Source organism: Cryptomeria japonica, chromosome 10 (genome assembly GCF_030272615.1).
Source record: "Cryptomeria japonica chromosome 10, Sugi_1.0, whole genome shotgun sequence".
Classification (NCBI taxonomy): Eukaryota; Viridiplantae; Streptophyta; class Pinopsida; order Cupressales; family Cupressaceae; genus Cryptomeria; species Cryptomeria japonica.
In genome coordinates, this window is record NC_081414.1 from 918,196,859 (window position 1) to 918,268,947 (window position 72,089).

Consider the following 72,089-nt stretch of genomic DNA (forward strand, 5'->3'; position numbering starts at 1 on the left):
ATAAAGATAGCCACCATGAGTTCCATAGATATAGTCATATGAAATAAAACAATGAAAAGGTGGTTTCGAAGTGAAGATACTCTAAAAGGCAAAACAGTGGTGTTTAAGGTTTAACAACAAAATTTGAAATTCAGGTTCAAACCATTTATTAAGGCACCTACCTACATATTACAATTGTCTCAGAGGCAAAGCTTCAGCTATTTCAGTATTGAAGTTTTTAGTATAAGGACTTTCGAAGCATCATCATGAAGTATAAAGCTCGGGATTATGAATATGCTCCGATGATCAACACTATGCTTCCAGAGGTTCTCGACACCAGAATAGGACATATCGACCTACAGGACGTCCGAAAATCACTAACAGAAGGAGATAGGTCAAAATTGTCTCGCATGATAACTGACAGCGGGTTGGTGGATACAGCTTGTTTTCCCATAGCAGTGCAGTGTTCACAAGTAGGGGAAGAATGTGCAAGAGGATATAATCATGACACCAAAGAAATAAGGACTGTTGATGGACATTTGATGGCTAAGTTAGATGGAATTTCCATTGCCATTGTTCTTTGATTACCATTCAAGGAGAAATTCACTTGCATCGATAAGCAGAAGGGGTACCAGTATTTTAGTGACAACAGAAGTAAATGTTTGAATAACTTTGCCAAGGAATGGATGGTAACATCACTAGGAGGACAATCTCAGCTGCCTAAGACACTTCACCGCTCTCTTTTTATTAAAGAGATCTTTCATCTAATAGTCCTACTTCACAGAGTAACAGGCAACCCTGATTCTACTGAGTTTGAAATGTGGATGTACCTTTTCATCACAGTCATATCTCCAGGAAAAAAATTCATTGATTGGGGTCGTCTTATTAGTGATTGCATACACAATCAATTGATCCATTTTAAGACAAGTCAACGCTTTCACATGTCTTCCTATTTGATATATGCAATTGCTAATTTAAGATCATGGCCAGGTTTGAGTACAGTTGGTATTTTGAATCCGAAAACACAGATTTACGACTACTACAAGTAGCTACACTTGGAGGAGAACTTCATGCATCTCAAACGAGTGAATGATGCCTTTACAATGCTATCAGTGAGGCTACTTCAAGGAAATACAGCTATGAGGATATCAAAAGAAGCAATAACACTGATAAAGAAGTACGGAAGTTACTTCATTCAATTTCCAAGATTCACCTACCTCCGAGTAGGAGGATTCGATGGCTATCCTTATAGATTACCAAGGTATGTGGATGATAAGCTATTCTTGATTGAGCTTTGTAGACAGTTGATGTCAATACAGAAGAAATGCAAAAATAGGAAGAACAAATGATTTAATTTCCCGATTTGCCTTGGTCATTATAAATGTGAGTCTAGCTCAAAAGAAGAGGTGGAAAGGGCTCTAGCCAAAATCAATTTATACACCTGCCAGATGAGATTTTCCTTTGATAGTAAAGGATATATCAAGAATGATTTGAGACTTGGTCCTAGATATCTCCATTTCCTAAATATTGAAGACTTCTAGGAAGATTGCGAGGATGAATTTGAAGTTAGGAAAAGAGATGGACAAGATTTACCTTGAAACAAATTTGTGATTTCAAGATGGAATGGATTATTGAAGGCATTGAAGATGATGAATCGGATCTAATTGATTCCTTTTATTTTGATAAGATGCAAGATCAACCTCTTCCTACTATTAATTGGGCAAATCCAGAAATTGGAGATATCAAAGAAAGAACCAGTTTTGTGATCAAAAGGTCAGAAGCTTGGGTTAGAAAGAGGATAGCAATAATAACTGCTACGAAGCCAACAAGTCAGAAGGAGACACCAAGGAGAAGCGGCCATCATGATAGTTCTACTTCATCAGTTCCTTCTCATACACCAGTTACAGATATTATTTCTCACCAGAAAACTCAAGGAAGTGGTGGAGATGAAGATCCTCCAAGAAGAAATAATCTCCAAAATACATGCAGAGATGAACCCAGACAAAGAAAGAAGAAATCCAGATCAAAGGACAGAGAAGAAAAATCTATTTTGAGAGAAGGGAAAGATCAAGATCCAGAAGAAGTTTGGGATGATCCAGGGCTTGATGAAGGTATTCAAACTATGTCACCTTCAATCCTTATTGAATCTCCTCACCACAAGGTACAAGATCCTACTGTTAGGACCCAGAGGCAACTGAGAGGGGGGGTGAATCAGTTGTCCATTAATTTCAACCCAAATATAACTTAATCAAACTTGATGCATAATACCGGTAAACCAAACTTAATGACGGTTGACAGCTTAACAGTTAATAACAATACTGGTAAAGTTTAATGCATGAAACAGAAAGACAAATAACATCCACAACACATAACACAAACATTTGTACGTGGAAACCTTGTAAGGGGAAAAACCACGGTGGGAAACCTTACCCACAATCAGATGATACTGCTGCAAATAGTATGTGTGTACAAATGGGGTCTGCACATGCAGAAAGGCCAACTGCCTAGAGCTCACTGCTCAATCACAAAATGAGAGTCACACTGACTACAATTGGATGGTTAAATCCAATGATAATTTATTGTATCCAGTTAAGCTCTGATTGTCTTCTTCATACCTTCCTTGAATCTCCAAATGATGTCTACGTGTATAGCTCTGCTTATATTCGCATATACCTTATTACAATCCTTTTTCACACCTTCTACATAATCTCATAAATGAGATCTTACATATATACCAAAACCTAAGACCAAATGTGTAGGTCGGCTCACTAAGAATATTACAAATAAATCAATATGCGATGCATCATGTCGGCTCAATGCATTTACAATAATAACCAATCAATAAATCATCTCCATAACGTGTCATGCTGATCTGGAATAGATATCGCTTGTCGGTCCATAACCTAGACCTATTTGCTGGTAACAGCAAATATGCAAACTCAATTAGGCCAATAACCAAATTACCAAAACCAAGTGTCCAAACCATGTCTTTGACATAACCAAGTAATCTCTAGATGATAACAGATCATCCTCGGTGTCGGTGAACAATATAACCTGTCGGTGAACCAAATATCGGTGACTGTGCATAAGTCACTGAACATGTCGGTGAACATAACCAAATATCTCCAGTGCTGATAAGTGTTGATAAGTGTTGACAGGTGTTGACATCAATGATAAAACCAATGCAACACATCCATAATACCAACAATCCCCCTTTGGCATTGATGGCAACACAAAATGGAAAAACCATCTAAGTGCCAAAGCAAAAATGTCAAAAACCAAAAACCAACAATCTCTCAAAGAGATCAATTACCAGAAATCAAAATAAATAATATCTCTCCCCCTAGGAATACCCAAAAGATAATGTGTTTTTCCATAGATATCTCTCCCCCTTTGACATCAAATGCCAAAGCAATACATAAACCAAATACAATCAGTTCATAGAACTAATTACAAGTATCAATTGTTATAACCAACTACTCCCCCTGAGAAGTAGCTCTCCTTCACCAAAGCTGGAAAAAGGTTTCTCTGTTTAATTCATGTCAGTCTGATGCCATGCTCCAACTGTCTAAGTTTCTACCGGTGAGGGTATTACCCAAAGTTGCTCTCTGAGATATTCAAAATTTTCCTTAGGCAAAGGCTTAGTAAAGGTATCTGCAATCTGCTCTTTAGTATTCACATAAACCAATTTCACTTCTTTTGCTTCAACATTCTCTTTCAAAAAATTGAATTTGATAGAAACATGTTTATTTTTAGAGTGAAATATCGGATTCTTTGATATATCTAATGTTGTCATATTATCACAGTAAATGATTATATGTTCTTTTCATTTTACCTTTATGTCCTTCAACATTTGCTTAATCCATAATACCTGAGTACAATTAGTTGTTGTTGCAACATATTCTATTTTTGTTGTTGATAATGATGTACAAATCTGTTTCTTGCTCAACCATGAAATCAATCTGCTACTAAGAAAGAATGCTTCGCCGGTGGTGCTCTTTCTATCATCTACATCTCCTGCCCAATTTGCATCTGTGTATGCACATAAATCAAAATTTGCATCTTTAGGATACCATAAACCAAGATTTGTTGTGCCTTGTAGATACCAGAAAATCCTTTTCACTGTTGATTCATGATTTTCCTTAGGATTACTCTAAAATCTTGAAACAATACATACTGCATTCATAATATCAGGTCTTGTTTGTGTCAAATAAAGTAAACCTCCAATCATTGATTTATATCTTGTCGGATTAACAGGTGTTGATTCATCCTTCAATGATAGTTCATCACTTGTAGTCATAGGAATACTTACCAATTTAGAGTTTTCCATACCAAATTTTTTTAGTAGTTCTTTCAAGTACTTAGATTGACATATGAATATACCTTTATCAGTCTGTGAAATCTGCAATCCTAAAAAAAAATTTATCTCCCCAATCATAGACATTTCAAATTCTTCATGCATCTTATTAGAAAAGTCTTTACGCAATCCATCTTCTCCTCCAAAAATTATATCATCAACAAAAACTTCAATAACCAAGATGTCATCATTAGTCACTTTGTAATATAAGTTGTTGTCAGCATTACCTTTAGTGTAACCAAGCTTCAAAAGATATTTGTCCAATCTAGCATACCAAGCTCTAGGAGCTTGCTTTAATCCATATAAAGATTTCCTTTAGCTACAAACCATATCTTTGTCAGTTGTCAAAGAAAATACATCAGGTTGTTCAATGTAAACTTCCTCTTCAAGATCACCATTCAGAAATGCACATTTAACATCCATTTGATATACTTTATAGTTCTTGTGTGCTGCAAATGCTAGAAATAGTCTGACTGCCTCAATTCTAGCTACCAGTGTAATTCCCTCTTTATGTGAATATCCCTTAACACACTAATTTTGCTTTGTTTCTAATTACCTTACCATCTTCATTAAGTTTATTTCTAAATACCCATTTAGTTCCAATTACATTTTTGTTTTTAGGTTGGGGAACCAATGTCCATGTGTTATTCTTTTCAATTTGTTCCAATTCATCTTCTATAGCTTTAATCCAATGTTTATCTCACATGCCTCATTAACTGATGTTAGTTCAATTTGAAAAATTAGACATACTTCTTCATTTTCCAGTCTTCCTCTAGTCATTACACCTTGATACTTATTCCCAATTATCTGACTTTCAGAGTGTTTCAATCTTACATACCTAGGTGTATTCACTTGTTGTTGTTCTTCAGTCACTGTGGAATTCTCAGATGATGTCGGTGTGACTAGATCAACATTATGTATCGTTGCACTCTGTATAGGTTCATTTGTGATTATCTCAACTGCCGGTTCAGAGTCCATAGACCTTGAATTACCTCTTAATTGTTCATCAATCTTCACATTTGCACTCTTAATTATTTTCTGCAATCTCTTATTAAAACATCTATATGCCTTGCTCTTAGATGAATAACCAAGAAATATTCCTTCATCACTTCTAGGATCAAATTTACCAATATAATCATCTCTCCTAATATTACATTTGCTTCCAAATATTCTGAAATATTTAAGAGTAGGAGTATTACCAAACCATAGTTCATGATGGGTCTTATCAATTTCACCTTTGATGTGAACTCTGTTGAATGTGTAAACCGTTATATTTACTGATTCTCTCCAATACACATGAGGTAGTTTTGCTTCTGATAGCATACTTCTAGTTGCATCCAAAATAGTTATGTTCTTCCTTTCCACAACTCCATTTTGTTGGGGTGTTTGAGGTGCTGATAACTGTCTTCCGATTCCATTCACTTCACAGAATGTATTAAATTCCTTAGATGTGAATTCACCTCCTTGATCTGATCTCAAACATTTGTTTTTATTATCGGTTTCATTCTCTACCATTACCTTGAATAGTTTGAATTTCCCAAAAGCTTTTGATTTCTCCCTGAGAAAAGTAACCCAGCACATTCTAGAATAATCATTAATGATTAGCATAAAATATCTATCTCCTTGTAAACTTCTAGTTCTTGTCGGACCACATAAATTAGTATGAATTAAATCAAGAACATTATTGGATTTCTTTGGAATACTCTTAAAAGTTGCTCTAACTTGCTTTCCAAATTGACATTCCTTACATACCGGATTGTGAGGTTTTACAATCTTAGGTAAATCCCTTACTACCTTAGTAGTACTGATCTTCACAATGCAATCAAAATTTACATGACAAAGTCATTTATGCCATAACCAACTTTCATCAATATGTGCAATCAAGCATGTTTTCTCGTTATTATTCAAGTGAAAGATATTACCTCTAGTATGTGATAGTTCTCATACTTAAAGATAAGTACAGATGCCAAGCTAATAAGATGAGAGGGGGGGGTGAATCATTCAAACTTAATCTTCCATAAAAACATCAAATTCAACCTCGGTAACATATACTTCAATAAAATAACCAAAACTGCTAAACATGCAAACTCAAAAGCATATAAACATCATAAACCTCATAACACAAGATTTAACGTGGAAACCCAAATAGGGAAAAACCATTGTGGGATTTCGGACCCACTAAGAAATATACTCTTCTAGAGTATGCTCGGTTAAAAGCAAATCATGTTAAAGATTACAAACACATTGCTAGATGTGACCTAGTTAAGGGATTTCCCTCAGATTTGTTAGGATCTTCACCTTGTTAGAGGCGACCTTGTTAAAGGATTTCAAACACTCAATCAGAATGTCATCTTGCTAGAGGGTTTTACAAATAAGACTGTTAAGTCCACTCGGTTAAGAGATTTTCTGTCACTTCACAAAATAACAGTAATAAAAATCTATCTGCTACTTCACATCTATAATGCTAAAGCAGATTCTTATTTGCTCAATACAATCTAGACACAGAACTAATCTTGTCCATCTGTTGGGCTTCTATACTCTGTTATTCAAACAGGTCTTCAAGCTTTTGTGCTCGGTAATCACTATGTAGCATCCCTGTGCATACATTTGCCCGCATGCATTGTTTATCAACAGTTCCCTATTTATAAACAATTAGCTAACCGCTTAATCTCCTTGATCACATTTCCCATGATCAATCATAGCCATCAGATCTTCAAATTTGTCCAGGTTCAATGTATCCTTCGATCTAAAAAATGTTTTACTCCACCTAGGAACTTGCATACATTTCTTGGAACTTGTGCTAGGGTAATGCGGTTCAATCTGCGTTGTAGATCTTCATGTCAATTTTCCTTTGCCATAGATTCATTAACAAACTTCATTCATGGCATACCAATCATTTAATCAGTTCCATCTCATCAGCTTCCTTCATTAAATAACGCATGTAACCATTTAATGTATTCTGTTACAGCTCGGTTATAACTCGGTAACAACTCAGTTACAACTCGGTAAATACTAAACTTCACTCGGTAGACATTCTGCCTTCATTAACCGATAGCGATAACCTTAGGGTTTACCGACTAGGTTCTTTGCTCGGTAACATAGTATAGTATTAACCTTACAATTTACAACATATGTATGATGTCAAAACAATATAAACATCATGATCTCATCATTGTCTGACTCGGTAATAGTTGCCCATTGAATACCTTATTCATCCCCTTATTCATCATATTCTTTCTGTGTCTTTTACCGACATCTTTATACTCTTCAAATCATACTTCTCAAGATATGGCAACATCATACTGAATTAGAAAATCAATTTCTTGACATCAATGACAAAATAATAATATCAAGACAATAAATCATCCTTAATCAATTATATCCATAATCATCAACAACCTTCTCAATATCCTTATTGAAATGCCAACAATCTCCCATTGTTTGTTATAATGCCAACAATCTCCCCCTTTGGCATTGATGGCAAAACCAATTGATTTGACCTAATTGATTCGGATTGCTGAAATGCTCTCTTCATGTCATCAAACTTCTCCCCCATACATTAGACTTCTCCTCTTTTCTTCAGTCTTCTCCCCTTTTTTATTCAATCTTCTCCATTCTTCTCCCCCTTTGACAACAATGCCAAAAAGTAAAGAACTAAAACATAATTTCTTCCTGTATGAAGTGAATTCCTGCTGTAATGTGTCAACTTAGTCTTGGTCAGAGCATTTTGTCTTCAATTCTTGTTTCATGTATTGTATCCTGCACTGTTTCCTGCACACCTTTAGAAAACATCCTAAAGTGTGTAAATCAGCATCAACTCCTAAAAGATATTCTGTAGAGTCATCGAATTGATGCTTTCATCGAACTCGGTCAGTGAGTAGAAGATAGGGGTAGGACCCCTAACTTACTTCTGAGATATTCAAAAGTGTCCCTTGGTAGTGGTTTGGTGAAGATATCTGCTATTTGCTCCTTTGTGCTAACATACTCCAACACCACTTTCTTCTCTTGAGCTTCTTCTCTAAGATAATGATATTTGATAGAGATGTGCTTTGTCTTAGAGTGCATAACAGAATTCTTTGAAATGTTAATGGCACTAGTATTGTCACAGAATATAGTTACTGGCTCGGTAATTTTTTCATTTATACCATCCAACAGTTGTTTGATCCATGCTATATTAGTACAATTCAATGTTGCAGCAACGTATTCAGCTTCTGCTATTGACTGTGAAACACGTCCTTGTTTCTTGCTAAGCCAACTCACTAGTCTTTCTCCTAAAAAGAAAGCTCCTCCACTTGTGCTTTTCCTGTCATCAATGTTGCTTGCCCAATTAGCATCAGTATAAACTTTTAAATCAAAATCATTTCCTTTCTGATATACTAAGCCATAATCCTCAGTGCCTTTCAAGTATCTAAAAATTCTTTTGATTGTTGTCATATGTGTTTCCTTAGGATCTGCAGAGAATCTTGCAACTATACCTACTGCATGTGTTATGTCTGGCCTGCTGTGAACAACATATTGTAGCTTTCCAATCATGGATCAGTAAAGTGTCTCATCAACAGATGCAGATTCATCATTCTTTGATAATTTACAGTTGGTAGTCATAAGAGTACTTACTGGTTTTGAATCCTCCATTCCAAATTTCTTCAAGATTTCCTTTATGTACTTGGATTGAGTAATGAAAATCTCATTTTTCATTTGCAGTATCTGTAAACCTATAAAATATTTTATCTCACCGATTAATGACATCTCAAATTCTTTGCTCATTTCATTTCCAAAGTTCTTCCATAAAGAGTCATTTCCACAAAATATAATATCATCAACAAATATGGTTGAGATCAGTATTCCATTTTCATCATTCTTCATGTACATATTGTTGTTCTCACTTGTCCTTATAAAACCAATCTTAATCAAATAAGAGTGCAATCTTTCATACCATGCTCTAGGTGCTTGTTTCAAACCATATAATGCTTTGTTCAATTTACATACCTGATCTTTATTCTTGTCTTCAACAAATCCTGCAGGTTGTTCAATAAAAACTTCTTCTTCTAATACTCCATTCAGAAATGCAGATTTGACATCCATTTGATATACCTTGAAGTTTTTGAAAGAAGCATATGCCAACAATGTTCTTACTCCTTCAACTCTAGCCACAGGTGCAAAAGTTTCACCATAATCAATTCCTTCTTCTTGAGCATAACCTTTGCATACTAGTCTTGCTTTATTTCGAATGACCTCTCCTTTTTCATTTAGCTTGTTTCTGAAAATCCACTTTGTACCGATTACATTTTTGTCCTTTGGTATTGGGATTAGTGTCCATGTGTCATTCTTCTTGATTTGATCAATCTCTTCTGTCATAGCATTTATCCAATCTTCACCGTTAAATGCCTCTTTCACTATTCTCGGTTCAAATTTAGATATCAGACATGTGTTTTGTCTCAGTTTGTTCCTTGTCATCACTGGATCATCCTTATCTCCTATAATCTGACTTGGTGCATGATGTCTTCTGACATACTTGGCTAATACAGGCTCGGTAGGCTCTGTATGATTTTCTTCATCACTCGGTAACTGGATATTCTCTTCATTTTCTTCAACAGTTTTCTCGATAAGACTTGTTGGTTGAACATAGACAAATTCATCATAGTCTTCTGGTTCCTTGGAATTTCCTTCATCATTTCTTTCTGCAAATTCATAAATTTTCACATTTGCACTTTCTACTATTTTGTTAGATGATTTGATCAGACAATTAAATGCTTTACTTCTAGAAGAATAACCTAGAAATGTTCCTTCTTCAATTTTCTGATCAAACTTGCCATTTCTATCCTCTTTGTGTACATAGCATCTACTTCCAAAGATTTTAAAATAACTTACATTAGGTTTCTTGTCATACCAGATTTCATATGGTGTCTTCAAAGTACCTTTCTTCAGTTGTACTCGGTTCAGGGTGTAAACTATTGTGCTTATTGCTTCTCTCCAAAATGTTTGTAGCACTTTCTTTTCAATCATCAGTGTTCTAGCACAATCCACAATAGATCTATTTCTTCTCTCAGCTATTCCATTTTGATGTGGAGTTCTCGGTGTAGAGACTTGTCTTTTAATACCATGATCATTGCAGAATAAGTTGAACTCATCAAATGTGAACTCTCCTCCTCTATCTAATCTAAGACATTTTAGATGTCTTCCTGTTTCATTTTCAACTCTTTCCTTGTACCATTTAAACATTTGAAAAGCTTCTGATTTTTCTTTTAAAAACATTACCGACATCATCCTTGAATAGTCATCCACAAATAATATGAAATATTTATCACCATAATAACTTTGAACTTTCATAGGACCACAAAGATCAGTGTGCACAAGATTTAAAATTCCCTTAGAAGTGTAAGACTTACTTGTAAAGCTTGATCTTGTCATCTTACCCATCTGGCATCCTCGACACATAGCATTCTCAGGCTTTTCCAAACTCGGTAGACCTCTTACTTGGTGCTTCTTACTTATTTTGATCAGATTATCAAAATTTACATGACAAAACCTTTTATGCCATAACCAGGTATCATCTATCTTTGCATACAGACATTTATTCCGATTTGAGTCAAGGTGAAATGTGTTACCTTTTGTTTGTGTCCCGGTAGCAGCTAACTTTCCATGCTTGTCATGAACTTTGACAATTCCTTTCTGAAATTCTATTTGGTAACCTGTATTGTTTAGCTGTGCTACACTCAACAAATTGTATTTCAAACCTTCAACCCAATAAACATCATTGCATCTTGCATTGTCAAGAAGTGTTATAGATCCTTTACCTTTCACTGGACATGGTGCATCATTACCAAATCTTACATAGCCTCCATCATAATCTTCTAACATAACAAACTTTTGTTTATCACCTGTCATATGATGTGAGCATCCACTATCTATGATCCAAGAATCATTAGTATTTATGTGAGATATTAGGGCGTTTTCTTCATACCTTTCTTCATCTGATCCATCTTTCATAGCCACATAAACTACTTCCTCTGTATCAGTTTCATCTGATTTATCATCATTGGATTCCTCATCGGCTATTAAGCATGTCTTTCTATCTCTTCTTCTGAAGTCTCGGTGTCCTCTGTAATGATTATCTTTCTGTCTATCATCTCGGTAATCTCTCTTCTCAGTAAATTCTTTGTCAGGACAGTTAGAAGCCATATGTCCTATTTTATCACAATTGAAACATTTCAAAGGTAGTTTTCCTTTATACTTACATTTGCCTCTCGATAACCTTCTGACTAATAGTGCTTCAAACTCTTCTTGCTTTCTGATTTCCTCATACAGTTTGTGTACTTCCTCCATGTTCTTACGAAATCTGTCACTTGCTCCACTGTGCTCTCCTTCAGAGTACTTATACTTTCTTTTATTGTAATCATTAGATTCATCAAGATGAAAAGAACTAAATGCAGATTCAACTTTATTTACCGAAGATCCATTGTTATCAACGTTACTTAACTCAAATGCATGTAGCTTACCAATAGAGCATCTAAAGAAACTGGCATATTAGGTACAGACCTCAATTCATTGATTGCAGAGACTTGGATTGCATAAGCAGGTAGAAGGGTTCTTAACAACTTACTTGTTATATCCTTTTCTTCAATAGTTCCACCTACTCCTTTGATTTGATTGACAATATCCTTTAGTCTTGTACTATACTGAGTTATGTTCTCACCTTCATTCATCCTCATAGATTCAAGTTGTCCTCTTAGACTATCTGTTTTTTCTCTTTGAACATGTTCATCACCACCATACACTAATATGAGCTTATCCCGCATTGCCTTTGCATCATTGCAGCCTTCTAGATCATTAAACTCTGAATCAGTCAATGCAGAAGTTATTTCAATCATTGCTTGGATATGTTCTTGCTTTGCCTTTATTTTTTCCATAGTCAATGGATAGGTGCTCGGTGTGATGAAATCATTCTCTAGATAATATACAGCATATTCTCCAACTCCTAATAGGTGCAGCTTCATCCTTTTCTGCCATGTAGAGAAACTTGATTTGTTCAACTTCGGTGCATCCCTCTTATACATCTTTGGATCTTTGCCTCAAGTACCTTTAAACTTTTCTTCCAGAGTCCAAAGCTCTAATACCAATTGATAGTTCTGATAATTAAAGATAAGTACAGATGCCAAGCTAATAAGATGAGAGGGGGGTGAATCATTCAAACTTAATCTTCCATAAAAACATTAGATTCAACCTCAGTAACATATACTTCAGTAAAATAACCAAAACTGCTAAACATGCAAACTCAAAAGTATATAAACATCATAAACCTCATAACACCAGATTTAACATGGAAACCCAAATAGGGAAAAACCACTATGGGATTTCGGACCCACTAAGAAATATACTCTTCTAGAGTATGCTCGGTTAAAAGCAAATCATTTTAAAGATTACAAACACATTGCTAGATGTGACCCGGTTAAGGGATTTCCCTCAGATCTGTTAGGATCTTCACCTTGTTAGAGGCAACCTTGTTAAAGGATTTCAAACACTCAATCAGAATGTCACCTTGCTAGAGGGTTTTACAAAGAAGACTGTTAAGTCCACTCGGTTAAGAGATTTTCTGTCACTTCACAAAATAATAGTAATAAAAATCTATTTGCAACTTCACATCTAAAAAGCTAAAGCAGATTCTTATTTGCGCAATACAATCTAGACATAGAACTAATCTTGTCTATCTACTGGGCTTCTATACTTTGTTATTCAAACAGGTCTTCAAGCTTCTGTGCTCGGTAATCACTATGTAGCATCCCTGTGCATACATTTGCTCGCATGCATTGTTTATCAACAGTTCCCTATTTATAAACAATTAGCTAACCGCTTAATCTCCTTGATCACATTTCCCATGATCAATCATAGCCATCAGATCTTCAAATTTGTCCAGGTTCAATGTATCCTTCAATCTGAAAAATGTTTTACCCTGCCTAGGAACTTGCATACATTTCTTGGAACTTGTGCTAGGGTAATGCGGTTCAATCTGTGATGTAGATCTTCATGCCGATTTTCCTTTGCCATAGATTCATTAACAAACTTCATTCACAGCATACCAATCATTTAATCAGTTCCAGCTCATCAACTTCCTTCATTAAATAACGCATGTAACCATTTAATGTATTCTGTTACAGCTCGATTATAACTCGGTAACAACTCGGTTACAACTTGGTAAATACTAAACTTCACTCGGTAGACATTCTGCCTTCATTAACCGATAGCGATAACCTTAGGGTTTACCGACTAGGTTCTTTGCTCGGTAACATAGTATAGTATTAACCTTACAATTTACAACATATGTATGATGTCAAAACAATCTAAACATCATGATCTCATCATTGTCTGACTCGGTAATAGTTGCCCATTGAATACCTTATTCATCCCCTTATTCATCATATTCTTTCTGTGTCTTTTACTGACATCTTTATAATCTTCAAAGCATACTTCTCAAGATATGGCAACATCATACTGAATTAGAAAATCAATTTCTTGACATCAATGACAAAATAATAATATCAAGACAATAAATCATCCTTAATCAGTTATATCCATAATCATCAACAACCTTCTCAATATCCTTATTGAAATGCCAACAATCTCCCATTGTCTATTATAATGCCAACAGTCTGATTACCAGTTATATTCATGATTTTGCATTTATCATTCTTGAATTGTAACTGAAATCCCTTTTCAACTAATTGACCAACACTCAAAAGATTATGTTTCAAACCTTCAACATAATTAACGTTGTCAATATTGTGCTTACCATCAAAAGATATAGTGCCTTTTCCTCTTATTAAACAAGCTTTATCATCTCCAAATCTTACTAGACCTCCATTGTATTCCTAAAAGGTTAAGAATTTACTTTTATCACCAGTTATATGATGTGAACATCCGCAATCAATGATCCATTCATCCTTTTCTTCAATTTTAGCTACCACGGCATGCTCTACCGGTTGTATAGTAGGTGTCGGTTGATCTTCTGTTATTGCAACAAAAGCCCATCCATTGTATGTTGGTTCTTCATCAGAATCATTAGTAACTCCTTCATTAGCATAGTAACATGATTTGTCTCTATTCTTCTTAAATCTATATCTCTGATATTCAGGGTTAGGCTTATATGTTCTTTTAGCTTCTTCTTTCAATCTTGCATATCTATCAGGACACCTAGATGCCATATGACCAATTTTATTGCAGTTAAAACATTTAAATGGTGTTTTACCTTCATACTTACTTCCAACTGGACCTTTAGGCATTTTTCTTGCAAATAGTGCTTCAAGCTCTTCCAATTCTTCATTCTCCCTTCTGATTTCTTCAAGTTCTCTTGCATAAAGTGCTTTCCAATCAGATTTCTTAGATGATGATGATGATGTTGCAGATGATGATGCTTTGAAATATAAATCTATCTTAATTGTAGCAACGGGATCAAATTCCTCAAGTTCACAAGCTGAAAGTTTTCCAACCAAAGTATCTCTAGATACTGATGTATGAGGCATTGTTCTTAATTCATTAATAGCAGTTATTTTCATTTTGTATGCCAGTGGCAAAGCTCTTAAAACTTTAGAAACAATTTCATCTTCACTTAAGGATCATCCACAACATTGTATACCCAAAACAATTTCATTGACTGTTTCCATAAAAGCAGAAATCCTTTCATCTTCTTCCATTTTCAGATTTTCTTACCTGACCCAGAAGCATTCCAGTTTTGCAATTTTGACAGTAGTATCACCTTCATTCAATGTCTCCAATTTGTCCCAAATAGCTTTAGCAGTAGATCGGTCTAATAATCCCATGATTTGATGATCTGACAATGCACTCAAAAGTGCTTCTCTTGCTTTGCAATCATTCTCCTGATCTTTAGCCAAGTTAGGTGGATTAGGTTGACTCTGTGTAGGACCAACATAGCCATTCTTTGTAACATCCCATATGTCTCTTCCAATGCAATTCAGATGTGTCTCCATTCTGATCTTCCATATACCATAGTTAGTTCCATCAAGCTTCAAACTGTCCTTCCTGAAATAGTTAGTTGTCATAGAATCTCCTCAAGTTGTTAAAATTCTGCAAAAAGAGGACTTAACTCTGATACCAATTGTTAGGACCCGGAGGCAACTGAGAGGGGGGGGTGAATTAGTTGTCTATTAATTTTAACCCAAATATAACTTAATCAAACTTGATGCATAATACCGGTAAACCAAACTTAATGTTTGTTGACAGTTTGACAGTTAATAACAGTACCGGTAAAGTTTAATGCATGAAACAGAAAGACAAATAACATCCACAACACATAACACAGATATTTGTACGTGGAAACCCTGTAAGGGGAAAAACCACGATGGGAAACCTTACCCACAATCAGATGATACTACTACAGATAGTATGTGTGTACAAATGGGGTCTGCACATGCAGAAAGGCTATCTGCCTAGAGCTCACTGCTCAATCACAAAATGAGAGTCACGTTGACTACAATTGGATGGTTAAATCCAATGATAATGTACTCCTCAGAATAGCATCTTCATATGCTGGATTCGGTACCGGTTAAGCTTTGATTGTCTTCTTCATACCTTCCTTGAATCTTCAAATGATGTTTGCATGTATAGCTCTACTTATATTCGCATATACCTTATTACAATCCTTTTTCACGCCTTCTACATAATCTCATAAATGAGATCTTACATACATACCAAAACCTAAGACCAAATGTGTAGGTTGGCTCACTAAGAATATTACAATTAAATCAATTACAAATGAATCAATATGTGATGCATCATGTCGGCTCAATGCATTTACAATAATAACCAATCAATAAATCATCTCCATAACGTGTCGTGTTGATCTGGAATAGATAACGCTTGTCGGTCCATAACCTAGACCTATTTGTCGGTAACAGCAAATATGCAAACTCGATTAGGCCAATAACCAAATTATAAAAACCAAGTGTCCAAACCATGTCTTTGACATAACCAAGTAATCTCCAAATGATAACAGATCATCCTCAGTGTCGGTGAACAATATAACCTATCGATGAACCAAATACCGGTGAGTGTGCATAAGTCACTGAACATGTTGGTGAACATAACCAAAGATCTCCAGTGTTGATAAGTGTTGACAAGTGTTGACAGGTATTGACATCAATGACAAAACCAATGCAACACATCCATAATACCAACACCTACCTCGGATATGGCGCCTTCATTCCTAAGAAATCCAGTTGATCAAATAGAAGAAGTTACAGAGGAAACAATTTCACTAAATCCTGAGTAGGAAACAATTTCACTAAATCCTGAGCAGCAAAATCTTCAGCAAAGTAATATGCAAGAGCCTACGGAAAGTATTTCTCCCTCGTGGCTAGAACAAAGCCTATTGAAAAAGAGAAGATTGGAGGAGTTAGTGGTTCCTGAATTTAACACAATATCAAATCTTTTCAAAAGACCAGAGAAGCCGAAGAAAATCAAAGTGACTTCAAGAATAAAGACGTATTTGAATTCAGGAAATATGTGTCTAGAGATAGCTTGACCCATCGCTAAAAAAGATGTGAATGAAGCCACTCCTGCAGATTTTGTTATGACAAAAATTGATATGGGTCCATCTACTCATGAAGCTAACATACAGAACTTCAATGTTGTTGTTCCGAAGCTAGTGGAGAGAACTGAAAAAGAAAAACAATCAAAGGATCAACTGAAGCAACAGGTGCAAACTTTGTCCTCTTACTTGAAATCCATAGTTGACACTTCTACCATGCCACTCAATGTGGCTCACCAATCTGTTATTTTAAGTTCAGAAGGAGAAGTTGAAAGAGATGTTATTGAAGGTCTTCAAAAGTATCAAGTTTACGGGAAAGTGACCGAAAGATGGGTGGCGAAGGTCAAATCTCTTGCATTTGATTTCATTGTTAAAGACAAAGTCGTTCATGATGAAGCCTTAATTAAGAAAGAAACCATTGAGAAGGACTTGAAAAATATTAAGAAAGAAGAAGTGGCTTTGAAGGAAATCATGAAAAATTTCAGGCAAATGATGGAGATCAAAATGGACATCCTTGTAGCAGAGAAGATTCTACCTAATACTAAAGAGAACTACTTGGAGATATGGACAGAAAGTATAAGCTGGAAATTAGTGATCATTGATCAAGTTTCAATAGAGCAAGAAAGGCTTATGCTTTCTTGTGATCAAGTATGTGCAAAACTTCAAAGTCAGCTCACCGTCCTCCTTCCAAGTGCATCATTGATGGAAGACTCACAAGTATTACAAAATGGTTTCCAGAACATGGTTGATCAACAACTTTTAAACAAAGAGGTCTTCAATGAGGACACAACGGATAAGTTGATTGATACCTACACGTCTTTGAAGATTTATATTTCTCAAATACCTAATATGGTGGCAGAATTGAGTGGCATCTACAAAAACTTGAAGATTTGGAAGATGAGGATATCCAACATCCTTATTCCTAAAGGGAAATCCATTACTCCAGCCATCAAACTTTTCAGAATATTTAAGGACAAAGAATCTGGTCGGCAGATGCTGCTTTCAGAATCAACAACTTCATCACCGGTGCCCTTAGCTAGCGTAGAATAAATGGAGTTATGCATATTGTATAGTTTTCATTTTTGTCGTGTGTGTGTTTCTCAAATCATGTTTTTGGCTTTCCTTTGTGAATAAGTTTCATGATCGGGTTTTCTTATTCGAGTCTTTTCTTCATTTCTTTTTATAAGTTAGGTTTACCCTAACTCTTTCTTTAAAGGTTGTTATTTTAATTGCTCAACTCAGGTGGTTATTCCAAGTAACTAATATTTCAAAAAAGTTAATTATTTCAAGTGGTTACACTTAAAGTGAGTTGGTTATTTCAGGTAGTTATAAAGGTGGTTAAGGTAGTTACCCTAAGTGGTTACTAACCTCACCTATATATACCTCATTGAAATTCAATCAAAGGGGGTTCCACTTTTTCACAGAGCATTGTATGAAGGACTCGAATAGTACTATTCAAGCAAGAAAGTAATAGAGAAATGTTTTGGATGTGTGTTCAATTCGTCTTGAGTGTTATTGTTAATGTTCTTATGTTCTTATCTATCAATGATAACCATTTGATTTCCTTTAACATTGCATGTGAAGATTATCATTTCAAGTTTTGGTATCTTAACTTGAATGTGTCTAATTTAAAAATTGATAAGTTTATATCTTATTTCTCAATCAGTTTTGACTGTTCTTATTGATCTTTAAATTTTAAAAAAATTATATACCCCCATCATACGAGGGAGCTGCCCCTCTCAAACGCAGAGAGGAATTGTTATTGTTTTGCAATTCTTCAACTGTTGTGAACACTTTGTTGTTGATCACAGGGCCAGGGTTCTTTAAGAAGAATACTCAAAGCAACAAATATGTTTACCAACATAACATAAAGAAAGAAGTAATATAACCAAGAGGAGCAAGGAAAAAAGGAAAAAATAAATAAGACTAAAAAGAAGGAACAAACTAATAAGGAAAAACCAAAAAAGCAATATGTATATATATAACCAAAAACAATAACAAACGACTACAAACATATGTATATATATATATACAAATGCAAAAGCATGAGGAAACATGCAACCAAACAAACCTACAAACAAATATACATACATACATACATACATACATACAGATATAGATATAGACACACACACACACACACACACACACACACACACACACACACACACACATCTACATACATATATACATACATACATATATATACATACATATGTATATACATATATATACATACGCGCGCGCGCACGCACACACACACACACACACATATAAATGTATGTATGTATATATATACATATGTGTGTGTGTATGTGTGTGTGTGTATGTGTGTGTGTGTGTGTGTGTTTGTGTGTGTGTGTGTGTGTATACATACATTTATATATATGTGTATATACATACATACATATATATACACACATATAAATGTATATGTGTATATACATACATACATATATATATGTATATATGCATACATATATACATATACATATACATACATATATATGTATGTATGTGTGTGTGTGTGTGGACGTGTATATACATATATTTCTACATTCTTTTACAAATATATATATATATATATAAAAGAATGTATGTATATATGTATATATATGGATGTGTATATACATACATACATATGTGTGTGTGTGTGTGTACACACACACACATATATATATATACATACATACATACATACATACATACCTTACATATATATATATATATATATATATATATATTTATTTATTTATTTATTTATTTGTATATGTGGACGTGTATATACATATATTTCTACATTCTTTTACAAATATATATATATAAGAATGTATGTATATATGTATATATATGGATGTGTACATACATACATACATACATACATACATGCATATATATATATATATATAAGAAAAAAGAAAAAGAAAAAAAAACAAAACCCTCCTGACACATGCATAAGCACGGAAGAGAATGAATTCAAGTACATCAAAGTGGATGTGCATCAAGTCAGTATATATATGTATATAGAGGTAATTTTATATATATATATATATATATATATATATATATATATATATATACATTCTCTTACAAATATACAAATATATGTATGTATGTATGTATGTATCATATATATCTATACATATACATACATAAATAATTACATCTATATATAATTGCCTTTATGTGTGTGTGTGTGTGTGTGTGTACAATGCTACAACAAAAACATAAAAGAAGAAGATGACGGAAACCCACAAGACCAACGACTAACCAAAATGACCAACAAAGAACAAAGACAGAAAACAAAGGGACCTAAAACACCTGACAAAAAGTTTAGAGACAAGCTAGGGAACAGAGAAGAAAGGAAGAGAAGAGAGAAAAAAAGAGGGCTCGGGAAAGAGGAACAAAAAGAGAAAAAATCAAGGGGAAGGGCAAGGGGATGGAATGAGAAGGGGAGCAGGACCAAGAGGAGCAACAGAACAAGGGTTCTTAAGATGGTTTAGAAGGGGGAGCCAAGAGAAGCTTAAATTTTAACCCCCATCACAATTGAGGTTGGATGGGTGATTGCAGATTTCAATGGCTTCTTTTAACTTCCTTCTAAAGTAGTTGTCCTCAACTGCAACAATTTGGATGTCTTCTAAGGGAGTGTGGTGTTTAGTCTTTGAAGAGTGCTCTACAAGGGCTGATTTGAGGATCCGTTCAGGCCTAATGTCAACCCAATGTTCTTTGATTATCGTGCTAACAGAGTGACCAAACTCTCCGATGTAAGGAGTGTCACACGAACAAGTGACTTTATAGACACACGAGTTGAGAAAGAGGTCTTTGGGGTCTTTGGAAGGAGGAATGTGATTCCTAAGGGTTTTGAAGGGTTTAAAGGAACAATGAAGGCCTCTTTTCTTGAGAATCTTGGCGAGTTTGATGGAGAGGCCTTCAATAGAAGGCAAAGAGGCACGAGGGAGGAGGAGGAGGATTAGAATTAGTAGCACTCCAAGATTTGGCTTGCTTAATGGCCCTAATGATGTGCTTCCACTTGTAGCCATTTAATGTGAAGAAATTGACAAGGTGAGCGATCTCTTGATCAATGTTGTCAGCATCACAATTTAGAAAAGCACGAGAAGCCAAAGTCGTGAGGACACCCGCTTTTTGGGCAGGGTGGTGATGAGAGGAAGAATGAAGATAAGAATAGGTGTGGGTGGCTTTGTGGAAAACGTGGTGGGCCAAAGAGCCATCAAGTTTTTTAATAAGAAGGATGTCCAGGAAAGGAAGCTCGTCGTTGGATTCAGTCACTTTAGTAAAGGAGATACACTTGGCTATGTTGTTTAAATGAGAGTGGAACTCCTGCAGCTTCTCACGACCATGGGGCCAACAAACATTGGTGTCGTCAACATAATGCTTCCATAAAAAGGTTGGCCACAATCGGGGAGAGAGGAGTGCCCATAGCAACCCCATCAACCTACTCATAAATTACACCTTGGAACGAGAATAAGGTGGATCTAAGGCATAACTCCACCAGGTTGGCAATCTCATGGTTGGTCTTTTGTCTACAGACCAAGAGGTCATTGCTATCAAGTTTCTGGCTGCGGACGAAATCAACAAAGTGAGTTGAATTCACCTTAGAATATGCTCATAATCTTCAATAATTTTTTGCTCATAGGTGTGCCATAATTCACCTTAGAATCTACTCATAATCTTCAATAATGTATGCCCATAGGTCTGTAGTAATTCACCTTAAAATTTATTCATACACGCACCTTAGATCTACTCCAAGGTGTGCTCTAGATCTGCTTTAAATGGGAATAATATTTAATGAATGCTTTGATAAAATAAACTCCAAATGATCTTTCTTTTATACATACAAATGTACCCCTTTACCCAATGGATGCAACCCTCCATATTGGCCAACCAAGGAGCATATAGAAGTTTTTTATTTATTTTTTATTTCTTTATCCAAGGTGGGCACTCACCTCCATGAGGTCAACCCACGCAAGAAAAATTTTATTTAATTTATTTGCAACCCAAGTTAGTGTGCACCTTTCAGGGGGTCGTACCACATTAAAATAATATCTGAATGCATTTTTACCTCCCATAATTAGGTCGGCTCTTGGAGGGGGCTCAACCACATCAATAAAAAAATATTTTGTAATTTTGAACTCAACATTAAATATGCAATTAATCTACCTCCTTGATGACATCTCAATAATAGTGCCATGAGTTTGGCACAAGCTAATCTCCATCAAATACGCCATGAAATGCTCTGTGACATCAATGAAAATAATCCAACAAGGTCCTTAAAATCTATGCATGTTGTGACTACCAACAAGGAGCATTACTCTAACAAATTTCCAAGAATGTAACATTCCAACAATCATTTGAATTGTGGATTTTTGTGGGATGCTAGCACATTATGCAATAGTCTATGCATAGTGCTTTTGTTTAGAAAATAAGACCCACAAAGCCAAAAATTGGGTAATACTGCTAGTATGAACATATTCTAATGTCATCATATATAAAATTAAGATATTTTATTTATCAAGCTAAAGGGGAGGTGTCATGTAATCTGTAATAACAAATATGTGTAATTTCCAATGCTACATTTGTGTATTTTCTTTTTCATATTTCCTTTACTTTAGCACGAATATTTTGCATAGCTCAAGCCTAAAGTGGAGTAAAAATATAGCATCAAAAAATTGCATGCCCTTACAATCTCATGTTATGTTTTATACCCACTTTGGTGACCTTAGGCTTCTTCCCCTAAATGCCAAAGGCTTAACAATTTTTGTTATTGTTTGTCTCTGGCATTATGCCCTACATGTCATCCATGTGTTATGTTTGAGTGTTTAGACCTTTGTTTAGCTAACAATGTCTACACATTAGTGCTAAGCACAAACATCCAAGTAACACACTAACGTCCCATAATATTTTGTCAGTCCTACCATTTCTAAACATTTCTCTACCCTACCACCTTTCAATTTGTAGGCAACCATCTTGGAGAGAATCCAAACAATTATTGGTCTCCTCCTTCCCTCTCTTTGACAATTTCTTAAAGAGCCTATCATATCGAATCAATCTCTATGGCATTCTAGCTCTTTATCTTGAATATGTGAACTCTTTGAAGCCATCCTCTATTATTTGGTCTTGTGAATTCCTTCTAGCAATTACCTTGATGTGAAGTTTATCATGTGTCATCAAACTCATGTTAGTGTAGTAGCATCATTGCAATCAATGTTGTAATCTCCATTGGCTCCTACAAAAGCATGTATGGTACATTGATTTGTATTGTTTTGCTCCAACTTCTCATTTCCAATTGTTGATTCCCTTTATGCTAAAATCTTTGGCATTTTAGGATCACATTCTCATTCACTAACATTGTCATTTTCATTCTATACATTTCATGTACCATTGTTATTTTACTTACATTACATTTAGCATTTCCATTATTATTATAAAAAAGGCTATAAAGCCAACCAAGAGTTTGACCTAAATGCAAGCTCCTTAGACCCACCAAAAATAATTTCCTTTTATCTCTTTAGTCAAAGGTTGTCATTAAGGAGATATATAACCCTTCAAAAGCTTGGTGATATTTTTCCCCCTCCTTTGTCAACCTTTTCATTTATAATGCAATTCGATAGTTTAATTTCTAATATTTCAATTTATATATTTCCTAATGCATTCTTGCATAAACAAGTCACATTTTTAGTAAATTTGTATTCGAGTATTTTTTATCATTGCACAAGTGTCTGCACTTAACATTAGCATCTAATCTACTAGGCTTCAAATTTTGATACCAATTTTTTCTCTATTTATCATTTCTAGTTGTACCTTCAACTTGTCCTTTCAGTCATTCATTTTCCAATAAACAATGGCAATTTACTTCCGTTCAAGTGTTTTAGCTTGTCGAGTTTAGTTATTTTTAATAAAAATATTTTAGATTAATTAAGCCATCTCCTCTAAATAGTAATGGACAAAGATAATCAATTCTACTTAATCTAAGTCTAAAGCCTATCAAAATCACTCAACAAAGGAAGTTAATTATTTTTCCAAGTCAAATTTTAATTTCTACAAATCCATCATTAATATACCATCTATTGTACAAGTGATGGTTTATGGAGAGGCATCTCAAACACTAATTAAAAAATTACTACAAAAGTTACTCCAAAACTCTAATTTGTTGACTACGTTATTCTTACAATGGGTCATCAAAAGTGATTTGAAACGTCGATTCAAAGTCAAGTGACCTAAAACATTTCTTCAAAAGCAAGTGACCTAAAACGTAGCTTCAAAAATCATTACACAATTTACTGAAAATTCTCCACAATCTTAGTCCCTCTGCCAACATTGTTAATGTTAGTTAAGTCATTCGTAGCGATGGAAAGGCTCTCATCCTAAAGATCTTATGCATAAAGGTCATTGGCATAATGTATCATTATTATCCTTTTGGGCCTTCATATAACATCAAAAGCATTTCAAAATGAACATAATGTATCATTATTATCCTTTTGGACCTCCATATGACATCAAAAGCATTTCAAAATGAACATACACATTGACCAATTAGAAGATAATGGCATTGCCTAGACTTCATGAACAATCATCTTTAACAATAGACCTAACCACCCACCAACAATTGGTGCCTAAATAACCAATTAATTCAACCTAAGGGAGAAGGCCCAATAGCACATGATAATACCCTCACATCATAAGGATGAATTGTATGTAACAACACCCTTGTCTAAAGTGGCCCCTATTGCCCACTAGAATTTGAAGCATTGATTCAATAATTATTACACAACTTACTTTGAATCCTCTACAATCTCGGTCTTCAATTGTCAAGCCCCTTCCCTTATGTTCTCCTATTGATCACTAGAATTTGAAACATTGATTCAAAAATTACTACAAAACTTACTCTGAATTCTACAATCTCAATCTTCAATTATCGGGTCCCTTCCCTTACATTCTCCTACTGACCACTAGAATTTGAAGCATTGATTCAAAAATTATTACACCACTTACTCCGACTACAATCCCAATCCTCACGTGTAGTCCCTTCCCTTAAATTCTTGAGAGTTCTCTCTTCCCTTACATTCTTGAGAGAGTCCTCTATTGTTGGTTCAACAATGAACTAAGAACTAGGACCAACCAAGATAGACTAATTAAAACATGTCTTAAAACATGTCCCGTTGATGGTTTTCAAATAATTTATACATGTATCTGTATCTGTAAGTATATGCACTCATGTATGAATATGCGCGTGAACATCCACACACATGTATGGGTATGTGTGTGTGCGTATGTATGTACACGTATAAAAAAAATTAATATCATAGTACTTGCTTCCCCTATCATAATTTGAAAAAATTGTGCTATTTTCCAGGTAAATAATTTATACGCATATCTGTAAGTATATGCACTCATGTATGAATATGTACATGTGTGAACATACACATGTATGGGTATGTGTGTGGGTATGTATGTACAAGAAAAAATAAAAATAAAAAAAATAATCTCTTAGTAATTGCTTCCCCTATAATAATTTGAAAAAATTGTGCTATTTTCCAGGTAAATAATTTACACGCATACCTGTAAGTATATGCACTCATGTATGAATATGTACATGTGTGAACATCCACACACATGTATGGGTATGTGTGTGTGCGTATGTATGTACACGTGTAAAAAAATTTAATCTTATAGTAATTGCTTCCACTATCATAATTTGAAAAGATTGTGTGCATGATATAGAGATCGAAACCAATCAATTGATGACCATAAAAAAACGAGTTAAAATCAATTATTGCACCCTCTTGTTACACGTTTTAGAACCTCTATCTACTTTTCTAGAACATAAATAATGTCTTAATATTTGTGCATTTATTTCGTATATAAGCATAGTTTTAATAATTTTGGTATACAAATGCAATTAAATTAACTATTCTAACAAAACAACCAACACAGAATAACTAAAGGTGTTAATGCATGCATGACACAAGAAGACAGACGATCTTGTAATCCTTCAAACGTTAGTTCCATTAAATACCGGTCAACGTAATATTACACATCGCTTGTTTATTTTTAACATAAATTTATGCAGCCATGCAAATTTAGCATTCCAGACCTTATGGGATGTGAAATTTTGATTTGTATATATGCCTTTGAATGAAAGGCTCGGTTTAATGGTTTAAACCTATCAAAGTTTATCTGTACTGCACAACTCCATGAAATAGACCTGGAGTTGAGAATGGACCTTGAGTTCAGAAATGTTCTCCCAAATTCTACGACAATTAACATCACCCTGGCACCACTTGCTCCCCCGAATAGATGTAGTTTTACATGTCACGTCCAGGGGCATATAAGCACAAAGAATATGATTGTTATCTAATTTAGCAGTATACTGCCTTTGAGTATTTGCTCAAGCAAGCTCTTGGTCATCAAAACAAGCAAATCCCATATCATAGACACTGTATTGACATGTAAAATACAGCACTTGTGTAGAACAATTTGAGCTGATCTTATGACAGTCATGTCAGCACATGGTTACAGATGAGAAGGATTCATCGCAAATGGTCAAATTTTGTAGCAACTATCACAGCAGACAATGAAAACAAGGATTGATTGATTGCAGAGGGCTGAGGTCAAGTTACACAGAATGAGTTTTCAAGGGTAACAAACACGACTCTCATACCCCTAACATTCCTATATCTTGGGGGCATGAAGAAATATCCTTGCAAAATTTCGAGTACTGGTATAATAAGGGAGCTATAAACCATCAAAACCGAATCGAACTTTATTTTGATGCATACATGGATTGTATTTTCACTTTATTTTCATTCAGATATTTATCACTACTAAAGACAAATTCAATGATTCACTCACCATGGTGTATTTTACTATGATGCATGCATCTCTATCAGGCTTACCCATTGATCATTTAAACATAACCACCACATACATATTGAATTATCCCTTATATATTTTTGGAGGAGGAATTCTCAATTTTGAGTGAGCCTAGACTAGCAGGTTACTGTTCCCAGTCTTGATTCCTCACCTCTAGACCCTTAAGTCTGAAACCTAGGGGTTTCATAGCACGTATGATACCATATGGCACGCTGAATTTAAGCCGTAATTCCACAAGCTTTGGTTAACTAAAAGAACTGGGAAAACACGCAATCGACAATTGCAGACTAAGGAAAACACGCAATCTAAAATTTCTACCTTTAAACATTTGAAGACAACACTAACCTTATGTGGCTGCCAACAGATATATCAACCATATCAACTACACGTGATTAGCAAGCATGTCTATCAGTCCATTACCTCTTAAGCAACATTCTACACAAAAAGACAAGTTTCCAAGCTTGATTAAGATATCAAAACACATGCATACAACATACTGTTAGATATAGGGACCCCGAGATTAAATTTAACTTTCCATCGGGTTTAAAAAAAAGTCAGTTCAAATCTCCATAAAAATATTCATCTCAGAACATTTCCTGTGATTTCCTGACAATTCGCCTGGCCTTCCTTTTAAATTCTTCTTTATGTTCTCGCCATTCCTTCTGTAAAAAGGCAAAAAAAACATCAGGGTTATTTGCCAATGATGCTGGGCAATACATTGTATTTGTCTGCAAAGAGCTTTAAGATGGAACAAAGCACTATTTTTTTATTTAAATACTATCATCCGAGGGAAGCAGACCACATTAATATTTTCCTATTTTTATTCAAGCACTAAACTCTCTCAAATAATTTCAAGTATTTGATGTTCCATCTAATCATGCAGTGGTAATACAATGGGAGCTGTCCGTACATAAAATCCACTTGTTTCTCAAGGATGAGGATGAGGATAAGAATAAGAACAAATAAAAATTAAAAAATAATGACATGATAATATACTAATTATAATTTAATTTTAATTTTTTTTTTTGCTTTTCTAAATAGTGTAATAAATATATAATAATACAATAATAAAAATTTAGTTTTAGAAGCTTTTTAGGAATATATTAAAATATAATAATATAATTATATATAATAATAATAATATCATATTAATTACAATATAATAATATAATTTTTTTTAAATGGAATAATGAACAAACATGATATATTTAGGCATCTTCTACATAAATTTTTCAAAATATAGGTATGCTAGTTAACTATCTTCTTTTCAGCATTAAAAACATTGTTCTCTTTAGGTATATATAGACCAGTTGACAAACTATCCAATTGCAACTTAATTTGAGAAATTATGACATCAACATTAAAATGCTAATTGTTGTGTCCAGACTCCAAACACAAGAATTTCAAGAACAAACAAGATTTACCTAGTACAACATCCGTGGCTATAAACCATGGAAAACTGCAAAGGAATGAGAACAAAACTACAAAAATATAGGAATTTCAAGAACAAGCAACATTTTACTTCATAAAATATCTGTTGTTAGAAATGTAGGGGAAACCACAAACGAATCAGGCTGAAAAAACATAAGCAGAAATCTTTGGTAGGATGCAAGTTCTTTTCTTCTCGAGAAGGAAAAAATAACTTATTAAATTCATAAAAAACAGTATTAACTATTAACATAGGAAGCAAAGATAAGTACTGCCAGTCTACCATCTTTCCAAACGATTAGAATTTAAGAGTTTGGTGCAGTTAAGTAGTATGAAGTGAAACCAAGATTTTGGTTTCCAACTATTACTAGAAAGCACAAAACTGTCTTCTTCCTAGCCAGATGACTCAACAAGACAATTCGGCAAGTTCCAAACGGTAGCATGAACATCAAAAAACAAACCATTCCAGATTCTAACCATCACCGAGTTCCCAAAATGAAACAAGGAATTACGTACAGATAGCACCAGCAGCAACCAGAAACACAAGATAAGTAGATAACACTAGATCTCATCGAGAAGGAGGCCAAATCAAGCACTCCTTATCAGGCCTCAGTAGCACCACAGAACATAGCAATGCACCATGCTCAAGAAGAATTGCTCCATGATTGGGCTATTCAACAGCCTGACTTCAAAAAAAAAGTCATTCAATAGCCAACTCCCCCTACATGTTATATCCAGATTGCACTGATAGAATGTAGGCACACCATGAAATCATCCAAAAGTCATGTGTCAATGTGTTTGTAATGTTGATAGGACTCATGTTTCTTTGTAAGCAAGCTTCTGGAGAAGATTGTGTGTGAATTTTTTTATCAACATTTCGGATCACTCTGTGATCCATCATCAGGATGATTGAGAGCACAAGATGAAAAAAAATTGTAACCTAATGTTCTCTGTGTTCTGTGTGTCTTAAGATTTGGGTGTTATGTTGAAGGTATTAATATAATATATTAATACTTACGTGTTGGTTGGTTACTCGGATAAGGTAGTTCTACAGGGATGTTAAAGAACTGACATTATCCCCACATAATGTTCTAGCTTCTGTCATTATTGATGTCTTTCATAGTGTAGTTCTTCATTTTTGTTGTGCTTCTGATCCTACAAGTGGTATTAGAGCACCCAGGTTAACATGATGCAAGGCAAGTGAAGCATAAAGCCATTGGAGATTTTGTGAAAAGTTAGCATGGATTTTTTTTTTGTCATTTGTTCCTTTTTTCAGGTTGAATTTTGAACAGCTGCAAAGTTTATATTAATTGTTTGCTGTGCTTTCACAAAAAAAGTTTTGAAAATCTTTAAAACATTTATGTTAGTGTGATTTGGAAGAGAATGTTAGTGTGATTTGGAAGAGAACCCAGCACAATTTTACCAAAACGGATCACATCAATAATCTTTTTTAAGGGCAAATTTTCCTTGCATTCTTAATTTAACCTGACAGGTTCATGGGCGCTACTATGTGTGCAAGGCCACTGGCATCGTAAACAAATTTGAAATCAAAAATGTCTGGTGGGATAGTATTTTCTGGGAAACTCCAGTTAAAAGTAAAATGAAAATGAATTTACTATGTTACTAGCTTGGCCCCTGCTATGCCCATATCTGAGTTCAGTTTGTACCCAATCCAGACTCGAGGTCAATTCATCGGAGGATTCTGTGAGGACACACAAACAACAGTGGTTTTGTCCCATACAAACCTGTGGAGAAGCTGACAGCAAAATCGCATGCCCTGCCAAGCTCTCCATAAGTTACCTTTAAAATTTTTGAAAGTCTCTGATTTTTTTGTCATAAAAACCCCTAGACACTTATGTGTCAATTACAGAGGTCGCAGACAAAATGGTCAGAAACAAACCTTAAACCCATGGGCAGAAATACAGATGCAGGAAGACAATGTGTATGATTGAGTGAAGACAAATCGATGTAGCCACAATTTCTCACCACCTAATCCTACCGATCAAACATATTACAGCCAGCCAGCCAGGAATAATATCTTCTATTAAAAGGCTATCAAAGTGCTCGTAGGAAATAATATTTGTTAACATGTTAATAATATTAAAATTAATTACACATTCTGTATGCCTAATACTTTCTGTTGATGAGATTAAAATTAATTCTTTATGTTAATAATATTAAAATTACTTAAATAATCTTTATGTCTAAAATCAAGATTGTTTTTTCAGAAAAGAATCTCGTCATATTAGATAGAAATTGAAGTGTGCATATTTAACTACGCCAAGCTTGAAAGCTATTAGTCCGAACCTGGGCAATATAGAGAAGGATACATAATAGAATTCATTTGGACAAATTAGAATCCAGAATCTTTCTCAAATCCTCTTGAAGCTTGGTCGACCACCACTAAAGGGGCAAACCATAACAAATAAGGTTGTAGTTGTCAAGAGCCAACTGGCTAGCCCATCCACTAGTCTATTGAGTTCTCTAGGAACATGGCTGAATCGAACCTCCTAAAACTTGTCTTGCAAACTTTGAATCTTCCCCAGCTTTCTTATTATTTGTCAATTTTTGCTATTGATGCAGCTTAAAATCAATAGTGAGATAGATTAATAAACAGAACGAATAACCAAGAACAAAAAAAACGAGAATAACTTCAGATATTGAAATCCCTGAACAAAACAGGTATCTTATTATTGTCTCCTTGAATCATTGACAAAATACAGCACAAAAAAGAAAGAAAAATATTTCCAGAACTGCCAGAGACTCAGCCTCTGCTTGCTGTCTCTAATCCCATTGCTACCTCCCTCTATTCCCAAGCCTCTATTCCCAAGCCCCTCCTTTAAAACAACAAAAATCTCACCTAAAAATAGCTCCCAATTAAGCCGGCAACTGTCCACCAGATCACTACACAAACCCAAAAAGGAAACAAGGCAAAATTGTGCAGTTACAGAAGCAGCAGCCCAAAATTAGAAAGTTTAAAAGTTATTCTTCTTCTCCACTGTCAGATCATGGGAAATGGCTATTAAAGAGATGTTCCACATCATCATACCCTCTGAAAAAATTCGAACCTCCTGGGTCTGTAAAGTCCAAATTGGAGAACTTCAAGAGATAACTGATATTAAAGATTATCCTTTAAATTTGAAGAATCAAGCCACAGTATCCCTTGCAAATCATCATATTTTTTCTTTTTTCACTTCCAACCTCTTATTAGAACAAAGATCATGTTCCTCTGCTGATTTGCTCTTTTTCTCTTTTCCCAGCCCCAAGGCTTAGTAGACCCCCTCCACTGATAATCATCATTGCTCTTTGCATCACTCCTACTAGCTATTATTACACCATAATTGAACATATATCTACTCTCTCCTTCAAACAATCTTTTACTCCTTTTTCATCACTAATGGGATTCTCTAAACATTATTCTAGTTGTTTCTAACAACTTGTGTTCTCTTAAAACATTAGATCTTCATCACATATGGAGCTACCAAAAACCTCCGTCTCTGTTGCAGCTTCCACTAGTACAACATTTTGGGCTTCCTCTTGTGATAGGCTGCATTCCTTCTCATTGCAGTCTTCCGACTCTTCTCGTTATGCATTGTAGTCTTCAATACCTTCCCCTTTACATATGGAGCTCCCAAAGAGCTCTGTCTCTGTTGTAGCTTCCTCTCCAACGTGGACTGCTTCCACTCCTACAACAATTTGGGCCTCCTCTTGTGATAGGCTGCAATTGTTCTCATTGCAGTCTTCCAACTCTTCTCTTTCTGCATCGTAATCTTCAATACCTTCCCCTTCTTTGGGGTAACACAACACAACAGCTCCATCAAATTCATCTATCTCTTCACATGTATCCCATTCAGATATCTCTTTATCATTGTTCCATTCATCTATTTGTACTCTATATACCTCTTTGAAGACCACATTTAAGGGTCTTCTTTCCAACTCTTCAATAGATTTAAACTTTCCTTGTTCTATAACAATTCCACTCCTTGGCTAATTCTTAACTCAATGGCTTTCTTTTTTGAAAATGGCTCTCACAAGGCAACTATTTATCTTCACCATTCTTTTCCGCCTTCTCATAATTCTTCAACACTTTTGCTGTACATTTCTTTTTCTTTGTCTTCCTGTTGTTGCATGCCTCATAATCTACCAACATGCACCATAACAACTCCAACTCAAACTCTAATTGTTGCAGCTCATTTTGTTGTTTCTTTGTTAGCTTCTGCCTCTGCTTTTGCCTTATCTATTCCTCCACCTTGATTATCCTCTTATTTATATTATGATAAAACTCCATATCTAGATCCATAACCATATAGCTGCAACTCCTCCTCTTACCCATCACATTAACATGCTTGTTATGCTCAAATTAGCTACAGCCACAAAACGATTGCAAAATATTAACATAACACATTGAACCTTTGTTGTTCTAAGTCTTCTCCTGGCTAATAAAATTCCTCTCAAAAGCTTCCGTCCCCAGCATCTTAAAATACTCTGATACCAAAACTGATGCAACTCAAAATCAATAGAGAAATAGATTAATAAACAGAATGAATAACCAAGAACAGCTATAGATTAATTAACAGAATGAATAACCAAGAGCAAAACAAGAACTTCTTCAAATATTGAAATCCCTGAACAAAACAAAAATCTTATTATAGTCTCCTTCAATCATTGACAAAATACAGCACAAAAAAGAAAAGAAAAATATTTCCAGAACTGCCAGAGACTAGGCCTCTGCTTGCTGCCTCCAATCCTATCGCTACCTCCCTCCATTCCCAAGCCCCTCCTTTAAAACAACAAAAATCTTACCTAAAAATGGCTCCCAATTAAGTCAGCAACTAACCGCCAGACCACTACACAAACCCAAAAAGGAAACAAACCAAAACTGTGCAGTTAAGGAAGCAGCAGCCCAAAATTAGAAAGCTGAAAAAAGTTATTCCTCTGCTCTGCTGTCAGATTGTGGGAAATGGCTATTAAAGAGATGTTCCACATCAGCTATAGAATCCCTTAGCATCAACTAACAAGTTGAAGATTACCTTTCAATCAAATTCAATATGGAGTTTTTGCCACCCTATCTTGGAAGCCTCTTGCATCCCTTTATAAACATCTTTGATCTCCACTAAATTATTGGTTATGCCACTTTTCAGCAATAAAGAAGGCTACAGTATCTAAATATCTACCAATGCCTCCCATACTAGCCTGACCCAGATTGCCCCTTGAGGTACTATCTATCCTCAATTTAGGGCATGATCCTCCAGCAGGGAGGAAGGTGTATAAGGAACCATTCTAACACCCAAGAGAAGGCATCGAAGGATTCCGATTTTATATAAATATCAGAGGTTTCACCCAGCAGTTTCACTTAACACCCCAGTTCGTATGAATTTCTGTGCATAGTATAAAGTACTGTAACTAAATATGTTATTACTGCATACTTATAATTTTTAATGCAATGCTTTACGAATTATATAAAAATCAGTGAATCTGGTGAATTATATTCTGTAGTTGACTTACTGTATGTCAAATATAATTTCTGCAATGTCTAACAGTATATCTGCATACATTCTGAGTATCTCCAGCCATGATAGAGAGAGAGAGAGAGAGAGAGAGAGAGAGAGAGAGAGAGAGAGAGAGAGAGGATTACAAGTAGGGGAACGGTGTTGGGGTTACCTTGTAGGCACACCACCTCATGGTATAAGACCGGGGAGTCCCATGAGGCCAAAGGGGTACACAGGGTGCTGCTTTTGGGCCTATGAAGGATAGACTTCCTGGGCACCCTATTGTGATGGCCCTCGTGCTCTCTATCATGGTCAATGAATGTGTTAATAGGATACCTCACTAGGTATTCCACCTCATATGGTATGGGCCACATGAGGCCAAGGGGGAATTAGATCCACCTTTGGGCCTAGGATAGAGGGTCTCTAGGGCACCCTATCTAGTCACCCTCTTCTATGCCCTCTATGATTGAACTCTCAAGCATAATTTAATCTTATAATTAGGACTATGTCTTACATATGTATGATTGGTGTTTCCTAATTAATAGATCTATTTAATGAAATATGATTATTGTATATTTTCTAACTTGCTTCAGGGTTTCAGTCAAAGTAACAGGTATCTCTAACCCCTATCCCACTTCAATTAGGGCAGAAATTGGGTATCTCTAATTTGGGGACATTACACAAAAACCAGTAGTTTAGTAGTAGATCATCCCAGCATATACATAGGACTTGTGAGATCCTAAGTTCAAGTTCTTGGTGGTTCATTTAAAATGACCACTTCACAAAGAAAGAAGAATATTAAAAACGGTTAACAAAAGAGATAGATTCCATAAGCATATATTCTAAAGAATTTAAAATATTTAAAAATTTCATATGGATGTTCCATATCTCATGGTAAATCAATCAAAGAATTCAATTTTGGAAGGATCACCACATTGCTAAATAATGGAAAGAATAAAGGTGAGGAATGATAAGCATCTACACAAGTGTAATATCTCCAATAATACAACTCTAGGAAATGGATGATTTGTCAAACATGTGCAAGCTGAAACAAAAATCAAATGACAAATGTAGATGCCAAACCCTAGCTGATTAGCAATAATGCAATATTGCAAACCCTTGAAAATCAAACTTACACTTCCAAACAGCAAATTTAAACCCGCATAATGCTAGTACACATCCACAAATGCATCATACACAATAGATCTGAATTGTATGTGTCAAACATTTCAAATATGACTGCTAATTTATAACTGATATTTTTTTGACATTGATACTATCATTCACCAATGTTTATATGAAACACTTATACATTGTAACTCGCCAAATTTGTAAGTTGAATTGGATAATGAGTTGCAAGATAAATTATGACAGCAGCAATAAACATGAAAACACCTACAAAAAAACCAAAGATCTAATTTTTTATTTATGACGGTAAATGTAATCAACAATAATGTGTGTGTTGGTTAACAGATTAGCCCTTTCTTGATTTTATGGTGAATGACTCATGTATGCCCTTTTTGAAAGGCAAATGAAACCAACAGTTGGGTGAACCGATTATTGGTTTACCCTCTGCATAAGAGTGCAGCTTCCCGTAGGATATCCAATGAATTTTTAAACACAAACATTAACTTCACTTTTAACCAGAAAGCGAGAAAAGGCATTTTACATTCATTAGTCAGCACCACATGAATGCTACGTAGATAAATGCTTTATATGCAAAGCCCACAGACTTGCAATCAGATTAATTTCACTTCATAAAACTATCCTTATTAAAGAAATGAAAACATCATGGACTCTGATCGAGTCTCTCTCGTGCCTCAAAGGACAAGGGCGATCAGAATATCCAAATAAAAGTTAACAATAGAGTTATTCATCAAATTCATTCACAGACTTAAGAGAAAGTGGATAATCAAAGAAGTAACATATTCTGCACATGCACATATATCCCAACAAAGACTTGCTTTTCACATTCAAGCACACAGATTTGAAAGCTGCTGAAAATTTATCATTTCATTCATAGATAAAAATGTCTTCACTGAAAAATCCACAACATCCAAAAGAAACAAAGTCTGCTAATTTTAAAAGTTTTTCAGACCTTTGAAATGACTTCCTTAGATACATAAATAGCCTCCACATGAAGGCTACGTAGATAAATGCTTTATATGCAAAGCCCACAGACTTGCAATCAGATTAATTTCACTTCACAAAACTATCCTTATTAAAGAAATGAAAACATCATAGACTCTTATCGAGTCTCTCTCGTGCCTCAAAGGACAAGGGCGATCAGAATATCCAAATAAAAGTTAACAATGGAGTTATTTATCAGATTTATTCACAGACTTATGAGAAAGTGGATAATCAAAGAAGTAACATATTCTGCACATGCACATATATCCCAACAGAGACTTGCTTTTCACATTCAAACACAGATTTGAAAGCTGCTGAAAATTGTATCATTTCATTCATAGATAAAAATGTCTTCACTGAAAAATCCACAACATCCAAAAGAAACAAAGTCTACTAATTTTAAAAGTTTTTCGGACCTTTGAAATGACTTCCTTAGATACATAAATAGCCTCCAGGCTTATAGTTTTGAAAGGTAGCCAGAATTAAATTTTAACTCTGTCCAAGAGTTAAAGAAACTCACCTTGCCTATGACTAATATAACTAAAAAAAGATAACTAGCCAAGAGCCGTGAACAGAGTGACATGATCAAGATTCCGATGCAACCGAAGAATCTACTTGCTTATCCTGCTTTGCCAAGGTGCCATGTATATTCCGCCACTCCAGATGTGTCGTTGAGAAGCCGAGGACAAGCTGATAGTGAGGAAGCCCAATATGTATAATGCGTTGCTTCCAAACTTCTTTGTCCTTGCTTACCTGCAAGACTTTAATCTTATGTGCTTCCAGATGATCAAAGCAAACTGTCAACATGGACTCAATCCTTGCTATTTGAGAGAAATCATCAGTAGTCAAGGATTTCGTCTCTTTAACGAGCTACACTCTTTCCTTAAAGGCCTTGATCATCTATGTCGCATCTTCGACAGTCTGTCCATCATCCTTCAACAGCTGTATATCAATGCACTTCAGACTTTTTGCATTATGTTAACGAGTTCTTTTAACTCCTTAAGCAATTTGGTGGATTCCTCCATTCAATATTTTTCTTCGCCACATACAGCACGTCATCATCTAAACCATCCACAAGCTTCTCAGCAAGATATTTCATAACTCCAAACCTCTGCACAGCATTCATTTGTGTCAATACTGCTACCCATTTATTCTTTTCCTTTTCCCATGCTAAGGCTTCCAATTCCAGCTCCTTACTTACAGCTACAGCATCCCCAAACACTTTTATCAGATTATCAATGTAATATGTGCCTTGTTGTGCTATAGACTCAAGCCATTTATCAAAAATGTCAGCTATCATGCAGTTTCTTTGAACTTGATCTAGTAGCTTCAGGTTCACTGGGGATTTCGGATCAAAGGATAGTGACATTTGTGACAAAGGCTAGGGATTCGAGCTCTATGTATGGCATCAATATATTCAACCATTTGTCTGACAATCTGCTTCAACTCTTGTTTGCCTTTTTCGTGCTTCCAAGTTCTGGATATCATTCATTTGGCAGAGGACTCCAAATGCTTAGCATCTACAAACCTTGAAGCAACTCCTAAATCAACCTTTTCAACCACATAATCTTTTTCAGTGGCATTTTTTGCATCTTTATCTGAAATGGGCCTAGCCACTTCTACTATCCAATGTCCTGTGTTATCATCAACATCTATCATGGCCTCCGTTTTAAGCTTTTTAGACTTGGATGTTTTCCCAAGGCATTTGCTAACCATATCCTCAATGGGAATCGTGATGGGAACCACACTACGTTTTTTGCTAATAGAGGTCTCTAGCCATCTGGGAGCACTAGAGGAAACTTTGGGTAAAGGCGTATGATAGCTGGGAGGAACAACAATAGTCATGGTGCCTATCGGGTCCTGGCCTTCTTCGAGTTCTTTTTCCTCGTTCATATCTTGAACTAGGAAATCACTCGGCACATGTTCGTCCATGGTTACCTGAGTCTCTTCGCTTGGGTCTAGGTCAACAACAATCTGGTTCCCCGTAGGTTTCCTGCTTTCCTTTTTGCTTTTTGAGCGCATGACTTGAACCGGCGTGAGATTCAATGGATATTTCTTTGGTCTTTTACTTCCCACTTCCTTTGCCTTTCGTCTTGTGGCACCTGCAACATCAACAATCACATTAGAGGACGAAGTGGGAAACTGAGTAGCAGCATGAAGTTGACCAATTGTTTCCACTTTAGGAGTGAATCTTCGATCCCTCAACCACTTCTCTGTTCTCCTTGTGACATTAAAGGACTTGGTCTGAATACTTTCTTCCTCTCTTCTGTCCCAATTGATTTCAGGAATTGGTTGCCCTTGAACTCTCTCATTGAACTCAGGATCCAAAAAATCTTCACTCTCCTCCTCCCATACTCCTGAAATATTTATTGACAACCCCATTGTAGCTATTTGTTGCAAGGTGAACCTTGACCACAGTCTTCTTCTGACCTCCAATTCATCAGAACAATTTTCCCAATAGTCCTCCAATTGAGGTTCATGCCGGAAATCTGCATCAACATTCAAATGCTCAATTGCATATCCTCTACTGTCAAACTTATGTCTGGCAACGTAGGGTTGTAAGTTCAATTTCTTGAATTCTAGTTCCAAGTTCAGAGCATCAGAAACTGACTTGCAACTGTAATGGCCAAGTTCAACTAGAAAAATTACCCCGGATTTACCTTTTTCCTTTAATTTCTTATGTATGCGGGCAAGTTATCTACAGACTTCAATAAGCACAAGGCTATCTAGGGCATACCTGGACAATTTAAACGGTTCACCTTCAAAGCCCCCCACTCTAATGTAGGTAAATCTGGAGAATTGGATGTAGTAGCTTCCATATATGCTGACTAATTCCCTGGCTTCAGTTGACATCCTTTTATTCGCATTTCCCTACAACTCAAAGACAAGTCTGCCTGCAAAGACATCATTCCATCTCATGAAATTCTCAGCATACTTTTGTTGTTTTTGATTAAGGTAAAAACAGGTTTTGAAGTGGCCCCGAAACCCTTTATAATCGGAACTTAATCAGAAAAACCGACAAAAAACAAAAAGGAACAGACCATCGAAAAGCCAACAGAAAACCAAAGAAAACCGGCAAATGCCCCACAAAGCCAGCCAAACTACAGAAGAGAAACTAGTTGATTTTTTCCAAGGCGTTCGCTAGGGTGTTGCTAATTCCATGCAGCTCTTTAATGTTATCCCTGAGATTAGGGAGATCCTTTGCAGAAGCAACCACAGCTTTCTTGACACTTGCCCTGGTCCTCTTCGCAGTGCCACCAACTAGAGTAGCTTCACCGCTACCAGTCTGGATAGTCTCATCATCCATGTCAAGTTCTACTACCGGTTTAGGAGAGCTGGTATGATCAAAGACCTTAGCGATATCCTCCAAGTTTTTAGTGACAGCTGATAGGATACTCGGGATAATGCCCAACAGATTTTTCATCGCCTCTCTCCCTTCTTCCAGCGAATTAACCTTCTCCTCCATATTCTGCTTCCATTTTATCTGATCTCTGTCGTCATCCTCCCTCTTCTCATCCGTATTTTTCCCCTTTTTTTCCAAGTTCTTCAAAAGTTCGTAGGTCCATCTGTCATAATCCAGTCTCGCCTCAGTGAGTTTTTTGAGGTTATCCAAAAATAACCCTTTACCCGAACTTAACTTATCCTCACTTACCTTGTCCTTAGTCAAGTCCTTCTCAAAATCCTTGTTTATTTCCCTCTCGGAATTCACATCAGTTTCAGCATACTTTTGTTGTTGCAAGTGTGGGTAATACTCATAAACCTTCATGTCGTCGACCCAAGGTTCGTGATGCAACCCTTGCCATTCCTTGGTACAAGCAAAAATATAAAAGAGATAAGAAGACATAGAAACTGGTCATTCCAACAAAATTATGCAAACCCTCATGAAGCCTGTCGGCGGTAACTTGTGCCCAATCTAAATATTTTTCACCGACCAGCAACACTTGAATGTAAAAATACATCCAATCCTCCCAATAGAAGGCATGTGCATTTCCTTTAAGTCTATTCAACAGAATTACAATATCTCACACCTTTGTTATGAAATGCTCTCTTGTGAGGGGTCTGGGTAATCTGGAACCTCCTTTCTGCATCTTAAGGAGCCAATTCCTGGCAATGACGCTCTTGTAGGTGACCTTTTTCTCAAAGAAAAATGCATATGAAGTACCAATAGACCAGTCCTCATATGGCTCCTTATGGGGAATGCCCATGGCGGCCATCACCGTTGCCCTATCAATTTTCACCAACACCTCACCATTGTTGGTTCTAATACACCTGTTGTCCGCATCATATCTATTCATGCATTCCATAACCAATTTGGGGCAAGGGGCAGCAGTAGGGAAAGCAACAACTTCAATCAACCCACTCTTAACAATCTTTCCCATCATTGAATTCTCATCTAGGTTTCCCACTCTTTCCAGAAAATCTCCTAAGTCAGCCTGAACCAAAGAAGTATCTCCCAGCTCCAGAAGTGTACTCACTAGACATGATGTGCGGCCAAGTTTCAGCAAGGTTGGCCTCATGACTGCCGCTCTTAAATTCATCAACTTCAAAACAAGGACAGAATTCTACCCAAAACAAAGATTTCACTATAGTGGCTTTCCGAGCAAGTAACACAGCAGGAAAGGGATAATCAAAACTCACCTGTTACTATCATGAAATCTCTGCAACCCTCGGAAGTATGGAGCTATAATTACCTTCAGCACCCTTCGCTTCAACAATAAGCAGCTACTAAATTACAACTGAAGGGTTTGCATATTAAAGGTAAGAAAATCTATACAAAACTTACGCATGCTTCACAACAACTCATACAATCATGGGAAGGAACTCCTGATTTGATGGGATTCTGACGACCGCTTTTATTACAAATCACTTCCACACAAGCGGCTCGAGTTTTCATGATTACTTTCCATGATTGGGATTTTCAAACTTGACATGCTTGAAATATTCCTTTTTCCACGCCACCTTTCATTAACTTGCCCCGCCTTGTTATATTTTCTAGAACCAACTTACAATGAACTTTGAATCGTGAACCATTTAAAAAAGTTCAAAGGTTCAAGTTCAACATGAGAGAACAATAATGAAGGAACCTTGAAGTGAAAAACACTACCTTGCGGCTCAACACAAAAGTGAACTAAGAACGAGCGACGACTTTTAGACGAACACAAAGATGAACCTCGAACCTTGAACCGAACAAGAAGAGTTCAATGGTTCAGGTTCATAATGGACCTAACATACTTAAGCTCGTCCCTTAACAACAAACAAAACTGTGGGACACATAAAGGCACCGGGTGAACTTTGAACTTTGAACCGAAACACAGATTCAACATATAGGTTCACTGAAACAAGACAAGTAAGATCACTTCATAAATAGGAACGAAACGTTCCAAATTTGAGGATACAACATTAATTACGCTTTATTTTACCAAAAGATAGGATTTTGACTAATGACAAAATAATAGGATAACAGTGTGCAACAGCAACAACAAACTCTCATAAGTAACCACCTATATGTAAGCATATATTGTCATTCCAGTGTGCATCTTTCATCATAAATATAAACAAATTTCCCCAGCATTATTTCCAGTGCATATTCCAATGCTTCACTATTATTTATGAAAGTATTCTAAGTTCTAACAGTGTTTCTCCTATTTTCAGGGACACATGGATGCAGTTTCAGGGACAACATCAATTTTTCCTGAATTTAAGGGAAGCAGGAGTACAGCTATTAATATAAATTACAATTGTTCTAAAAGCAACTAAAATTTAAAAAGAAAATAACATGTGTTGAATTTGCAACGACCATTCTCCCCCATTTAGCTTTTTACAGGTTTTTAGCATTTTAACCTTACAAACATACCAATTTTAAAAAATTTACTCACCAAATGGAGCAGTCTGTCTAGTCCTGAAAATGGGGACATACCCTTCAAGTCCCTAAGCCCCAGGATGTCTGGAACATTGTGGACATCACCCATACCCCCAGGAATGCATCCCAAGGGAAAATGGATTCTCTCCTATTTGAGAGGGTTCCTCAGATAGGTTCCAGTGAGTGAACTGACAAAGTAGCACACTAAATAAACCTTATCCTAAGAGTCCTCTATATTCGCAGTTTTCTTGCAAGAGATCAAAGTAAGTCTTGTTCATTTGTAGAAATCCTAACACATGTAATTTAAGAGAAGACCGCCCACATTATCTAACCCTTGTCTGTTATCTTGGAACCAATTTGACAAAATAGTAATGACTAGGGCAACTTCCATTGTTGATAGCAAACCAAGAATAAGTACCCTACAATATTAAAAAAAAGCTTCTAAGAAGGGATAGGAATGCACCATTAACCCAAGATAACCTTTCAAGTTGGTTAAGATAGTTTCAAATGGCCATCACTTCAAATTGCAAAAACCTATCTCACAGGAAAAATTGTAACTGGTAAGATTACAAAATTTCAGAGTTTAGATACAATGGTTTGCCATTTTATTTGGACCCGAAGTGCTTTACAGCTTGGGTACATCTATACAAAACCTATCAGTGGCAGTTTACTTGTGTAGTCTTTTTTATGTCTTTAATTTTATTTTCTTTGCAATTTTGGTTTTATTATGATTGTCCTACCTAGACCAGCACCATGTTTCAATTATGTCTTTATTATAACAATTAGGTAGCCATAACCCAAGAAAGTAATCAAAGAAGTACCACTATTGGAACAATATTGGTATGGATACCAGGGCCTCTAAAGTTCCAGAGAAGAAAAGATCACAGTCTCCCTCTTCTCATATAAGAGAAGAAAATATCAGTCTCCCTCTTCTCATATAAGAGGGTTGGAATAAAAAGGCGATCATTGTCTCAAAAGAAAAATCACAGGAATCCATCTTGTTTAGAGTTTGTCTTTGACCTATGATACTGCTGATTCTTTTATGTTATATATTTATAACTCTAGACTCTATTTTATATATCAATGCCATCCAAAGTAACTAGACTTGCCTACTGGGGACTGATTCCAATTCCCCAACCAATGTCAAATGTTTATAATTTTTTCTATTCTTGAATATAGTGATAACTTTCAAAGAGGTATTTAAATTTCCCAGATTCAATAAAAAGATGATAGATGCAGATCAGAATCAATCCACTTAGCGAATCCTAAAAAAAATTAGGGTACCACTCCCTCTCCCAAACAGATCACACTTTTGGTGACCTTTGCCGACATCACATGATTCCCTATCAATCTATATTCTCGTTCGATAACTTGGAATTAGCAATCAAACCATTTTGATTTATATTGAATTATCATGCAATTTTTCATGCTAATAAAACGTATGTTTAGTAATTTACCCAATAAGGATAAAATTATTAAAATTGTAATGAAGAATAAAATACCATATCAATCTTAAACAAAAAAGAAATGTACCATTCAAAATTAGCTGAATAACCATGCAATCAATGTGGTTTATGAATACACTGAAATGAATTCAGTAAGCAATAACCCTATTTTGTGAAATCTTCTTTAAAAATTTATTTCTCATGTAGCATCCCAAAGAATTGGACCTCTATTATAGCAGCAATCTGACCTTCAACTTACTAAAAAGTAGTAAAATACAAGTAATCTACAGCTCAATGAGATCAACAAGAGATAACTACAAGAATGTTTGGAAACATTACGAGTTGTATCTCGTAATTTGTTACTGATTCCAAGATCTTATGTAGATAATCTGTATGTCATTTTTGCATATTGAATCTATTACATGACTACATTTTTAGTTAAGAGCCCGATGCAAAGTTAACCTAGATAATACTTTAAATGACAAAATACAAAAGGATTGAAGCTAATCTATTATCCTAACTAAAAAATAAAAAATAATGAATTATGAAAACAAATCTTGAATAACTTGGAATCCATCCAATTAATGGTTCTCCTCATTAGTACTTGTAATAATGGTGATTTCATTGGATTCGGTAATATAAAATCAAATTTGAAGACTATGCTTGTTAAGTACATATGAGTTATGACAACTATACTGGACATATCCAATGGCTTGAGACAACCATTATGTCATTCGTAGTTCTTTCTTTTCTGATTGTCTTACTAAAATACTATGTAAGTTTGTTTTCCCTTTCCTTGTTTTTTTCCCATTTCTTGAAGATGTCCCCGCTTCCAATAGCAACATTTCCAAGTTGACATACCCCTCTACTTTATGTAAATATACTTCAACATGAGAATACTTTCATCGCACTTTAAATTTCAAGGGAGCATTAATAAGGGAAATACATATTCTTTTCATTTTGCATAGAGAGCACCATAAGAATTCTTAAATATAGTTTCTTAGGATTCTAAACAAGATAACAAGTTTTATCAGATGCAAGTATAGAAGTGTCAGTGAGGAAATTTTACAAATCTTTTGAAGCATGCATCAATTCAAGCAAATATCTTACCGCTGCATCAATATTTGCTGGTGATTCGTCATTCGGACTCGACAACATTGATATGATACTTAAGAGGATGGTTTCTACCTGTAATTGTGATCCATTTATGAGACCCAGATTACAAGAAAGTATTAATGAATTACTCCTTTAAGGCTTTACGTACACTGAAGTTCAAGCTAGCTAATACAATTTAGTCAGGAAGATGTACCGTGTGTACAGGTGACCACCGTTCACTCGCCAACTCATAGCCATTTGGATCATCTCCTGGTGCATGAAGGATTGATATGCAAACTCGTCCGTCTGGATATACTGCAAATACAAGACATTCTGTCAGGCAAAATTATATCATTTCTGGAAAGCCCCATACAAACATGAAATTGCTGATCTAATATAGCATCCCACTAACACTTGGAACTAATAGCAGAAGAAGCAAAACTTAAATTACATGACCAGTACTTTGCAGTTTGATTATAAAACTTTTTCTACATCCCTAAACAAAAAACATCTAAGACTAAAATTAAACACCATCTAACCATTAGGATGCCACATCTCTGATGTGAATCTCACGGAAGGAGGGCTATTTGGATAGTTCGGTGGAAAACTCATGATTGCATTAAAATATCCACCTTCACTGCACCCACAAAAGAAACCAATAATCAAACACGGTCAAGTGTTATAGGTTACTTATAAGTTCTCAGATTCATCTCAACCATGCAAATAATAAACCAACCTTTGCAGCATTCTTTAACATTAAAGAACACATATAAACTCTGAGATATGCACTGCACTCAACAGCATTAGAAGCTAAAAGCATATAGCCACAACACATAGAATGAAAAAGATCCAATGCCTCCACAACACATAGAATGAAAAAGATCCAATGCCTGCTGTTGGTAAAACTCAAAACACACTTAAAAATTGCTTAAAAGAATTCTTGATTAAAATACAGACGTACTACAGTGTATCTGGGGGTCCGATAATAGTTACATTCCATTCAAAGATATTGGAGTCATCCACAAGTCCAGCTGAGAATCCATCCAATGGATTCCTCGACAATTCTGCATAAAAAAATAACCACGACTTACCTGCATCAGTATATCAACAAAGGCAGAGAACTTTGAATTAAATGCACGAATAACAAGACCCTTATACAAAAAATGAAAAAGAAATTGAAAAAAAGTATGAGAATGAGGTTGGAATTTTGATCCTACCAAGTTATCAATTCCACAAATAACAGCTTGTCAGGTTGAACTGTTTCAGAAAAAGATTGGTAAATTACATAGAAAGCTTTATTTCTCGTGACTTCCTATGCTTTTTTAAATTTAATGTGAAATTTTTATGCATTTGTCCATAATGTCTGGTGCTGAGTAGATGAAAAAAAGATGAAAAAAAGATGTAGCCCAACACTTGTTGACACAAATGCAAAACCATTGTCATATGTTTTATGCACTATTTAAGCACAACGTCCTTAACAATTCAAGAATATGCTCTAAATGCAGTGACAAGGTGAAGGGTTCAATGGGTCCTTAGTAATATACGCACCAAAACAAACAATGTCAATAGAGGCACTTTCCAAGCAGTAACGTGTCTAATTACCAGAAAATTACATGAATATCTATGCACATATAGCGAATTGATGAAACAGACGATACCCTTCTGACAACTCCGTGATAACCTTCAATGCAGTCTTCAAGAACCCATGAAAAGTAACTCTCCTATTCGGATTTTGGCCCCAGGGTTTCAAGTAATGTTGAAAAGCACACTCCACAAGAAGATAGGGAACCCATGCAGAATATGGTAAGGCTTTAATTCAGAAAAGCAACAATAACCTGATAGAGTTATACTCGGAGACATTCGCTTAGAATATAACACCCAGTACATAAAGGCTACATTGATTTTGATTTGGAAATGATGAGGATGAGGGCTCATAAGCCATTATTTGGATGCCCAGATTGAAAGCTTGAATGCAGAGAAACTCTCCAGCGGGGAACATTTACAAGATACCAATATCCCGTATATGATTTATAATTGCAGGACGAACACCCCAGACCTGCCCACGGCGAAATCCCACCATTCTCACTTCTACATATACAACAGGTAAGATGAATTGCCCTGGACAATTGAGCATGAAGATAGAAAGGTAAAGTTAACTGCTCAGGATTCAGCTAAGTGACCACACCAACTTGGCAAATGATACCCCCTTGAGAACAATAGGACATTTATAACTTGGGTTTCATAACCCAGCTCAAAAACAAATCAAACCTTACGAATCCACCTACAGCAGAGATAAAGTAAGGATATTTATACACAATACCTTTCTCTACTACCTTAAAAAAAATGCCACTTAGCATGGGATTCAGCGTAGACCCATATCAACCAACACACCCAAACAAACCGAAGTAATGAAAAAATATACCTGCTGCTAACATCAGACAAAAGGAAATATAAGATGTGGGCAAAGGAAAAACTTTACCTTTGAGTTGTTTCTTCAGCAGAAGACTAGCCTGACCTTCTCCCATCCCTCCTCAGACCCAATTCTTTTCACTTCTCTGAATTGGAAAATAGTCCTGTGGAGAAAATGATCACTGTGATTCCGCTATCTTTTTCCGATGAAAAGAGAAAAAGATACACCCTTGTTACACCACATACACCCTTGTTACACCACATCCACTTGATGATCTGAGCTCTTTCAAACCTTCAATTTTCTCTTGAATCGAACCAGAATAAAGAGGCGAGGTGAAGTGGGCAGCAGGGCAAGAGGAGGAAAGGGAATAGAATCAGACGCGAATACCCACATCGAATGAAATAATTTGTTAGATTTTATGGAGGGGAATGATGATTATTTTAGGGAAGTATTGAGAGAATAAGAAAAAGGGATTTCTTACTACAAATAATAACCTTGTTGCATACCTTACACAGTTAGGTTTTTATTGTAGGTTTCTCATTATCTAATTTTATTTTATTTTATGTTGAAAAAAAAAAAATTTAAAAATTAAATAAAAAAACAGTCAATAAAGTTGGTAATAGAATAAAGAATTATTATATTTTAACATTCAATACAATTTTAATAAGAGTATAATTAAGAAGTCAACAATTTCAAAAAAGAGCATTATAATATAGTTGGATCAAATTTTAAATTTTATTAATGTTTAAGTAGTTGTAAATTTGTAAAATGATATCACATAAAATCTTAGCATTTCATCTCATAAACATTATGACTTGAAAAAATTGTCAAGCGTCAACTTTTCCATATATTAAGTAAAATAGTTTCAACCTTTTCATATATTAAGTAAAATAGCTTGTCTCGTAGAATTCACCACAACATTATTTTGAAGACCTAAGTCCAAAGTAGCTTCTTTCGAACATAAAACATGATAAAAAAATAACAAGAAGATAAGTAAAAATTAGTATTTAACTTTTTTATCCATGAGCAATCCCAAAAAACATGTTTCAAACTTTCATTGTGTTGAAAAGCATTTTATGAGTTGAACCATCATACATTTCAACATATCACCTATGAGCAACTTGAAGTCTAAAACTTTCCTAGCCATCTTAGGATTAATAGGAAAAATTGACGCGAGATTCAAGTAAAAAATTTGTAGAGAAAAGTAAGAAAATTGATACTTGGACAGTCATCATCAATCTTTAAAAATATTACAATGCAAGGGTTTACAAAGCTTCATAAATAGGTCTATAGGAACCAATTACTTAATAAAAATAACAAACTTTTTATATATGTTACTTAAATAAATGTACTTCTTAATATTTTTCCAAGTAGCTCAATCTAGAGATTTGAAGTCCCACAAATCCACAAACTATCAAACCCCTTTATTAATAAATAATAGGCTTTCCTTGGAAAGACAATAGCAAGGGATTGATCTTGATATTGCACCATACTATTCAACCAAATAGAGGAAGACCAAAACAAAAATTGTGTTGCAAGGAATAACTTTTCAAATTTAAGCACACTAGTAAACTTTTTGTCAAACCTTCCATATTGAAAGTAAAGGAAATGAAAATTTAATGTGAAGCATTCAATTTCTTTCCTCAATTCATATTAATCCTTAATTCATCACTATGATAAGTCGATTTTATCGTTATTAATATAATTGATTCAAATTTGTAGAGCTTTATTATTTTAAAAAATGTTATCTATATAATTTTATTTTATACAAAAATGTACATGCAACTTATTTTTTTATGTTTTAACTTCAAAATATTTTTTTTTTTTTATGGTGACTTTTTAAGGATGTGACTTGCTAAATGGTTGCACACTAAAGGTCTCGAATCATAAATCATATGTCTATGACTAGTATTTAAGGATGCCATAATAGGCCCTTTTGATCGTCAACTAGTCCATATTATATCTAGGAGTAACAATTGCCCACAAAGAAAAAAGAATTAAAAAAATCAAAGGTCAAATCCATAACTACATGGTCAAAACTACATGTATAGTTTTGACCTAACCATAACCAAAGGGAATGTAACATGAATATTTGACTCATCTAATTCCAATTTTGTTCAAGGATCTTGCAATGCCCCAGATTTTATACTAGGACATTAGTGGACAAAACACAAACAAATAATTTTTTCACATTGTGACATGCAAATCAACAAATAAACTATTAATACCTTTTGCATGCCAAGTAGGGTTTGATCTCCATTGTTTCCTATCTCTATTGATCTTGTTTGATATATTTCCCCTCAGATTTTATATTATGCACAAGAGCTCAACAAATAATGGATTTGTGGTTGTGAAGTAACTTGATCGCAATAAGACTTGATTGCATATGTCACTAGCCTTGTGAAAGGATAAAGGAATCCTCTTATATAAAGAACACCTTAGAAAATGAAGGGATGGGATTAAGATTTGAAAGGATTAAATGGTCAACTAGGATTAGAGGGTAGGTAGGAAAAATAATAAAATATGAAGGGGGTAGTTAGAGGAAAATTAAGAGATAAATGACAAGTGTCATAGAGGGAAAAAGCTAATGAATTAATTAAATAAATAAAGAGCTATTTAATTAATAGGGGAAGTGGGAAATGATAACTTAAATAAATAAATAAATTGAATTCATGAAGCTTCCACAATCCATAATGAATGGATTTTGTTCTTTTGGATTCGATCGTGTAAATTTTTGCATTACCAACATTTCGGATCAAATACTGTATGTGGGAAAAGTGGGCGGATAAAACTTAATATGTGAAAATATTGTTAAAAACTTGTCCACACACACACACAGGACTTCTTGATGCAAGCTATGGGGTAATAACGTATTACTCAGCTTCCCAAGGAGGGTCCCATGGTTCTCTATCTCACAATGTCCCTCAAACCAATGTTTTTGCTCTCAGATCACTAAGCAAAATGGTTTAGGGATGGCAAATGCAAGAACGAGGGATGTTTTGATAGTTTTTAATATGAAAGGTATGCTAAGCTATGCCTGATCTTAGAAATGCAATGATAAGATGACAAGATTAGTATAAATACTATCCTAACATGATATATTAGTCTATGATTGAGCTAAATGATAAAGAAATTATTCTAAGCATGGATATTTAGACTAATTTGTATTCTAAAGAGAGGCTAAATGATGAGCATAAAATGAGATATAAAAGCTTGAATGTATTTGAGCATAAGTGTGATACTACAAACTTGGATGATTTAAAATGGAGGAATGAGAGCTTATTTATAGCAAAAACAGGGCAATGGATGGCCAGGATTGAAAGATTCAATTAAGGGTTGAGTTTGAAAGTTGGGGATCCATGTGCACAATTTGCACCAATGAAATGGTGACAAGTGTCAACATAGGGTTGGGTTGAGAGAAGGGGTTGGAGGCATTAAAGGCCTGAGAAGACCTCATGGTTATCTAGAGGGTAAGGGTCAAGCTTAAATTAGGATTACCCACTCGATTAAGAGTTAATCCAAGGATAAACCTTTGTGCAAATGATTAAGAGATAATCATGGTCAAAGCATTAAAAGCCTGATGAGACCCTTGGGTTGGATGAAGGTTGAGTTAAAACAAATGTTTTAACCATGTAGGAGGGTTTGAGTTAACCATTAATGGTTATTGGAGACTTTGGGGGATTAAGTGGTTGAAAGTTGGAAGTCTTTAATGGTTATCAAAGACTTTGAGGAATTAAGTGGTTGAAGGTTGAAAGCCTTTAATGGTTATCAAAGACTTTGAGGTTTGAGAAGTGACTTCCCTTTGCTTAGGGATGTGACAAAGTTTAGAGAAGGGGTTAGGTTAATTAGAAGTGATTAGAAGATTCTAGAAAGGATTAGGATTTTCCAAGTGGATGGAGGGATAATAGGATTTAATTGAAATAATTTAATTCAATTTGGTTGCCATTTGGAGAAATTAAATAAATTAGATTTATTCAATTTAGGATAACTATTTAATTAAATTTGAATTTAATTAAAAGTGGATAGGGGGGATTTAATTGAATAAAATAATTTATTCATTAAATGGGTATAGTGGATTTAATTTAAATAAATTGAGTAATTTACTTAATAAAATAGAGGAATGTGGATAATTTAATTAAATAGAGAAATGAACATAAAATATTCATTTAGGAATATGGTCATTTTTATATGTCTACATTTTGCCCCTCTTTGAAATGACGTGTGTGCCCATGTTATTTCAAAGAAAATGATGCGTTTTTGTGATTTATGATTAAATGCAATTTTTGTTCTTTCGATTTACAAGTTATGCCCCATATTTGATTTGATGTGTGATGCCCCAGATTCGATATTTGATGGTGATGCCCCCTCGGGAGATGAATCAATATTTTGAAAAATTTTGATTTAATTTGATGAGTTGCGTATGATGTGTATGATTTTGTGCATGTAAAATGTGTGCAAATTGATTCATCTCTCGATAAGTTAGAAATGTTATGGTATAGGGGAGACCGCGACCATATTACAGGTCCATTTGGCTAACCCTAATTTCATTTTCCTCTTATAAAAGGGGAAAAGGGCTTGAATTAGATTCATTTGTGCTTTGTTGACTTTGAAGAAAGAGAATTTGGTCTGTAGAGAAAATGCCTATTCCGTATCATAGACACCGTTTCGAGCGTGTTCGGAGGTGGAGACCTGCAGCGCGTGGACCACCAGTAAGTCAACATTTTTGACCCCCTTTTGACTTTTTATTTTGTCGTTTTTAGTCATTTTTTGAATTTCAAAGTTCGGGTTTAACGGTTTAGCGCGTCTAGGGCGTAGATTAGCGCATACGAAGTTTAGAGTAGCGCATCGAGTCGAATTTTAGGGGTCGCGTCCGAAATAGATAGGATAGCACATAGCAAAAATATGTTAGCGCATGTAGGTATAATAGCGCATGGCAGTCGTCGGGTAGCGCGTCGGGTCAACAGTTTAGCGCGTAGGGTAGACCTAGCGCATAGAGGTCGCAGGGGTTCGCATAGGTAAGGGGTTTTAGCGCGTAGGGTTAACCTAGTGCATAGGGCCAAACGGGTAGCGCCTAGGAGGTGCAAATTAGCGCGTAGACAGAGTCTAGCGCATAGGGTAGGTTAGGTAGCGCATGGGGGGAAAATTTTAGCGCGTAGAGTCAGTCTAGCACATAGGGCAAATAGATTAGCGTGTAGGAAAGACAACCTAGCGCGTGGGGGTTTTTTAGCGCATTGGGTATCTGTTTTAGCACATCTGGAAAAAATTTGCGAGATGAGCCGATTTGAAAATTTGTTTTGGTCTGTCTATCATGTTTTTATGCATTTGTCCAATATGAGTGTTGATATAACTTGTTTTGATTTGCGATTTTTCAAGTTATGTATAGATATCAATGTGTTGTGTTTATCAAAATATGATTTGTTTTGCATGTTCTGTGTCAAGGTCAATCTGTGAAGCCTGAGTTGTGTTACAAGCTGATGCTCTGCAAAAAGGATTAGAAAATCTGTTTGATGGCAACACACACAAGAGCACAAGAAACAAACGTTTAGTGTTAGCAACAAAAGATTATCCTAAACAGGCATATCAAGAGAGATATTAAGCATGAAATAGAAAGCATATAAACATAGAATGAAATAGCTAATCAAGATGCTCATAGTTGCTCCTCCCTTGTTCCTCTCCTCTCCAAGTCCCAAATGAGTGTAGCTCTCAGCTTTTAGCACTAGCCATGGATGCCATATGGAGATTCAAGATGGTTGAATATGATAAGCAAATACTATGCAAGAGTAGATAGTGATGCTATGAAAAAGCTCTATGCTAATGCCAGTATAACAACAATACTCTAAAATGCTTCCTTTTGCTTGAGGAGAAGGGTTCTATTTATAGAAGAAATGGGGAAATGAAGGGTTAAGATTGAATGGTTTAATCAAGGGCCAAGTTTGAAAGTTGGGGATCCATGTGCACAATTGGCACCAATAAAATGGTGACAAGTGTCAACATAGGATTGGGTTGAGAGAAGAGGTTGGAGGCATTAAAGGCCTGAGAAGACCTCATGGTTATCTAGAAGGTAAGGGTCAAGTCTAAATTAAGATTACCCATTGGATTAAGAGTTAATCCAAGGATAAACCTTTGTGCAAATGTTTAAGAGATAATCATGGTCAAAGCATTAATGGCCTGATGAGACCTTTGGGTTGGGTAGAGGTTGAGTCAAAACAAATGTTTTAACCATGTGGGAGGGTTGAATTAACCATTAATGGTTATTGGAGACTTTGGGGATTAAGTGGTTGAAGGTTGAAAGCTTTCAAAGGTTATCAAAGACTTTGAGCCATTTAGTGGTTGAAGGTTGGAAGCTTTCAAAGGTTATCCAAGACTTTGAGACATTTAGTGGTTGAAGGTTGAAAGCCTTTAATGGTTATCAAAGACTTTTAGGCTTTGAGAAGTGACTCCATTTTACTTAGGAATGTGACAATAATTAGGGGATGGATTAAGTTAATTAGGAAGGGGTTAGAAGAATCTAGAAGGGGATTAGATTTTGCAAGTGGATTTGGTGGGTGAGGGAAAATAGGATTTTATTAAAATAAAAATTCATTTATTTCAATAAATGTGTGCAAGTTGTATTTGGATAAATATTCAAATAAATATTAATTTATTTAAATGAGAAAAAGGAAGATAAAACATTAAAATGCTTGAAGACTTTGAGGGGAACCATTAAAGGCTTGAAGACTTTAAGGAAAACCATTAAAGTCTTAAGAAGACTATAGAAGGAAGCCATCAAGTTTGAAGACTTTAAAGCCATCAAGTTTGAATACTTTAAGGGAAACCATTAAAGGTTTCAAGTGGGTGAGGATAAATAGGATTTTAAATAAATAATTTATTTAAAATAGTTGTGCAACTTGCTTTTGTAGGAAAATACAAGTGGGTGGAGGATAAAGGTGTTTTAAATAAATTATTTATTTAAAATAATTGTGCAACTTGCTTTTGTAGGAAAATACAAGTGGGTGGAGGATAAAGGTGATTTAAATAAATGATTTATTTATTTAAATGTGAGAGGTGGGATTTTGGGGGTTTTAAATAAATATTAATTTATTTAAATGTGAGAGAAGATTTAATTAAATAAATATGATTTATTTATTTAATTAATGGTCTAAATTTGGTTAAGTGAATTAAATCAAATAAATTGAATAATTTATTTAATTAATAGGAGAATAGGGTTAAGATGAATTAATTAAATATTAATTTAATTAATTATTAATTGATGGTTAAATAATCAAATAAATACTAAGTATTCATTTAATTAAGTGGACAGATTTATGTGACTACACAAGCCAATATGGGTTGGAAACTTGAGTTGTTTTACAAGCTGATATTAGTGAGAAACTTGAGTTGTTTTACAAGCTTATGTGATTTTGGAGACTTGAGTTGTGTTACAAGTTTTGATATGGTTTTTGAGAACTTGAGTTGTTTTACAAGTTGATATGAAATGTTAGGATTTTGAACTTTGATATAGATGAGCAAATTGTTTCATGTTGTTGATGTAAGTTTGATTTTGATATCTTTGTTTTTGATGTGGAAACTGATATTGGATTTGTTTTGCTTGTTGACAGGAGCGATTGGGCGTGGTTCAGTCATGGGAGACATTTCCCAGATCGTGGACATTGATACCGCGGTTGTCGCAGGCCGACCTGGACATTATTGAGAGATGTGGATTGACTTCTCTCTTGGATATGCCTCGGTTCACTATGAACCGAGGGCTACTGACAGCTTTGGCAAAGAGGTGGCACAGTGATACGAACACCTTCCATTTTGCCACTTGAGAGATGACAGTCACACCTGAGGACTGTTACAGGATCCTGCGTATCCCTGTAGTAGGGGCACTACTACCCTATGAGCAGTCAGAGGAGGGTGGTACAGAGGCACTGCGCCGCATATTCCAGGATGATACAGTCTGCGGCTATGAGATTCCATGGCAGGAGTTTCTAGATTTGGATTACGCACCACTGCCATCCGTACTAGTAGGGTTCATTGGTGGATTCCTTTGTCCTGATCGCAGGTCAAAGGGATTCTCGGTGGGATGGGGGCTAGTTTTGGAGGAGATGGTCACTCAAGGTCGGAGGTTTGCATGGGGGTCAGCTATGCTGGCTCATTTATATAGGAGACTGCATGAGGTAGTATACCTTGGTTACGGCAGTTTGTCAACTGGCGTGACATTATTATAGGTATGGCGCTGGGAGCATATTCCAGCAGCGAGGCCACTAGCAGACAGGGACAGGCCCGTAGGGGCAGCATATGCCTATGGATACAGGGGTCTAGTTGTCCAGCGTAAGCTGGACAAACTAAAGCATTGGAGGAGGGTTTTTGATGATATAGATACGGTCATCTGGCGACCGTATACAGGATGTGAGGTGTGGGCGGAGGATGGGCTGGAGATGCCCTTTGTATTCATGACCAGGCACCTGATTGGGAGGACCCCGTTCGTGATTGAGCGATTTGTGGTGACCCGAGTTTTGAGGCAGTTCGGGCGCCAGCAAGGTATTCCGCAGGGAGCTTGCCTTTATGCACGGCGATAGCAGGATGTGGCTGATTGGGGGTCGACCATTGATAGTGTCGTGGCGGTGGAGGAGTTTGTAGGGTTGGTCGGGCAGATCTGGGACTATGCCCCGGAGATTCAGGATGCGGGTATGACAGATGAGTTTGCCCGATTGTTTGTTGCACGGGCGGTGGCCAGGATATCTGATCCTGAGGAGATGAGGTCAATCTTTGATTCAGATGAGGAGGAGGGAGACGGGGGAGACGACGGAGATGATGGGGAGGATGGAGGACGAGGACGAGGGAGAGGAGGTAGAGGGAGGCGGGGAGATAGAGGTGTGGAGAGAGCAGTGCGACAGGGGAGGATAGAGAGGGGGAGAGGTGGATTGGCTATCAGAGCCGGTAGAGAGGGGAGAGTGGGGGAGGTGCTAGCTGCAGTGGGGGGTGAGGATGAGCCTAGTCGACCAGCACAGAGGAGGAGGACGGATGTACTCCCACCTTCAGTACCGAGGATAGGCCGAGTGGGAGGGGTTCCTCCAGCATAGGTACCGCTATGAGTTCGAGTTCCAGGTCATATGGAGGATGCTCAGATACGGACTTTGCAGATTATTGTGCAGCAACTGCAGGCATAGATTTTGACCTATCAGCGGCAGATTTCTCAGTTGACTACTGAGTGAGACACCGAGATAGAGCAGAGGGGGCGAGCGGAGGAGGTGGTGGCGAGCATGCAGAGAGCAACGACGGGTGGTCCGATGAGAGACACCCTGAGAGAGTTAGCGCTGAGAGCGCAGGAGGCAGAGTATTATAGGCAGCACTATGAGGCTGCAGTACCCAGGGACCGGCGAGTTCAGAGTTTTGCACAATCGAGATCTAGTCGATCTCGAGCCACTGGATCGCGATCTGAGAGCCGAGGTGTTACAGGGCCACCGAGACAGGACCCTCCTGGAGATCCAAGGGTAGGTGCATCTGGAGCAAGACCATCTCCGTCAGGGGATAGTCATACTTGAGAGACACGGTCTCTGTTGTATTTTTGAGCATCTGTTATTCTTTGTACTAGACACAGTGTTTGGACACATTTTGTACATTTTGATCAGTTTTGAGATATATATATATATGGCACCATTTTTTATCATGTGATGTGTTTATATGGATGCATGTTATGTGGGTTATTTTATGTGATGATGCAATGCCTAAATATATGATGTAATGTATGATGCAGGATGTATGCTTTTATATGCTGTGAGATGTATCTTGAAAATGAGATGTTAAAATGATATGCAAACATGCCTAAATGATATGCCATGATGTTAAATGATATGCAATTAATTGTAAAATGATATGCAACTAATTGTAAAATGATATGCAACTAATTATTTTTGGAGCATCTCTCATTCTGTATTTTCCATCCGATATAGCCACTTGTTTGCTTTCTTTGTAGATATCATCATTAAGCATTGATTTGTTTAGGATATGTTGAAAATTTATACAAGCATAATGGTATAATTGAACCATAATGACCTGAGAAAAATTTACATGATTTTTGATTTTGCAAGATAGCACAAGCGTCAACGTATAATTAAACCAGGACGACCTGAGTGCGTATTGCGTAAACAGACAAGATTTGATCATTTGTATGCATGAAGTGGAATCAGGCCTTCAGTGATATTCGATGTATCACGTCTCGAGGCCAATATTCACACAGTACAAGTGATCGCCTCATAGACAGAAGAGTAAGAAGATATTGGAAGTTCCTCATGATCTCTAGCTGTGAAGCATTTTAGTGAAACAAGGAAGAGAATCCAATAATTCAAAAAGTTCAAAATGCAAAACTAGTTAAGACTTTATGCTATAGTGCAACATTCAGTACTTCAGAAAATCATCCATCCTTGGTATTTTTGTGATTTGTTTTGTTTGGTTTGGTGATGAAGTGTAGTTTTTGGTTTTTGTGATTTGTTGGATGTCATGTTGTTGAGTTTTGCATCTAGTCTTGGTGTTTTGAATGTTTGCAATATTGAGACGATTTACATGCCCCTAGCCGAGTGTCCCTCTTGATATATACAGTGATTTCCAAGCCATGGTGGATTAGTGGTAAGAGGATATATACAAACAAATCGGGATAGTGACTACGCTAAGTATGTCCTGAATGGATATTTGCTAAGTGTCGGGCGATGGCCGATAGTGTTTGTATGGATAAAATGGTATGGATATAGATGGAGGAGCCATTCTTCCACAAGAGCGCCTGTTTACCAGGTTTTCACCCTTTGTTTTTATTGTACTTTATGTTTTTGCTTTTTCTGGACTTTTTTAATTTATTTTTTTGATGCTTTTTCCGTGCACTGGGCCACTTAAGTGTAGTACCTCTTTAGATGGATGTTGTTAGTTGGTTCATCGAGCACATCTCCTTCAGAATTTGTTAGTTGATAGGCACCTGATCCATAGACTGATATGATAACATAGGGACCCAACCAGTTAGGTTCAAATTTCCCTTTCTTTTCTCGATCTTGCGGATTTCTTGGATTTTCTTTGAGGACTAGGTCACCAACCTTGAAGTTGCGAGGAATGACCTTGTGATTGTAGCTCCTGCACATGCGTTGCTGATATGCTTTGAGATGAGTATAAGCATGTTGGCGTCTTTCATCTAATAGTTCAAGTTCTTGTAGTCGGTTAACTCGATACTCTTCATCTGGGATTAAGCTTTTCAAAGAGACTCTGAGAGAGGGGATTTCTACCTCCAGGGGTAAAATAGCTTCGGATCCATATACCAATGAGTATGGTGTTGCTCCTGTAGGTGTGCGGATGCTGGTTCTGTATGCCCAAAGTGCTGGATTGAGTTGTACGTGCCAATCTTTGCCGGCATCATTCACTGTTTTCTTGAGGATTTTCAGTATTGTCTTATTAGATGCTTCCGCTTGACCATTTCCCTGTGGGTAATATGGTGTAGAGAACCTATGTTGGATTTTGAATTTTTCACATAAGTCCTGTACATCTTGGTTTTTGAAAGGTCGTCCATTATCTGTGATGATTGAACTTGGAATACCATATCTGCAGATTAGATAATTTAGGATAAAAGAGGCAATTTGTTTCCCAGTCACTGTGGTCATGGGAACTGCTTCGATCCATTTGGTAAAATATTATGTTGTAGTTATAATGAACTTGTGTCCATTTGAAGACGAAGGATGAATTTTGCCTACTAAGTCCAGTCCCCACTGACAAAAGGGCCATGATGTTGTAAAGGGCTGCAGTTCCTGTGCTGGTGCATGTATGAGATTACCATGGATCTGGCATTTAGGACATTTCTTGGCGAAATGATATGAGTCTTTTTCCATTGTAGGCCAGTAGTATCCCATCCGTAGAAGCTTTTTAGCAAGAGTAGTACCACTTGAATGTGTGCCACAAATACCTTCGTGAAGCTCGTGTAAAGCAGAATCGGAATCATTACGATCAAGGCAATGAAGAAGAGTACCATCTAGACCTCGACGATACAAAGTATCAGCGGTAAGGGTGTAACGGACAGCTTGTCGGATAAAGTTACGTTTTTGGTTACGGGATTGGTCAATGGGTAAGATATTGTGCTTGAGATATTCGTATATTGGTCCATATAACGAAGAATCTGAACCAGTCAAGGCATAGATAACCCGGGATTCAGAATGGTCATAGGCGGGGGAGAACAGTTGCTCTACCAGGAACTCATAACGACTCTGTTGCTCTGGAATTTGTAGTAATGAAGCGATTGTAGCCATTGCATCGGTTGCTTTGTTGTTCAACCTTGGTATTTACTCGAAGGTGATGTGCACAAAATACTGTTTGAAATCATCCACCATTCGCTTGTAGGGTAGTAGCTTGTCATCCTTTGTCTGATAGTTGTTGTTAATTTGATGGATGACCAGTTGCGAGTCTCCATAGACCTTTAACTCTGTGATTTTTCATTCTACGGCCATTTTGATGCCTATAACCAATGCCTCATATTCAACCACATTATTTGTGCATGGAAACATAAGTCTGTATGATCTTGGTATAGTGTGTCCTTCAGGAGTGATGAACAGAATGTCAGCACCCGAACCATGTTGTGTATAGGATCCATCAAAGTACAGGGTCCATTGTTTAGTAGAAAGAGCAAGAATGTCCCTGTCTGGAAATTCAATCTCCATGGTGTGTTTCCTTGGTAACAATGCTTCGGCCAACTGATCTGCAATTGCTTGTCCTTTGATGGCTCGTCTTTCTGTGTATTGGATGTCAAATTCACTGAGAATCATGACCCATTTAGCCAATCGGCCTGTAAGAGCTGCCTTGCTGAGTAGATATTTGAGAGGATCAATTTTTGCAACCAGCTTGATGGTATGTGCTAGCATATAATGTCGGAACTTCTGAGATGCAAAGACCACTGTTAGGCAAGCCTTCTCAATGAATGTATAGTTGAGTTCATAGCCATTCAATGTCCTACTGATGTAATATATGGCACGTTCCTTCCCTTGTTGATCTTCTCGTGCCAATAGTGCCCCCAGCGATATATCTGTTGTTGAGATATATAAAATAAGAGGCTTTTCTACGACTGGTGGTACCAAAACTGGTGGATTCATCAGGTACTGTTTGATTTGGTAAAAAGATTCTGCACACTTGGCCTCCCATTTGAATGGTACATTTTTGTGTAGTAAATGGTTAAATGGGAGACTTTTATCTGCTAGCTGAATGATGAATCGCTTGATTGATTGAAGTCGTCCTTGTAGAGATCTGGGTTGACTGATATTCCTTGGTGGTGGCATGTCCATAATGGCTTGTACCTTTGCTGGATCTACTTCGATACCTTTAGCTGAGACAATGTAGCCTAGTAACTTCCCTGATGTAACCCTGAAGACACACTTCTTAGGGTTGAGCCTGACTTGGAATTTCTCCAATCGATCAAAGATCTTTGTTAGGATGCTGAGATGTTCTGCTCTGGTGAAGGATTTAGCTAGTAAATCATCCACACAGTCTTCCATAAATGTGTGCATCATGTCATGGAATATTGTGGTCATTGCTCTTTGATAAGTGGCCCCTGTATTCTTTAAGCCAAAAGGCATAACATTCCAACAGTACGTTCCCCAAGGGCAGGTGAACGCGGTTTTATCTTGATCTTCTGGGGCTATTTTGATTTGATTATAACCTGAGAAACCATCCATTAGTGAGAGCATTGCATGGCCTGCTGTGAGATCTACAATGATGTCGATACTGGGCAGAGGAAAGTCATCTTTTGAACAAGCTTTGTTGACGTCTCTGAAGTCAGTGCATATTCGGATACTACCATCTAGTTTTGATACTAGAACGATGTTGGAAATCCATTCTGCATAGTCAATGGGTCGAATGAATCTGACGTCTAATAATTTCTTTAGTTCAGTTTTGACCATGAGTGCCACCTATGGATTCATCTTTCGTAGCTTTTGCTTGACTGGCTTAACTCTTGTAGAAATGGACAAGTGATGCATGATTAAGTGTGGATCTACTCCGGGCATATTAGCATATGACTAAGCAAAGTTGATTTGTTGTTCTTGAAAGAAAATGATGAATGCTGATCTTTCTGCCTCTGTCAGAGATTCTGCAAGGTGTATGTTTCTGGCTGCTTACGTGGTACCAATGTTGATTGATTGAGTAGGCTCAATCAATATGGGTGATCGCTCATGAAAGTGCTTAGGAAGAGTGTCAAGTCTCCCATCGTTAGGTGCCTTAAAAAGGTTTTCACCCTCAGATGCGTCCTTTATTTTTATTTTTTTGTGATCTAGAACTGCCATTGACTGGTTTTCAGCATTAGATCCTTTATTTGGTTCATTTTTGCGACTGAGAGACTTGGCACTCCCTGATTGACAGACATCGTTACTTTGTTCACTGGTAGAGCCTGTTTCCGAATTTACGGTACATAGGTAATGGATAATGGATTCATCATCTAGGAAAATTGGTATATCATGGATTTCAGGTTCATCCCAGTTGATGAGGTCAGGAAAGACAAGTGGTAAGGAATCATTGGGTGGAATAAGTTTGGCTACTGTGAGTGTTAGGATAGAGTTTTCATCGTGATGGTTTTTGGTTTTAAAGAAGTTTCGGATTTCATCGAGGTCTTCGACGGTATTATCTTCCACATAGACTTGTTCATAATGTTTCTGTTCGCTTTCCTTGGCGTCATAGATATTTTGTGGTCCAAATTCAAGAGGTCTATTTTCTGCGTTATGTGCTTTTTGAGAAAGGGATATAGAATCGGTATCATCGGGGATATCTGTAGTAGCATTGGAGCAGGTATCCCATTCATATTCATTGGAATCTGTCTCATAGGCATCGTCCCAGATTCTATCTGTGCTGTAAACAGGTATGTTGTATGGTGAAAACAAATCCTTGATGATGGATACCATTTTGATAGTTTTTGTTGATTCTGTATCAGATTCATCTTCTACTTGCTAGATTTGTTCATAAACTGTACTTCCTCGGGGAGGAATAATGGTATCTGGAGAGGACATGATTTGTTTTTGAGACATTGGTGTTTGAATGTGAGTTATCGCTGCAGATAGGGCCTTCTTATGACTTAGAAGCTTTCCCTAATGCAACTTTTGATCTTGACATTCCCGTGCCTTGTGGATTGTTTCTACTGATTCAAAGAGTGCTTCCTGCCAGGATTCTTCTTTGTACTTCGTCTTTACTTTCCATTGAGGTTTGGTAGTCAGGTGTGGCGGCTGTTTTAATAGGAACATGAGTTTAGAACCCAATCTTGCTTTGTTTCTATTAGGTTGTGAAGGAAGATCTATAGGTTCCGTGACTCCTTTACGTTTCCCAATAGGTCCTTTACCGCCATATCCCATTTGCTTCATGATTAAGTAGCCTTTTCCATACAGGTGTGTTGGTAGAACAATGTCTAGAGCAGCTGCTCTATGATCTTCTTCCTCATCTTTGTATAACTAGCTAAGAACATCTTTGTCTTCTGATTCATGTGCTAGAGTACCCAGTTGGATGAAAGTACCATCAAATTTGGTGATGGGCTGAGTAACCAGATGTGTTGATGTAGTAGGCAATCCATGAGATCTAGGTGATGTTGGCAATTTAGCCAAACATAAAGGCTCCAAAGAGTATTCTCCCATACCTTAGTCTTTGATTTGCATTTTCTATTTGAAGTCTCCCCATAAGGAGTCGGATTTTGCTGTGTGTTGATCTGATGTTGAAGATCGCTGCTTTTCTCTATTATGAGGAACCAAACTGTCCTGGGCTGCCCCCATTGCATTGCAATGTTGAAATGGATTATGATCAGCTGATATGGATATTTCTTGTCCATCATAAGGAAACTTGACACACTGGTGATACGTAGAAGGTACTGCTTGCATTTCATGTATCCAGGGTCGCCCTAACAAAATATTGTAGGTTAGATCTATGTCTAAGACCTGACATATAGTATCCTTTTGTATTGGTCCCACCTAAATAGGTAATATCACTGTTCCTTTAGAGGACCTTTCCTCATCATCATATGCTTTTATGGTAATCTTCTTGCAGGGATCAATGGATTCTTCTGAGAAGCCTAATGCACGGATAAGCTTTAAAGTACATATATTAAGGCCGACTCCTCCATCTATTAAGACTCTTTTTACGCGGTGTTTGCAAACAATGACTTCGATATGGAGAGGAGTATTATGCGGATGGATTAAGGAAACATCGTCATGTTCGGAAAAGGTGAGGTTATGAGGTCTAGTCATATGGGCGACCATGGCTTGAAATCTATCCGTATCCAAATTTTGAGGTACATTGGTTTCCAATAGCGCTTGCTCTAATATGTCTTTGTGCCTTGGCGATAGTTTCAGCAATTCTAGTATAGATATCTGTGCTGGAGTCTTGCGTAGTTGGCTGACCAAGTCATATTGGATTTTGGTATGGTAGTTGTAGGTGTAGTATGTCCTTTCAAGACATATTTCTGAGTTCGGGTTGTTACATTGACAGATTCATGATCGCGCTGATCTCGGATGGTGATGACATTTACTTGATGATCTTCAGCTGATATGTGGTTGATGGTGTTGTTGTAGATGTGATTAATACGAGCTTTGTGTGTATCATCTGAAGTTGATGCTCTGTCTTTGTTGTAATTAGGGAGAGGATTTTTAAAGGCTCCGTGATCACCATTTGTTTTGAGACCATTGACCATTAAGTCACCTTGATCAATCATGTCCTGTACTATGCGTTTTAATCTCATGCACTCTTTTGTTCTATGACCCTTATTGCGATGGAAATCACAATAGTGTGAATCATTCCACCAAGGTGGTTTGATTGGGGGTTCATAGTTGCTGATTGGAGGCAGAGAAAGAATCTTGTTTGCCAAAAGTTCTCTGAATGCAGATTCTAATGATTGTCCCAGTGGTGTGAAGATACGCTTTTGGAAATTGTTCGTGTTGTTGCGTGAATTGTTGTTAGGTCCTGGATTTATGTTTTTGTTTTGAGTATCGTTGGTGTTGTTTGTGTTGAGTTGTTCTTGATCATTGGTTGGTGCATATGTGTTAGCACTGGGAGTAACATTTTTTAGGATTTTTCGTATTTTGAGGATTTCCAGATAATGCAAGCACTGGTTGCTTAGATTTGGGATCATATGATTCATTGTTGCCTTCGTTTTTGTTTCGAGTCCAAAATCGAGATTTGTCAAGGTTGGTGTTGTTCTGATTATTGTAGTTTGATGAGTTTGTTTCTTCCTTGTAGAATTTGAGTGTTCCCTTTTTAACACATGCTTCTTCTACTTGAATGCCATTTTCAATCAATTTAGCGAAAGATGGTATGCATTGAAGTTTTAGTCTGTAACTCATTTCACCATTCAAGTTATCGATGAAGATTTCCATTTTCTCCTTTTCGGGAATATCTCGAGGATATCGTGATACCATGCGTCGCCAGTGTTGAAGGAACACCATGAATGTTTCGTTGTTCTTTTGTTTGGCGTTGCAAACATCTAGCATGGTTATGGCATGTTGGATGTTGTAGGAATAGTGGGTTATGAATTTGTTAACCAATTCATCAAATGATCTAACAGGTGGCGAAATTTTGGATAACCATTCCATAGTTTGCCCTCCCAAGCTTCTAGGGAATAACCTCATTAAATAGGTGTCATTATGAGCAAATTCAAGGCTCTGTGCAAAATTCTCGAACATGATCTTAGGGATCACTTTTCCCATCATATTTATCAAATTTAGGAATGTCTGAATTTGGAGGAAAAGGCACCATGTTCAAGCTTCTGTCAAATGGATAAGGACAGATTTTGTTTAAAGAGTATCGCACTTTTGTCCCTTGTTGCATATCCTGTATTTGCCTTTGCAACATTTGCATTTGTTGAGTAAGGGCAGCTAAAGGTATACTTTCTTGGCGAGGGAAAAATTCTTCCCTTGTATTTGTTCTCAGTTGAAAAGGTGTGGTAAATGGTATATTTTGCTCTGGTGTTTCTAGCTCAGGTATACGCATTTCTGCTATGCGTTGTTCTGAAATGTGTTGCTTAGGTATGTGAGTTTCTTCTTCTCTTTGTTGTTCTTGATATGTATATTGTCGAGATTCGGTTTGAAAAATGTTTGCGTCTAAATCTTCGGGAAGTTTAACGCCTTTACTTGTGAGCATGAGTAGATATTTTTCTTTGTCATTTTCTATGAGTTTTTCTACAAGTTTTTGGAAGGAAGGGTTTTCTTGACATTCCCGAAGAAGTGCTTCAGTAATTTCAGGTTCTTCTACGGGTGGAACTTCAAAAGGATTTGATAATCTTCGATTCATACTGGACTCAGCGTGTGGCTCGCTTTGTTTGTCTCTTTGAGAGCGAGTAACAGACATTTTAGTAGAAACTTTCAGTGATGAAGGGGACAAAAGCCTCGTTGATATGTTGTTCGGGCGTTGGTGGTTCTGGCCGAGATGTGGTGTATGTGATGCACTCGTCGAGCAAGAATGCTGGATTGATCTTTCCTCCACGGTTTATGGTTTGATTAAAAGCAGACTTTTGGCAGTATGCTCTTGTTTTCAAAGGTTCTTTGTCAAATTCGCTAGATTTTTTTTGGATATAACGTTTGACGTGATGAAGGAATACCCGATGAGATTTGAATAGTTGACGATTGATGTATAAAAACTTATTTCTCTTGATGAATTTGGAAAAACTAGGTTGTTGTTTCTTCAACGTGATGTTACGATAGAGGTTCTTTCTTCTCAGAATAAGGGGATTAGTCATGCACGAGTGATCAATGGTTTCCTTTGATTTGTTTGGATTCAGTTGATTCTTGTTTTTGAAAATTTCAAATCTTACTTTATCAAAGTGAAGGCTTTTAGATGCCCCTTCACGACAAAGCGTGTCAAATGATATGGATAAAAGCCTCCCGATCTGGAAACTTGATTTGACAATTTGAAAATTTTAAACAAGTGTTTTTGAGATAAAATCCGTAAGATGGTAAAGGATTTTGTTGATACTGATGATGAAATTTCTGGATTATGATAGGAGAGACATCCTCTATTGTGCAATTCGTTTAGGATTCTGACAACGTTCATTTTGACACAAATTTCGCTCAAGAAATAGGTTTAGCAGTTTGTTTGCCACTCTGTTGTGATGAAAAATGATTTTTGATGAAAAATGCTTCGAAAAATGTTTTTGAAATTCCAAAATTTTTCTCGGTTTTGCTCTCTGTTTTTCTGTTTTGGATTACGCGCTAGAACATAATCTACATGCGCTACTGAAATTACTTAATGCGCTAAAAGAATAACCACACGCGCTAGGCTGCCCCCAGACACGTGCTAAAGTTCGGACTGTTTTTAAAAATTGTTGTCTAACTGTTGAAAAATCTATGCACTATCCTGGGCCTGTCACGCGCTAACTGTTTGACTTTATGCGCTAATTTTTGGTTTCCACGCACTAAGCTGTTGTTTCCACGCACTAGACTGTTTTTCGGATGCACTAAAGGATGTTACACAGTTTTGTCGTAAGATGAAAATGCTACTGTTTTAACCCAACAACGCTAATTTGAGGTTTGAATGCGCTAACAAAAGTACTCTACGCGCTAAGATGTTGCTCTTATGCGCTAAACTGCCCTGATTTTTCCTTTGATCTGGTTTTTGTGAATTTTAAAATTTTGCTGTGAAATTTTCAAGTGTGATGGATGATTTTCTGAGGTAATAAATGCAAACACAACACAAAAAGTACAACCATTTTGTCTAAGCTAACAAAAGTGTATGTTCTGCGAGGATGTGTTCAAATCCCCAATGTTTTAACAGGTTTGGATACAAATAACACACTTCAGAAAGACTCTTTAATCAAGGGTCATAAATAACATCATAGCTCACTAGTCTCGATACTTCGTCAACTCAAACAGTCGTGTCACCCCCTAGAGGGCGCCCGTTTTTTTGCCTTTTGCCAGAAATTAACTCAAAGTGAATCGCTTCACAGTTGAGTAGTTATCTTGGGAGATATATGGTGAGTAATCTTGGGGGCGGATTCTTCCCCACCCTTGCACTATGATGTTATAAATGTCTGGTTACTGACTCGGTTCAAAGCTTCTATTTCTATGGTTCGTAATCAGGCTTCCTGTTTGGCCGTCAGTGATAAACTCCCTCAGGAGGCTTCCCAACCTTTAGAACAAAGGTTTTACGTATCTCAAGGATACTGGGGGAAGGTTGATCACTACGCGCAACCGTTGAAAAGGACTTTCGTCTCTTTCCACATTTGATTATATTGGGTTGGAATTTTTGGCGTCAAAGTCGTTCCCCACTTAGGTCGTTCCCCACTTAGGTCGTTCCCTTCACACCAGTCATAAACGACTTTAAGAGTTGATTGCAACTCCTTGGGAAGGCAGGCCTGCTAAAGGTTTTATTGCTTGAAGTAAAGAAAGCTGTAAGAGTGGTCTGGATTTTTGATCACCCAATTAAGGGGAGAGCATATTCCTTCCACTTTCGAGACAAAACAATCAAGTCAGTTTATTTTATCATTTCAATTCAGTGATTTGCTAAAATCTATGTGGAGATGTTGCTCCACAAAAACATGGTGTTTATTTTATCCGTGCAAATCAATGATTTTCTAATCTATGAAAATGAATTTGGTCAACAAAGTAAATTCGACGGTTTGGTCAGCAAAAGAAATCGCTTTTTAAAAGAAAAATGGTCTGCTCCACCTACAAGAAAATTGTTAGAGCCCTGCAAAATTGCGATCCACGAGTTAGAAAATCTGGATTTCGGTGGACTTTTACAAGTCTAAATTCTATTGCAGTTACAATTTTAATTTTAGTCTTCTGTCTGTGATGCGCTACAGAACAGATTGTATGCGCTACAATATATTCTTGATGCGCTAAAATTAAGGATTAATGCGCTATACTATTTTCTGGATGCGCTACTCTGGTTCTCTTCTAAAAGTGAGTGTTTTGACGCGCTAATGTATTCACGGAACGCGCTAGATGATTGACTTCAAGCGCTAAATAGTGAGCCCAATGCATTATGCTGTTTATTGGATGCACTGTTCTGGTTTTCTTCCGTGCTAAGACCTACAGGAAAATATTAGAGGGAGCCATGCGTTGAGGAAAGGTCTTTATGCGCTATAATGTATACTCCACGCGCTAAACAGTAAGCGGAATGCGCTAAACTTTTAGCCAGATGTGCTAGGGAATGTTTCCCACACGCTGATTCCTATTTCCCGCGGACCTGCAAAAGTGATTAGTTTCAAAAACCGATTTGATATTTGGGGTCGAGCCCCACGGTGGGCGCCAGAAATGTATGTGGGAAAAGTGGGCTGATAAAACTTAATATGTGAAAATATTGTTAAAAACTTGTCCACACACACACACAGGACTTCTTGATGCAAGCTATGGGGTAATAACGTATTACTCAACTTCCCAAGGAGGGTCTCATGGTTCTCTATCTCACAATGTCCCTCAAACCAATGTTTTTGCTCTCAGATCACTAAGCAAAATGGTTTAGGGATGGCAAATGCAAGAACGAGGGATGCTTTGATAGTTTTTAATATGAAAGGTATGCTAAGCTATGCCTGATCTTAGAAATGCAATAAACTAAATGATAAGATGACAAGATTAGTATAAATACTATCCTAACATGATATATTAGTCTATGATTGAGCTAAATGATAAAGAAATTATTCTAAGCATGCATATTTAGACTAATTTCTATTCTAAAGAGAGGCTAAATGATGAGCATAAAATGAGATATAAAAGCTTGAATGTATTTGAGCATAAGTGTGATACTACAAACTTGGATGATTTAAAATGGAGGAATGAGAGCTTATTTATAGCAAAAACAGGGCAATGGATGGCCAGGATTGAAAGATTCAATCAAGGGTTGAGTTTGAAAGTTGGGGATCCATGTGCACAATTTGCACCAATGAAATGGTGACAAGTGTCAACATAGGGTTGGGTTGAGAGAAGGGGTTGGAGGCATTAAAGGCCTGAGAAGACCTCATGGTTATCTAGAGGGTAAGGGTCAAGCTTAAATTAGGATTACCCACTGGATTAAGAGTTAATCCAAAGATAAACCTTTGTGCAAATGATTAAGAGATAATCATGGTCAAAGCATTAAAAGCCTGATGAGACCATTGGGTTGGATGAAGGTTGAGTTAAAACAAATGTTTTAACCATGTAGGAGGGTTTGAGTTAACCATTAATGGTTATTGGAGACTTTGGGGGATTAAGTGGTTGAAAGTTGGAAGCCTTTAATGGTTATCAAAGACTTTGAGGAATTAAGTGGTTGAAGGTTGAAAGCCTTTAATGGTTATCAAAGACTTTGAGGTTTGAGAAGTGATTTCCCTTTGCTTAGGGATGTGACAAAGTTTAGAGAAGGGATTAGGTTAATTAGAAGTGATTAGAAGATTCTAGAAAGGATTAGGATTTTCCAAGTGGATGGAAGGATAATAGGATTTAATTGAAATAATTTAATTCAATTTGGTTGCCAGATGGAGAAATTAAATAAATTAGATTTATTCAATTTAGGATAACTATTTAATTAAATTTGAATTTAATTAAAAGTGGATAGGGGGGATTTAATTGAATAAAATAATTTATTCAGTAAATGGGTATAGTGGATTTAATTTAAATAAATTGAGTAATTTACTTAATAAAATAGAGGAATGTGGATAATTTAATTAAATTAGATTTAACTAAATAGAGAAATGAACATAAAATATTCATTTAGGAATATGGTCATTTTTATACGTCTACAAATACCATGATCCATCATCAGGGCAAAAGAGCAAGTAAGAGAGAAAGAGATCAAAATAAGTGAATTAATTAAATAAATAAAAATCTATTTAATTAATAGAAGACTTAGGACAAAATAATTAAATAAATAAAATATTTATTTACTATCAGCTAGGACAATTTTAGGTGTCTACAGTTTGTCCCTCTTTGAGATAATGCAGCATGTCGCATTGGCTCAAAGAAGATAAGATGAACTTATTCAAAGTTTTCCCCAAGACAGGAATGATATGTCCCCTCGAGAGATTGGATGAAAAGGTTTGAAAAACATCGTAGACAAACTCTCGATAAGAAAGAAAGGTGAGAAAGGCGAAGGATAGAATGACAAGGTCATGCTGGCAAAAAACTGACTCAAAAGGGATCAACGAGAAGTGAGAGACTAACATGACAAACTAGGGTTACACGACCTATATATACAGGCCATAGGGAAAAGCATCCTCATTTTCATCCACAGTACTCATGAGATCAGAGCAAAGCAGATCACTCGAAGAGCTTAGAGAGTAGTCAGCAGTCTAGGAGAGATGGCATTCAAAGTACATCAATTCAATCGCGTCCAACAGTTCAAGTGGCCAGAGGACATGGGTGAGCTGATAAGTACATCAACCTTGCTTAGCATTTTAAATTTATTACACATTTATTAGGATAGAATGGTAGATAATCACAAATTTATAAGTGGTAAAAAAAACATTTTGAACGCGTTTAGGTCCAGTTTGCATGCATCTACGGTGTGAAAACACGTATTGGTTGAGTATGTCCATGTATATGTATGTAATCGTGTATGTGGGTCATATGCGCACGTCTATGTCTTATAGGTGTGTCTAGGTCAGTGGATAGCGTACACGTAATAGGGGTGCATTTAAGTTAAGCAATGTCGTGTCTGCATTGTGAAAATGCGTCTGTGTGGGATAAAACTCCGTCTAGGTTACTGAAATGCGTATGTGTTAAACAAAACCACATTTGTGTCTAAAAAGGCTAAAATTGACAGTTTAGTGATGAACACACGCTTTCAATTGGATAAGCTATTGAGAGGATTCACTCAAACAGGTGCTCTAGGAAAGGCAAACTAAAAACTAGGCTAGAATCATCAACCATGTGATAGACATGCATCACCAACTGGAGATTCACTCAACATGTGCCCTAAAGTAGGTAGGTTTGCTAAGTTGAATATAGGATAAGTCATCGAATTGATAAAATCTGGTGATTACTCTAGTAGGATAGGATCAAGTGCAATGTGATAAACATATACACTAGGATACAACGCCATGTGATAAACATAAGCACTAGGATACAACGCCTTGTGATAAACATAAGCACTAAGATACAATGCCATGTGATAGACATAGATACCACTAGGCTAAGATAGGATAAGCAACACTATGTGATGAACATGAGTACTACTTGAATTGACATGATTAGTTTGATTACCTACCCCAGATCGAGTCCCAAGAGAGATTCTCGATGACTTAGAGATTACGAACAAACCTGACTATCAATGATCATGCAACGATTGAGGCTATGGGACTACAACACATCATGTATATGTCTGAGATTCAAGCAAACACGGGACTGTTGACTGCTCTTGCGGAGAGATGGCACTCTGAGACATGCACATTTCATTTGCTGACTAGTGAGATGGCCGTCACTTTGGAGGATGTTTACAGGATTCTGTAGGTAACCATACATGGAAAGCTATTTGTATATGATAGGGAGGGGGATGCAAATGCATTATATTTTTGTTCTTTTCTGTGTACGTTATGCATGATGCAAATGTATATGTAAATGTTCTACGTATGAAAATGAAAATGTTTTACGCTTATAATGATGTATGGTGGATGCACTATAATAATTATATGAATATGTTGTGATAGAAAATGGTGTGTGTAGGATGTGATGCTATTATGATTTATATATGCATGTAATAAGGTGTACTAGCACATGGTGATGCAAATAAACACTACATGAGATGCAGAAAAATTTTGGCGTGTCATTATACTCAGTCATGCTATACCAAACTGATAACTCAATGATGAGTGAATAGTACCAAACCGGTACTTAGAGGGGGGGGTGAATCAGTACGGGCAAAAATACAGTCCAAAACCGGTTTGACAACAAACACTTCAAAAGACTGGCAAACAGTGATACCGATTTGAAATAGAGTGCAACCGGTAAAGCTAAGAATGTCTGAGTCAAGCATTAACCGGTTACTCACTTAGCTTTTCACTCAACTCGAGACTACACTACCATTTCACCCTTATGCATAAATAGGTAATCTATCATCAGACCATAATAACAGCTAGTTCAACATGTTTTATTGATAGGCATAAAACATAGAACCATCATATGCTTGACAAACAATAGCAAAGCATCACAAGATAAAAACATCACACATGACACACATATTTTTCACGTGGAAACCCAACTAGGAAAAACCATGGTGGGGATGAATACCCACAAGCTGTTTTTGAACTCTTTAGAAGTCCGCTCTGTTAGAAGCCTTGTCCGGTTAGAGACATTACAATAGGTTCTGCTAGGAACCGATCCTGTTAGGGATCACCCGGTTAAGGGATGGCTACAATACCCGGTTAAGGGTTAAACCCTGTTAAAGGTTACCTTGTTAGAGGATTTCAAGAACTCAATAGCTAAAGGATTTTGAACTCAGTAACTTTGAATTACCCTGTTAAAGGATTTTTAGCAAGCCGGTTAAGGCTACCCTGTTAAGGGATTTTCTAGCTGTTGAGGTGGTTAGAGATCA

At 36.4% G+C, this 72,089-nt stretch overlaps 1 protein-coding gene across 1 annotated transcript; it reads right to left on the reverse strand.

The window, feature by feature from the left end:
* Nucleotides 1-27,198: 27,198 nt before the first annotated feature.
* On the reverse strand, nt 27,199-47,075 carry LOC131036198 (ubiquitin-conjugating enzyme E2 7-like). The gene is made up of 6 exons (XM_059213100.1): nt 46,692-47,075; nt 45,174-45,276; nt 44,752-44,849; nt 44,427-44,527; nt 44,228-44,305; nt 27,199-27,427 (listed from the first exon to the last, which is right to left on the reverse strand). The coding sequence occupies exons 1-6, from the start codon at nt 46,735-46,737 to the stop codon at nt 27,350-27,352; spliced, it is 504 nt and encodes a 167-aa protein (XP_059069083.1). The 5' UTR covers nt 46,738-47,075; the 3' UTR covers nt 27,199-27,349.
* Between the last annotated feature and the right edge of the window lie 25,014 nt (nt 47,076-72,089).

Excerpts from the sequence above, each read along its gene's own strand:
- LOC131036198 (XM_059213100.1), bottom strand. The coding sequence starts at position 46,737 with ATGGGAGAAGGTCAGGCTAGTCTTCTGCTGAAGAAACAACTCAAAG. Across the intron at positions 45,277-46,691 it reads GCTGAAGAAACAACTCAAAG|AATTGTCGAGGAATCCATTG; the intron begins GTAAAGTTTTTC and ends TTTTTTATGCAG. Across the intron at positions 44,528-44,751 it reads AGAGATGTGGCATCCTAATG|TATATCCAGACGGACGAGTT; the intron begins GTTAGATGGTGT and ends TTGTATTTGCAG.